This window comes from Nicotiana tabacum, chromosome 1, assembly GCF_000715075.1.
Source record: "Nicotiana tabacum cultivar K326 chromosome 1, ASM71507v2, whole genome shotgun sequence".
Lineage (NCBI taxonomy): Eukaryota > Viridiplantae > Streptophyta > Magnoliopsida > Solanales > Solanaceae > Nicotiana > Nicotiana tabacum.
This window is the reverse complement of record NC_134080.1, coordinates 99,866,872-99,938,960: the sequence shown is the minus strand read 5'-3', so window position 1 is coordinate 99,938,960 and position 72,089 is coordinate 99,866,872. Positions and strand designations below refer to the sequence as shown.

The window sequence follows — 72,089 nt, the reverse complement described above, 5'->3', positions numbered from 1 at the left end:
TGATAATTTTGGAAATAATTATTGGTTTTTTCTGATAAAATAAGGCGATAAATTGATTTAAAAATCTTTTAAAAATTGAAAAAATAATAAAATACTTGGACATGCTTATATATGCATACATATGCTATTTTGAAAGTATTTTGCATATAAAAATATACAGGAAAAAGTTGGGTATCAACAGTTGCCCCTCTTTACCCGGGAAGGATGAAAGAGTTATCGGGTAAAGATATGATGGCCAATTTTGACCGAACGGAATGGTTTGAAGAATTTAACCGAGCTCTGGCTCCTGAGCTACCTACATATCCCTGGTCTTACAGGAATCAGTTCATATGTAGTCCAAGATCTGTCGGCGGAATATGCCGATGGAGATTTTCCAAGACGGACGCGATATTTGGGTTAGGATGGATGGTTAAAGTCTAATAGAGCTGCGGGAACTGGAGCAGGATTGCTCATGCTGAGACGGCCGTTGCTCGCCGGTTTACCTGCAAATGAACAATGTGTTGTGCGGAAATTTAAACATGATGCAAGTTCCCGTCGGACCATGAAATGTTGTCTTTGGACGGTTAGGATGACATCCTCAGACCATGACGTCCTAGTCATGAAGCATATAATAAGGATTCACAGGCCATGAAATGGTGCTCTCAAGCTATGAGAATGACGCCCCCGAACTAGGATGCCTTTGAATAATGATATGCAAAAGATAAGAGGGGTCCTCAGGCCATGGCATGACGTTCTCGGGCTATGAAAATGGTGCCTCGGAACAATGATGCCTTTGGATGATTTGGCGATCTTTCAGCCTATGAGATGCAGTAGGTGGCAATCTTTCAGCCAATCCAAGATAAATAAGGTGGCGATCTTTTAGCCGTTGCAAGATGTAAATGAAATGGCGATCTTTCAGCCATGCAAGATGTATATAAAGTGGTGATCTTTCAGCCGATATAAGATGTAAATGAAGTGGCAATCTTTCAGCCTATCCAAGATGTAAATGAAGTGGCGATCTTTCAGTCATGCAAGATTAAATAAAGTGGCGATCTTTCAGCCAAGCAGATGAAGGTAGAGCTTAATCTCGGAAGGCAGAATGGTAGCCTTATGCAATGCAAGAAAATGCAGATAGAGGTAGAGCTTAACCTCGGAAGGCAGAATGGTAGCCTTATGCAATGCAAGAATGCATATGGAGGTAGAGCTTAACCTCGGAAGGCAGAATGGTAGCCTTATGCAATGCAGAGAATGCAGATGGAGGTAGAGCTTAACCTCGGAAGGCAGAATGGTAGCCTTATGCAATGCAGAGAATGCAGATGGAGGTAGAGCTTAACCTCGGAAGGCAGAATGGTAGCCTTATGCAATGCAGAGAATGCAGATGGAGGTAGAGCTTAACCTCGGAAGGCAGAATGGTAGCCTTATGCAATGCAGAGAATGTGGATGGAGGTAGAGCTTAACCTCGGAAGGCAGAATGGTAGCCTTATGCAGGAAGTAAAAATAGCAAATGGCAATAGAGTTTTCTTAGCTGATAGCGGATTGTGGTATCGTGATTACTAGGGATATTGTGCCTGCTAGGGACACTGTTGTGTACGGACAACAGTTGCGAGAAAGCGCAATGGTTCGGAGAGTTGTATTCCTGAACTTTGTGAGTGAGCGTATAGTATATTTGATGATTTTGCAACTCAAGTGCTTGTATCCAAAGAAAAAGTCGTGAGTTTGTAAAGGGGGAGGTTAGTTCGTATCCCTGCTAGCTTTGCTTGACCTGCTCGATTTTGATCTAATGATACTACCCGTATCATTAGGGTAGCATTGCTAAACAGAGCGATTTCAGAAATAAACATGCATGATTTTAATAAAGAAAATGTAACATAAATACATAATTAAGAATAGTTTTCTTTAGATGAACCGACGACTGCGACGTGGTTCAAGACATTGCAACTTCTCTTGCTCCGGAATTTTGAGGGTCCTCCTCAAAATTCTTCCCCAATTTACTGGGTTGCTACTTCTGATGGTTGCTTGCGGCGAATGGCTGAAATCACTTCGGAATTTTGAGGGTCCTTTTCAAAATTCTGCCCTAGTTTTCAATTGCGGGGGAAATGAAAATTTTATTGAATTGTGACCTAACCCATAGGGTTGCCTACGTATCCCCTCTTAAATGGGAATCAGGTCAGGCGTAGTTCAAATTACATCATATAAGGTTTTCATAAAGATTACACATAGTATCGCTTGACTGTGTCTGAATTGATCGGCTTTGGCCAAACTTCTCCGTCCATTTCTGCAAGTATAAGGGCTCCTCCTGTCAGAACCCAGTGAACCATATACGGACCCTGCCAGTTGGGAGAGAATTTCCCTTTGGCTTCATCTTGATACAAAAAATTTTTCTTTAACACCAACTGCCTCGGTGTGAATTATCTCGGCTTGACTCTTCTGTTGAAGGCTCTGGACATTCTGCTCTGATAGAGCTGACCGTGGCAAACTGCATTCATTCTCTTTCCATCTATAAGAGCTAGTTGCTTGTAACGACTCTTCATCCATTTTGCGTTGTCGAGCTTTGCTTCCTGTATGATCCTTAAGGAAGGAATTTCTACCTCAGCGGGAATGACTGCCTTTGTACCGTAGACCAGCATATAGGGGGTTGCCCTTGTCGATGTGCGGAATGTGGTGTGGTATCATAATAAAGCAAATGATAGCTTCACATGCCACTGCTTATGCTTCTCTATCATTTTCCTTAGTATCTTCTTGATATTCTTGTTGGCGGCCTCTACGGCTCCGTTCATCTGAGGTTTGTACGCTATAGAATTCTTGTGTTTGATCTTGAAGGTTTCACACATGGATTTCATCAAATCACTGTTGAGGTTGGAGCCATTATCAGTAATGATTGACTCTGGAATCCCGAACCGACACATGATACGGTCGCGGACGAAATCCGCCACGACTTTCTTAGTCACTGCCCTGTAAGATGATGCTTCAACCCATTTGGTGAAATAATCAATTGCTACTAGGATAAACATGTGTCCGTTTGATGCGGCGGGTTCGATTGGTCCGATAACATCCATTCCTTAGGCGGCGAACGGCCACAGCGAGTTTGTTGCATTAAGCTCATTTGGAGGCATCTTTATCATGTCTGCATGTATCTGGCAGTGGTGGCACTTTAGGACATACTAGATGCAGTCTGTTTCCATAGTTATCCAAAAGTAACCAGCTCGGAGTATTTTCTTTGCTAAAACAAAGCCATTCATATGTGGACCACAGGTCCCTACATGAATTTCCTCTAATAGCCTGGATGCTTCCTTTGCGTCGACACACCTTAGTAATCCCAAATCAGGAGTCCTCCTGTACAGGATTCCTCCGCTGTGAAAGAAATTGTTAGATAACCTCCGAAGCATGCACTTCTGAGTAGTGTTCGCGAGTTCTGGGTATTCTCCTTTTGCTAAGTATTCCTTGATATCATTAAACCAAGGCTTTCCGTCTGCTGCTTCTTCTTCAATATGAGCACAGTAAGCGGGCTGATCATAGATATTTACCGGGATAGGGTCAATGAAGTTCTTGCCTGGATGTTGTATCATGGATGATAGGGTAGCCAGTGCATCAGCGAAATCAGTCTGGACCCTGGGAACATGCTGGAATTCTATCTTTGTGAACCTCTTTCTCAAGTCCTGCACATGATGCAGATAAGGGAGTATCTTGGAGTTCTTGGTCGCCCATTCTTCTCGGACCTGATGTATAAGCAAGTCTAAATCCCCCATTACTAGCAACTCTTGGATGTTCATGTCAATGGCCATCTTGAGCCCTAAGATGCAGGCTTCGTACTCTGCCATGTTGTTGGTGCATGGGAACCTGAGCTTGGCAGATATTGGATAATGCTGACCGGTTTCTGATACTAGGACTTCTCCTATGCCAACTCCTTTGAAATTTGCTGCTCCATCGAAAAACATTCTCCAACCGTCATAGGATTCTGCAATGTCTTCTCCTATGAATGATACCTCTTCATCAGGAAAATATGTTTTCAGGGGTTCGTATTCTTTGTCCACGGGATTTTCAGCAAGGTGATCTGCTAGTGCCTGTCCTTTGATTGCTTTCTGAGTCACGTATACAATGTCAAATTCACTCAACAGGATTTGCCACTTCAGCTTACCAGTGGGCATGGGCTTCTGAAGGATGTACTTCAAGGGATCCATTCTTGATATGAGATATGCAGTATAGGCACAGAAGTAGTGCCTCAACTTCTGAGCTACCCAAGTCAAAGCACAACAGGTGCGCTCTAACAGAGAATACCGAGCCTCGTACAGGGTGAACTTCTTACTGAGGTAATAGATGGCCTGCTCCTTCCTCCCCATTTCATCATGCTGCCCCAGAACACAACCGAATGCCCCGTCCAATACTGCAAGGTAGAGTAATAAAGGTCTACCCGGCTCAGGCAGAAATAAGACTGGTGGTGTTGATAGGTATTCCTTCATTCTGTCGAAAGCTTTTTGGCAATCATCAGTCCATGTGGTAGCGGGGTCCTTCTTCAACATCTTAAAGATCGACTCATAGATGACCGTAGATTGTGCTATGAACCAGATGATGTAGTTAAGTCTTCCCAGGAAGCTCATTACGTCCTTCTTGTTCTTTGGCGGTGGCAGTTCTTGAATAGCTTTGACCTTAGATGGATCCAGTTCTATCCCTCGGCGACTCGCAATGAACCCAAGTAGTTTTCCAGCAGGAACCCAAAATGTACATTTTGAGGGGTTCAGTTTCAGGTTGTATCTTCTCAGTCTGTTGAAGAACTTCCTCAAATCTTCCATGTGGTCAGTGTTTTCTTGGACTTTATGATGACATCATCTACATACACCTCAATCTCCTTGTGTATCATATCATGGAAGATAGTAGTCATGGCCCTCATGTAGGTGGCCCTTGCATTCTTTAACCCGAATGGCATCATCTTGTAGCAATACATCCCCACGGCGTAATGAAAGCCGTTTTCTCAGCATCTTCTTCGTCCATCCAGATCTGATGATATCCAGCAAAGCAATCTACAAATTATTGCAACTCATGCTTGGCGCAATTGTCGATTAGGATGTGTATGTTCGGCAAGGGGAAGTCGTCCTTTGGACTGGCCCGATTGAGATCCCGGTAGTTGACACAGACTCTGACCTTCCCATCCTTCTTAGGCACCGGCACAATATTGGCTAACCACGTCGGATATTCTAATACCCTGAGGACCTTAGCTTTGACCTGCTTAGTGACTTCTTCCTTAATTTTCAGACTCATGTCGGGTTTAAACTTTCTGAGCTTCTATTTTACCGGTGGACATGTCGGATCAGTTGGTAGTTTGTGGGACATAATAGATATGCTCAAACCAGTCATGTCATCATATGACCAAGCGAATATGTCCTCATATTCCTTCAGAAATTCTGTTTATTCTTCCTTTTCTGACGGTGACAAATGGACGCGGATCCGAGTTTCTTTGATATTTTCTGCATCTCCCAAGTTAATAATCTCGGTCTCGTCCAGGTTGGACTTAGATCTGTTATCAAAATTTTCGACCTCTTTAACAATCTCTTCTGGTATATCATCTTCCTCTGAATCTACGCTCGTTTATTGCGTTGTCTCGTTGCATGTCACAGCCATTGGTTCATCAAAATAGGTAATAGTAATGTTGTATAAGTAAAGTAATGAGAGAAAATAATAAGAGTAAGATTTGTAAGGAAACTGAAATACTTTGATAAATTTCATAACTGTTTTGAACATTGGAAGATCTTATTGCGAAAATTCAAAAATGCGAAAGGAAAATCAACTAGTAAAAATAAAAGATAGTGCATGATGCTTTGTTCAGCCTTGCTACCCTGAGGTTTTTTGAGCTCTGGTGGTTCTGATGGTCCATTTGTTGAGGCGTGCTCCTCGGCTTACGACGTGTATAGAAGGGCCTTCCTCCCCCTCCTCCTCGAAAATGACATAACAATCCATGTCATCTTCTTCTAGGAATAAATTCCTCACTGCTGCCAGTGCTTCCTCTTCTTCCGACCCATAGATAACATCGATCGGCTGGAAAGTCTGCTCCAAATGTGATATTGGCTGCTCCAGCGGGTAGTATGGGCCACGCCATGGTGGCGACCAGTTGTTGAATTCCTCCCAAGTATACTTGTATCCCAGACCGAAAGTAGTGCCATGTTTCTTCAGTTTGATCGGCTTGGCGATTCCTTGGAGGTTCTTTCCAAGTCCCTTGACAGGCTCATATCCGCTCCAGTTCAATATGCTTTCGATTTTGTTGTCCCACCATTTGTCTTTGTCAATGGCGTTGACTCGCTCGATGTGGTGATAGGTTTCCCCGCCTATCTTTCTCCTTCCTCTAATCGCTGGGATGGTTTGGCGACTATATATGGGATTGCTCCTGTCATCGTGAATGATCACCTCTTGGTGGTTCCACTCAAATTTCATCGCCTAATGTAGTGTTGATGCTACGGCCCCAGCGGCATGAATCCACGGCCGTCACAACAGCAAGTTGTAAGATGTCGGCACTTCTATAACCTGAAAATCAACGTCGAACCAAGTAGGCCCCATTTGCAAACACAGGCTGATTTCCCCAATGGTGGATCTTTGGGAACCGTCGAAAGCTTTGACGTTGATGGCCCCATCCTCAATCTCATGCAGACCCTTTCCCAATGTTCTGAGTGTTACCAAATAACAAATATTGAGGTTGGGCCCTCCATCAATCAGGACCCTAGTGATAAAATAATCTTCGCATTGTATGGTGATGTGCAATGCTTTGTTGTGACTCAACCCTTCTGGTGGCAGCTCATCTTCATGAAAAGTGATCTTGTGACTTTCCAATACCTGCCCTACCATGTTTGCCATTTCTCCTCCGGTGATGTTGTTTGGTACATATGCCTCACTCAGCACCTTCAACAAGGCATTCTTATGTACGTCGGAACTTTGCAGCAAAGCTAGGATAGAAATTTGTGCCGGTATTTTGTTTAGCTGATCAATGGCTGAGTATTCCTTGGCTTGTATCTTTCTCCAGAGATCATCGGGCCCGGTTTCAGTAATGGTCGGTCGACCAGAGGCTTGCTTACTCGACTTAGCTAAATGCTCCGGAGTATAAACCCTGCCGGTTCTTGTCATACCTTGTGCCGCAACTGTTTCCCCGAATTTAGCTTTTCCTTTCCTTCTCGCCTCGATTGTGTAATCCCAAGGTATGGCATTTGTATGGAATGGTGTTACGGCCGACGTTGCTACTGGAATGGGCACCTTTACTCCGAGCGGAGCATGTATTTTGGAGGGTAAAACTGCAACTTCAAACGGTGCGGGTGCGTTTTCTGGAAACCCAAACTCGACCTCAATTGGTGTTGGCGTCTTTGTGGGGGAGTGCTTCAAACTCAAATGGTACAGACATGTTTACCTCGACATCCCCAGAAGGCTGAGTTTGGACTACAATGGGATTGAGGGTGACTATCGGCTTCTTTGGTTCGTCACCTTCTGTGATTAAATTGATCGATCCTTGGGGATCCCAATCATCCTCTATTTCAATCATGTGAACACCTCCACCCCTATGGTCTGGCAGAGGGTTGTTGCGGACGTTCGGAGTAGGCTCCTTTACTGCAATGATCTTGTTATCAATCAAAGTCTGGATCTTGTCTTTCAGAGAGCGGCATTCATCAATGGTATGCCCTTTCATGCCGGAATGGTATGCACAGGATTTATTTGGATTGACCCATTGAGAAGGGTTTTCCGGGGTTATAGCAGGGATAGGGGTGACATAACTAGCAACTTTGAGCCTTTTGTACAGCTGGTCAATCGGTTCATCAATGGCGGTATACTGTTTGGGGGGTCTACGGTCAAAATTTGGTCAAGGTCTAGGAAAGTTTTGGCGTGTGGGAGGTGATTGATAGTGGGATGGCTAAGCATTGTAGGCTTGGTAGACATGTGCGGGTTGGGAATATCTGGGTGAAGTAGGTTTATATGTGGGAGGTGGGGGTAATTGGTAATTAGGTGGTGGAGTTTGGTAAAAGGGTGAGGGTGCTTGGTAATTCGTGGCAGGCTGATATGTGAGTGGTGGTATCGGATAGGCTTGGTATTTGATAGGGGATTTGGCTCTTTGTGCAGCCATTACGACACCTACGTCTCTTTTCTTTGACATACCACCAGATTGTAAAGCCTTATTGGTAGCTTGCAAAGTTTCAAAGTCTGTAACCATACCACTTTTGATGCCTTCCTCGATCCTTTCCCCTAGCTTGATGATGTCGGAAAATTTCTGGCTCTCAATCAACATCAGCCTTCCATAGTACTGTGGGTCTTGAGCCCGAACGAAAAACTTGTTCATTTGTTCTTCTTCTAAAGCAGGTCTGACCTTAGAAACTTCTAATCTCCAGCGAGTGGCATACTCGCGGAATGTTTCCGTGGGCTTCTTCTTTAAGTTCTGGATGTAGAACACATCTGGTGCATATTCTGTATTGAAACTGAACTTGTCCATAAAGTCAGACGTCATACTCACCCAGTTTGACCATTTCTTTGGGTCTTGGATAATGTACCAAGACAGAGCATCTCCCTTCAGACTCCTCATAAAAAGCTTCATGCGAATCCTTTTGTCCTTACCTACTCCGACCAACTTGTCGCAGTATGTTCTCAAGTGGACTCTCGGATTCCCGGTACCATCAAACATCTTGAACTTAGGAGGTTTGTACCCCTTGGGGAGTTCGACATCCGGTTGTATGCAAAGATCTTCATAGTTCAACCCTTCAATCCCCTTACTTCCTTCGACACCCTGAATTCGACTAGTCAATTTCTTGAGTTCCGCAGTCAGGTTCCTAATGAGGTGAGTCTTTATCATCAGAATCGGGTGTGCTGGAGACAGGTTGGGTGGAGTATGGCATGGTTTCCACATAGATGAAGGTGTTATGGTAGAAATGGTCATTTGTGGAATTCAGAGGTTCTGGGATAAGTAGTAGAGTATTTTTGGATGTGTGGCATGTATTGCAGTGGTGGTGAGGAGCGGGATGGTTTTGTAGTTTTGGGATGTTTTGTGGAGGTGTGGGGTTCTGAGCGTTTGGAAAATTGACATCCGGAGTGGTGAGGAAAAATGGCAAGTTTGCCAGATTTCGGACCTGATCAAGTTCCTCCTGAAATTTCAACAGTTTCTGCTCGAGTTAGGACGCACTTTCTTTGGAGACTTGAGCGCCATGAGTCACATCTACCCGTTTAGTTGAGTTTTCCTTTCTAGTGTTGTTCAAATCTTCCATCTTTCCTTTGTTCCTGCTTCTGATAAAACTAGGAGGAAGAGTGGGTGGAGGGCCCTTTGATCTTGTGGAATATGATGACGATGCCAGAGTGCACGAACTAACCTTTGGGGAGGAAATTAAATAAACAAAAAGTAAAAACAAAAAGGTAACAAGTCAGTGGGAATTATAATAAAGTGTTGCGATATTTAAACACATAGTGCAAGAACGTAAATCGCGTGCTAATTTGGGAGCCTCGTTGTGCCCGAGGTAGGCCTAGCGACAAATTGATTTGGAGAACTTAGAATGCTAAATGCCTCATTTTATTGATAAAAAGTAGACGAATCCCAAAACAACACTAAATAACAAGGAATAAAATGTCATTAGTGGCCATTGGCCTTATTACATTTCATAAAGTAAAAGAAAACTCCTATCTATTTGGTCCCAAAAGGACCTTCCCCAGACTCGGCATCTTTGTCTCCATCGAACAGCTTCACCAGCTCGCGAAGTCCCAGTAGTAGGTAGGCTCTGGCCAGGTGTCCACCCTCGTTTCCTTCAGCATTCTGGCAGTCCTCGATCCTCTTGAGAAACTTCCTTTCCAGCTCTACTAAACCTCGTTCCAGGTATCCTAATCTCTTGTTGGCACTGACAGCCATGTCTTTCCACTCTTCAATCAGTTTTTGGTGGGCTTCTTGAATCTCACGGTGCTCACTTTCACATTCCCGAATCCTCTTGCGCAGTTGGTTGTATTTGACCTATGCTTCAGCCTTTTCATCGATGATTATGTGACCTTGAACAAACCCGAGTTGGCCTAGACCATTGTGATTATCCTCCAGCCAGCCTGAATAGTATGGGGTGCATCCAACATGGTATCTGTCTGGTTCGATAGTATCTCTTCCCATGATGATCTTGGAATGCCACATATGCTAAGCTTGGCACTTATAAAGACTGTCATCAGCTTGGAAGTCAGCCCGAAAGTGACTCATCTTGTCGATCCTTGGTATAACCTGCTTCCTACCAGCCTGTCTCATAACTCGGAGAGGGACATAAGGGTAGGTTCCTCTCAAACCGATCAATATCAAAAATGGTGCGTCCCTGGATTGGGCGATGAACTCTTCAGTAGGGAACCACTCGAACATCCATTGTATTTGATCCTCAGTTGGATTTTCAAACAGCTCCACCTACCCCTTGCCATCTTCCGGTTGAGCAAACATGTTGGGCATGCAGTTCATTCGCCTTGGTTGATGGAAGGCTATATGATTGTCCCAGTCTTTATGTTGAATCTCTTGCCGATATTCACCCCTTTGAAGATGCTCCATGAGCCAGAGCTAGAGTAACAAGTTGCAGCCCTCGAAGTGTTGGGCTCCTTGTTGACATTTTTCCAAGGCTCGGTATATCTCTGCGATGATCATGGGCACTATGCTAAATGGTTGTCCACCAATTCCCTCCATCAAAGTTTTGGTGACCATGGCTATCCTGGTGTGGATCCTTGCTTTCTTCATTGGAAACACTATCATCCCCAAGAAGTAGAACATGAAGACAAAGACCCTTCGGTGAATATGCCCCAATGATGTAAGGGCGAACTCATCCGGATAAGTATGGTAGGATTTGTTGTGACCGTACCTCTCGTACAGATAATCAAAGGGAATGTAGGACTCCTTCAAACATGTCAAGTCTGGATTCTTCTTTAGGCCCATCAATTTTGAGAAAACCTCTACCCTTGCGATTTTTCGGCATTAACAAAGCCGGGGTCTCCCATGGTATACCAGCCAATCCTCTTATTTCCTCTAGCAGGGGTGTCATCTCAATCTCACCGAAGTGAAACACAGACCTATCACAATCCCAGAACAGAGTAGCAGCTTCTATGATTTTGTTGTCGGGTTGGACCTCCAGGAGTGAAGGTAGATTTCCTAGGTATTTCCGGACAAGGGTCTGATCACTGGAATGAAGATCCTCCCACCAGCTTAGCAACCTTGGGTGGATGTTTGTGACCATGCCGAATCTGGGGACTTCGTGCCTTGTGTTTTTGCAAGATAAAAGGGTTAGGCCCTTACCCCCACCAGACTCGACTATTAAATACCAATAATTAGCATAAAAGCATTTAGTTCTCCAAATAAATGCACACAACGTGATAGTGTCCGTTTGGGTTTTTGGGAAACCCAGTGGACTTTGGACAAGGCTATCTTAAAGAGTCATTATACGGACAACATAACTAACTCAGCTAGGTTTGAACATGATGCATGCACAGTTTAAACAGAGTAAGGTTTCTACGGGGTTTTAGACTGGTACCGTTGAGCGGACAACTCAAGAGGGAAAGGCACGGAACTGTCGACTACACCGTTGATCGACTGGTTTTACCGCAAATATGCCTTTACCGGATTTAAAAGGTGATAATATCGGAAGAGCACAACCACTCATTATAAGCGTTGCTATGGTATTTGTTTGGCACAAGTGGAATATGATGCTGGAAACATGCATATGCAATAATTAAAACAATTTGTCACGTATTTGCATGTTCATAAAGTAGTAATTACAATAATTTAAAACAGTAATAAAGGAGTGCAGTAAAGGAAAGCAGTGAAAGAAACAAAAGACAAGTTAGTTTTTGCAGTAGAAGAGGGAATTAAATGCTTAAAGGTATTAAATAAATAAAGCACATAAGAAATGTAAAGTCACAGTAATAGCTTGTAATGGTAAAAGCCTAAAAGTCATTCTCCAGCGGAGTCGCCACGTTGTCGCGCCCCCTTTTTCTCGCGAAAATCGAGTTTGTGACATTTGGGAGGACAACTCGTTCTCTTTTGGGAATTGGGTTTGAAAGAGTTAGCGGTTTTGAAATAAACCCTAATTTCAATCAAATCACATAATCAAGCTTGGCGGAACCCCCAAATTCTAGGGTTTCCACACTGAATCAAGTACAAAGATGAGAAGGCAAGTAGTTGAAACAGACTCAGAGGTTTCAGAGTTGTAACAGGCTCAGAGGTTTCAGAGTTGAAACCTCTTGCATGCTTCTTTCATCAACAGAAACTCATGAGAAAAACATGATAGCAAAGTAACATTCGGAACACAGTAGAAGCACTCAAAAGAAAAACACTGATAGGAATAGTAAAAGAAACATGCTTAAGAGATTTTTCAGAAGAAACTTAAACAGGGCTTAATAGAAGGAAAATAAGGAAACTTAAGAACTTAGCAGGAAAATACAGTAGGAGAAACATGTTGGAACATAGTAGAAGACAAAAAATATAAGAACACAGTAGAAAAGCATATGAGAGCATAGTATGGAAAACATGGTAGAAGAACATACAAGCATGGAGTATATAAAACTCAGTAAAAGAACATACAAGAACGGAGTGTAAAAACTCAGTAGAAGAACATACAAGGTAGAAGAAAACATAAGAACACAGTAGAAGCAAATAAATACAAAAGACAAAGGAGAGAAAGTCAGATAAACACTTAAACATTAGAAAACCCTAGATCGGAAACGAAGCGGTTTTGAAAGTAATTTTTGAAAGAAAAGTTAGGGAAATTGTTTGAAAACTCAAGGAGAGCACAGATACACAACGGATCTAAGGAAATCAGAGAAAACCTCGAAGGGTTAGGGTTTCAAAAGAACCCTAGAAGTGAGATAGGCTTTGAAAGGTCACTGATCTGAGTCGGAGAGGTCGGAATCTGGCTCAAACAACCATGGTATGCTGGAGTAAAGCCAAAGATGGTCGTGGAACCTTAAATCAATAGAGGTCTGGGTGCAAACCTTCGAGGTCAGGCCTCGAATCTTCAGGTATCAGGCGCGTGGGAGCAAGAGAAGGTGAGTATAAGACTCTCATAGCCTGAGAAGTCATGGATTCTGGTGGGTTTCAAGGTGGAGGTGGTGGTAAGAGGCGGTTAGGGTTTGGGAATGTGCGAGAGAGTTTGAGAGAGTTTGAGAGTTCAGAGGCGGATGGTAGGTGAGAAATGAGAAGTTTAGGGTGGTCGTTTGGGTTAAAAAGGTAAGAGTTAATAGGGGTCGTTGATCTCAGAGATCAACGGCCAGGATGAGAGGGGTCTGGGTCGGGTAGGCTTTAATCGGGTCAGGGGCGGGTTTAAATTAAAATTGGGTTGGGGAATTGAGATTGAGAATTGGGTTCATTTGGGGCTCAAATAATGCTAAAATTGAAATAAACGGGGCTAACATTTAAATAGCCATTTTTCCTTTATTTATTTTATAAAAATAGTAAAATATTTTCTGGAAATAAATTAAAGGGACTAAATCGATTAATAATATGTAAATATTAAATTAAAAATACTGGAATCAAATTTGTAATTATAAACACAATTAAATCTTAAAATAAGCTAAAATTGCAATTATATGCAATTTAACTTTAAAAAGCTAAATAAATCTATAAAAACTGTGCAAAAGTTACCTTAGCTATATTTTGGTATAAATATGAGAATTCAATAAAGGAGTTACCAAAAATGATAATTTGGGAAATAATTATTGGTTTTTTCTAATAAATTAAGGTGATAAATTGATTTAAAAATCTTTTAAAAATTGGAAAAATAATAAAACACTTGGACATACTTATATATGCATACGTATGCTATTTTGAAAGTATTTTGCATATAAAAATATACATAAAAAAATTGGGTATCAACAGCTTGTAGATCCCCTAGGACAGAATTACTCTGATACCACTTCTGTCACGACCCAAATTAATGGGCCGCAATGGGCACCCGGTACCTTACTCAAACGAGTACCAACATAATATATCTTTCTTATCGTACTATCATTGGTAACTGGTCCAACATGGCCACAACTCGTAATGTATAACTACAAGTGGGAAAGCAATGTATCAATGAACCATCTTTCTTAAAACATGAATACATATAAGTCGTCAAGGACTCTGACATACTGTACAAAATGAACCCCTGTCTACAAATCTCTAAGAGTATTTGACATCAAATGGGATAGGGTACCGGCCTACCCATAAGTCTGTAGCAAAATTCTGACACGATGACTCATAGACTCGGATGTACTCCGAATGAGGTGGAGTCTTCTTCGCTGAATGCTAACCTTGTCTACTATGAGGGATCATCAATCTGATTGTCTATACTTGCAGGCATGAATGTAGCATCTCCAACAAAAGGACGTCAGTACGAATAATGTACCGAGTATGTAAGGCACATAAATAAGTATATAAAAGATAAGGAAGAAATATGGAGTAAATGACTTAACCTGTAAGTCTGGATACTTCTGTAAATCATGAAATACTTATAGTGTCATGCATATGCGTGTGAATATCATGTCGTGCATAGATACATGTGTTCATAACATCATCAAGCCTCTGAGGGCATCCCGTCATATCATCTCGGCCACTGTGGGCGAAATCATCAATGTATACCGACTGATTAGGTGGTGGTGCATATATAACGTTGTAACCTCTTCCCATATATATACACGAGTATATAATGCCATCTGGTCATGGGTCAATGTGCATGTATAAATGAATGCAATGCATGAGAAGTACGTCAATAAAATCTCTCGGAATGTCATAAGACCATTATGCCTTTGATTAATATTATGAAGTAAACTTGATCAACTTACGTATTTTCAGAGGCCTATGAACAGACGATAGAATAACAGGACACATGGGGAATCAAGAAAATAAGCATCTCTAGCATTTCTATGAATAGAGTCATTTATGGAAGTTTTGCATTTGCTCATTCGTTTGTATCGTATGGATCATGCCAAAAGAAAATAAGGGATAGCCTTAACATACCTGAGCCAATTCTCTTGACAATCCCTTTAACACACGTCAATTGCGACAAATCACGTAACGGCGGATCGAAGTAGGGAAAATTCATATGATATTCTCGAGAAAGATTGTACCGGGATTTCTTTAAATTTTCATTTTACATTGGACCTTGTAGGGGTTAATAAGAATCTCTTTAGAGAATTCGACCATCCATTAGTAACTAAATATTGTCATTTCTCTTTAATGATGTAAGAAGATGGATTCTTTTATCAAAGAGAGTAGGCCCTACTTTAGAATGACTAAGCCCCTAAATATGACACCTTGCTACATAGTATATGAGTCATTTATTGGTCTTGTTATCTAATTCATGGGCTGCCACATTGGTGCCCTTAATCTTATCCCAATAATCACCCATTTTTCCTTAATCAACTTTGTTAATGTTTACCTTGAAAATGGTAATAACAATTAGATTTGATTTGGTGGTTCTAAAAATATGTGATCTATATTTATGCTAGTTGTTAGGCAATAGATGCTAAGTGAAAGATTAGAAACAACGAAATATTAGTTTGAGGATAGTATAGTAATCAAACCGAATGGCTGGAAATCGGAGCCTCGAGCTTATGTATACGGGGCCTCGAGGTCGAATTGGATGCCTTGCTAAAGGCAGTCGATAGAGGATTAACAATTATGATAGATTTGATGGAGGCTCTTTATGACCAATAATGAGCAATAAATGAAGAACAATAAATAGAACATAATAAATATAAGCAATAAATATAAATAATGAGACCAAGAGAATATGTTAAGTTAGGAAGCAGAGAGAATGTTCTTGTATATTCAATATTGAGAGGATCAGATGCCCTTACAAAAAGACAAAGATCCCCTTTATATATGAAGGGGAATCCCAAACATAGTACAAATGCATTTATTACAAAGATATGGGGCTGGTACAGCCATTTAATGCCATGATACTGGTTTTAACTAGCCTACTAGATTTTGTCAGCTCTAGTCACGCACCTTGGCAACCTCACATCGTTCCACTGTAGCCGCTGATTTCATATTGCCTCGAGGTCGATCATCATTTACACTGCCTCAAGATCGATCACCCAGGACACACGGGTCGAAACCCCGAACTGAGCTTCGAGCCTTCTGGGGTGGTCTTTTTGAGGCACCTTAATGATCATAAAATCGGACCACTGATTTTTACCTTATACAGATAGTCCCCGCGTTTCCTAGAATAAAATGATAGGAAACGGTTTTAAACCTCTACTCCTTAGGCATTACCGTCATGACGTCAGTCTATCAGAGCATTAAATGCCATTACTCAAAAAGCCGCGCAAGGGTCGTCGTCAACACGACTATCGAGAAGCCCACGAACCGCTATTGGTTCATCATTTCCGTTGTCCGTACGGATTCTATAAGTACTTCAATAGTTTAGTGATTCACTCTTTTACAACATCTTCAAACTTTCAGAGCCAAAGCCATCCCTTTTGACGTTCTTGATTCATCACTTCCTTTCTCAGAAAGACCTTTCCACCACCATGGCTAGAACCTCTAAAACAGTGCCTCAAAAATAGGGTGTTGCCTCTTCGTCTCGAACATCCAAGGGCAAACCCAAAATAACCCCCACCGTTGAACAATGTACCCCTATTGAGTTCGATACTGTGAACGATTTTTCTATTGAGAGACCCTCATCTACACCGGGCCGATGTGAACACGTATCTTGGTATATTAGCATCGGGAAGACTGTCGATGGGAGAAGACAGTGCTGGTTGAGATTCCCCGTTCTGGTCCCTGGTGATAGATCCGGTTATTCTCGACTTCTATCATAAGTATCAAGTGACGCTTGGCCAAATTTATCCATCTTTTTGGAGGATAGTCTATATGCTTTGTTATTTCTCCAACAAGGTCGTGGGTATGACTTTTACCCTTGACCACTTGATCAGACTGTATAGCCCTCGTCTTTATCAAGGTTTGATTAAGCTTCACCCTCGATCCGCGAAGCTACTTTTCTCGAGGTTGCCCGCCTGGGGCCTTATAGCCTCGGGTTTTTGACAGATCGATGATGGTGGAAGTTGGCGGCAGTCCCCGAGTCATCAAAATTTTCTTGGCTCTGGGCCCATTCCTTGTAAACTTGGTGTTGCCTCATTGAGGGCTTACGACTTCAGAGTTTCCGACCCGGAGGTTATGTGGCCTTGAGTTTTCGATGCCAATCCCCGAGTGTTCGGGACATTTTTGGCTTCTGGAGACATTTTTGTAACCTTAATGTTGCCTCATTGAGGGCTTACAAGTTTGAAGCTTCCGACCTAGAGGTCATACGGCTTCGAGGTTTTGACGTCAATCCCCGATTGTTCGGGACGGTTTTGGCTCTAGAGCCATTTTTATAAACAATACCGAGCTTCTTTGAAACACGGAATGCTTTGATGGAGGGGAAAGTATTATTTGATTACTTGGTACAAGTATACACATTTTTTCTGTCAAGGGCTCGATCATTCTACTCGGACACGGTTCGTTTTGATCGTTTGGCCCAGTACATGATTTTCCTATCGAGACCTTATTTAGCACATCTTAGCTTCTCCGAGAGGAGGGGTGACCTTCCGGGGGGATGCCCCCCAGTTTTCGAGGTTGATTGTAGAGAAATCTTGAATACTTATTGAGTCTTCCTTAGGTAGCATATAGATGTTGCCTCGTTAAAAACCTTACCGGTAAAACCCTTCTTGGGATAAAAACCCGATCGAAGGAAAAGAGTGCAATGTACGCTTTTGGGACCTAAGGCCTTCGAGTTGGAAAGCGCTTCGGATGTTTGGATTGGATACTTGTACACAGGTTAGTGTAAAATATAACTAAAAGTGGAGACGATCATACCTTAGTGATGACGGCGCTTCAGGCCTTGATATGATTCAATCATTTGTTATGAGGATGCGGTACGGTCCTTTGCTTCACTTAGTCAGGCTTAGCTGAGAATGTATCTCATAATCACTATTTCATTGTTCGTTTATCCTTTGACTCCCTCGAAGGTGGAAGTATTGGTGTCGGTTCCACATCGTGCACCGCAAATATCTCTTTTGTTGCATGTTGTTCCCTGTAGATGGTTTGTATCCCGTCCTTTGTCAGAAATTTCATCATTTGATGGAGGGTGGATGGTACTGCTCTCATGTAGTGTATCCACGGCCTTTCGAGCAATGCGTTGTACCTCATGTCTCCTTCAATGACATGGAATTTGGTATTTTGGATAGTGCCAGCCACGTTGACCGGGAGGGTGATTTCCCCTTTTGTTGTTTCGCTTGCCATGTTGAACCCGTTGAGGACTCAAGAGGCGGGCACGATCTGGTCAAGCAGTCCGAGTTGCTCCACAACCCTCGACCTGATAATGTTGGCTGAGCTACCTGGATCCACAAGTAAACATTTAATTTGAAATGTATTTACAAGAAAAGAGTTTACCAGTGCGTCGTTGTGAGGCTGAGAAAAGGTCTCGATGTCCTCATCACTGAATGTGAGAGCGTCCTTGGGTATGTAACCTCGAGTTTGATTTTCCTTGGTGATGGATATTTTTGTTCTTTTGACCATGGGTTCTTGTGGAGCATCGATGCCTCCTAAGATCGTATGGATGACGTGTTGTGGCTCATCTGTTTCATTCTTCTTGGTTGCCTCTCTTTCCCGGAACTGATTTTTGGCTCGGTCGTTGAGGAATTCTCGGAGGTGATCTTTGCTGAGCAGTCGGGCTACCTCTTCCCAGAGTTATTGGCAATCCTCGGTCGTGTGTGTTATGAAATTCACACAGTAAGTTATGGTTCCTTTGTGAAGGGCCTGATTGCATAGGCCTTGGCCACCTGATGTCTCTGATTTTACTGATGGGGAATACGATGTCCGAAATGTCGATGTTGAAGTTGTATTCTGACAAGTGGGGTGCCTCTGTCGGTCCTGTGTGCGTATCGAATCCCGTTCTGCTAACAAGTCCCCGAGGATTCTGGCCTTGATCCATCCTTCGGGGCATTCCTTATATCCTTAGTGTATGGTTGGTATCTTTCTTTGTTTGGTTTTGGCTCCTTTGCTGGAAGCTTACTAGGATATATCGAGCCCGAGGGGACTCTTAGTTGGTCATCTTCGACCCTGATTTTTGATTGGTATCGGTTGTGAATGTCCGACCAAGTCATGGTGGGATATTCGACCAAGTTCTGCTTCAGCTGCTTCGAAGCCATCGAGCTTCACTCGTTCAAGCCTTGAGTGAAGGCCTGCACTGCCCAGTCATCGGAGACTAGTGGCAATTCCATTCGTTCCATTTGAAAGCGAGATACGAATTTTTGCAGCATCTTATTCTCCCTTTGCCTGATTTTGAAGACGTCGGATTTCCTTGTAGCTACCTTGATGGCACCAGCATGTGCCTTTATTAAGGAATTTGCTAACATGGCGAATGAATTTATCGAGTTTGAGGCCAGGTTGTGATACCACATCATTGCCCCTTTCAAAAATGTCTCTCCGAACTTTTTTAGTAGGACAGACTCGATCTCGTCGTCCTTTAGGTCATTTCCCTTCACTGCACAAGTGTAAGCAGTGACATGCTCGTTGGGGTCCGAGGTTCTGTTTTACTTCGGAGGGTCGGGCTTTCTAAACTTCTTTGGAATGGGTTTTGGAGCCGCTTCCTATGGGAACGACTTCTGTACGAACTTCTTCGAATCCACACTCTTCAAGATCGCGGGTGCTCCCGAAATTTGATCGACCCTAGAATTGTAGGTTTCCACCTTCTTGTCATTGGCTTCTATCTTATTCTCGCCTGACTTGATCCTCTTTGTGAGGTCCTCAAGCATCTTTACGATAGTGGGGTCGGCTGCAAACTCGTTGTTGCTTGATCTTTTTGGTGCCTGCTCAGCTTGGGGGGAGCCGTTTCCGGTGCTACCGTACTGGGAGTTTTCTGGTGGCTTTGTAGCTGAGAAATTGCCAACTGTTGTGCCTGTAACATTTCAAAAATAACGTGAAGGCTAGCCCCTTGTTCTTCCGGAGCCAGGGTTTTTTGAGTTTCTTGTTGATCTCCTTGGTGTATGCTCCTGTTGGTGTAGGAGCTTATTTCGACGTGTTGAACATTGCGCGAAACCACGTCCACGGGAATCGGTTCTGGTGCATCCTCAGGGTTTCGTGGTAGTACACCAACACCTGGAGCAGCCACATCATTTTCTCCATGGTCCTCAAGATTGTTATTTTCATGCGTGCTTACTGAGTTAGACATTTTGACCTGAAATCAAAGATCTTGGACAAGAAAAAGTGTGAAAGGTAACTTGCGTTATGGAGTGAACCAGCAAGAAAATAATCACTATTATGTTTAGCCCCACGGTGGGTGCCAAACTATTTACCTTGAAAATGGTAATAACAGTTAGATTTGATTTTGTGGTTCTGAAAATATGTGATCTATTTTTATGCTAGTTGTTAGGCAATAGATGCTAAGTGAAAGATTAGAAACAACGAGATAATAGCTTGAGGATAGTATAGTAATCAAACCGAATAGATGGAAATCGGAGCCTCAAGCTTATGTGTACGGGGCTTCGAGGTCGAGTGGGATGCTTTGCTAAAGGCATCGATAGAGGATTAACAATTATGATAGATTTGATGGCGGCTCTTTATGACCAATAATGAGCAATAAATGAAGAACAATAAATAGAACATAATAAATGTAAATAATGAGACCAAGAGAATATGTTAAGTTAGGAAGTGGAGAGAATGTTCTTGTATATTCAATATTGAGAGTATCAGATGCCCTTACAAAATGACAAGGATCCCCTTTATATATGAGGGAGAATCTCAACATAGTACAAATGCATTTATTACAAAGATATGGGCCTACTAGACTTTGTCATCTCTAGTCACGTGCCTTAAGAACCTCAGGTCGATCCACCGTAGTCGCTGATTTCACATTGCCTCAAGGCGGATCATCATTTATACTGCCTCGTGGTCGATCACCGAGGACACACGGGGTCGAAACCTCGGACTGAGCTTCGAGCCTTCTGGGGGTGGTCTTTTCGAGGTGCCTTAATGATCATAAAATCAGACCACTGATTTTTACCATATACAATTAATCCCCCACTAATCCAATAATTAACCAATTACCCACATAATTAAGAATTATCTCAAATTACTTAAAATACTACTTACTTTTAATACATTTTATACACCTTACTATCACGGTTATATGGTACCTTGTATGGCACTAGTCCATAAAGACAGAAACGGCTGCTGCAAAATGGCTCGGAAGGCAGCTCACCGTGAAGTCTCGAAGTAGTAATCAAGTGTGTGCACCAGACAGATATCCAGATGCACCTGCCTCAGATCCTGCATATAAGTGCAGAAGTGTAGCGTGAGTATATAAATAATATGTACTTAGTAAGTATCTAGTCTAACCTCGAAGAAGTAGTGACGAGAGGTCGACTTCAACACTTACTAGGGCCAAAATCCTAATTAAACATGATATATATAAATGACAATAGAACTCAGATAAAGAAATAAATATACAATCCTTTCACCGTTAGTAAGAACCAAATCATTTCCCTCATTTAACCATGTAACCTCTCAAGCCAATAAAATAATATAAAATATAATGGGGCTTCCAGTATTATTACGCACGAATTATGTCGAGGATGTACGACCAGATCCAAATATACATATACATGTACTATGTGCACTGCCGAAGGTCGAACGACATGAACCATAGATGCATCTATTAACCTGCCGAGGGCAAACGGCTCGCTCCCATGAGAGTAGTGAAAATTTACTCCGCTCGTAGAATGAACTTGCGACGTGGTTGAACATAGATTTCTCATGTTATCATAATATCCCTAAATCCTTTTCAAAAATAAGAAATTCAACCAGAAACTTTTTAAATCTTGAAATCCTCAACCTCAACTCTATTCAAGACAATTAATAAGCATAATCAAAAAAGGGTGTCAGCAAAGTATGGTGTAAACCTAAAACTACCCGGACATAAGCATGAATAGTAGCTACATACGGACTCTCGTCACCTCGTACGTATTTAGCCCCCACAAATAGAAGCACATATTAATTAAGTTCACATATGGGGTTAATTCCTTCTTACAAGGTTAGAAAAGAGACTTACCTTGTCTCAAAGCCTACTTTTCGGTCCAAGATTGTGCTCAAACCCTCAATTCAGTGCCAAACAATCCAAAACTAGTCAAATGATTTAATAATAAGTCAATACATATTCAAAAGTTCATATTCCAACTATTAAAGGGATTACCCAACCCTAAATGTAGGATTCCTAAAATTCACCACCGGGCCCACGTGCCCGAATTCTGGAAATTTTTGAAGGAAGTTGTTACCCATAACTTCACGAACTCAAATACATGATTTTCACTAGATTCCATAACAAATTTCGTTGTTAAATCTCATCTTCATCAAAAACCTAGGTTCTCCATCTAACCCATAAATTTCACAAATTTTCATGTTAAAATCTACCCATAATCTATGTATTAAACTCACATTAGGTAGAAATTACTTACCCTCAATAGCTAGGTTGAAATCCCTCTTTTTGAAGCTCCAAAATAGCCCAAGTGTGTGAAAAATGAGAGGAAAAAGGCTTAAGTCCCGTCTTTAAAATGTTTCTGCCCAGGTCTGCCTGCTTCATGATCACGGAAGAGGCCTCGCGACCGCGAAGGCAAACGGCCCAGGCCCAGGAAAATTACCCAATCGTGAACGCGACAGGAGCTTCACGAATGCAGAGTCTCGCTTGGCCTACCCTACGCAAATGCGAGGGCTTCTTCGCGAACGCGAAGAATGATCAACAGCCACATAACTCAGCCTCCTCTACGCAAACGCGGTCCAAGTCACGCGAATGCGAAGGCTAGAGGACCCAGGCCTCCGCGAACACGGTCCTACTCACGCGAAAGCGAAGGGCAAAAGGCCCCCAGCACACAGTACCCCAAATCCTTCATCGGGAACGCAAGGGTCCTTCCACTACAAAAATTGGATTTTTAGTTGCAACATATAGCGGCGACCCTAAATGTTGCTACAAAAGTTATACCTTTAGCGGCGACATTATAAGTCGCTACTAAACGTAATTATTTAGCAGCGACTTTTCTGAGGTCGCCTCTAATGTGGCTGAAATTTTCAGTACCCGCTAAAACTAAAATTTTGGCTCCATATTATTTGTGATGACTTTAAATTGTCGCCGTTAAATCCCTATTGGAGCGACTGGGTCGCTACTAGACCCTCTTATATTTTAATTTAAAATAACAAAACAAATTAAATAAAACTCTCAAAACCAGTATAGAGCACATAGTACGTTTTCTCTCTCTCTCAAATCTCTCCGCCCTCTCTAAAATCCCTTCTCTGCTAAAAGAAAATAGCAAGGGATTATCTACTCCAAATCTCTCATATCAAGATAAGAAACTCAATTATCAGGTTTGTGGTCAAATCCCTAATTTTCCCCTTTTTCTTTTAACGAAAAAAATGATTGAGTTTTGTGGCATAATCGAGTTTTGTGGAGGAAAATCGCACATCCAATTTCTCTCATATAGTTGTTGAGCTTTCCCTAATCTCAGCGACTTTTCTGTGTTTTGTGCATATGTTTAACTGAAAACCCATATTAATTTTATATAAATTTATGTTTGGGTTTTTTTATAAGGATTCTTTATTCTATAAGGTAAAATCTTCAACATGCAGTTAGGGATTATCATTATTTCAGTGATTTTACATTTGTATTCTCAGATTTTATCTAGAATTTCTCTGAACCATTTGATAATCTACAGGAATACCAAAAAGTCATACAGAAAGACCCATTTGAAGCCTATTTGGTGATTTTCAGTCTTGACAGAACTCTCACCTATTTCTTTTTTGGGTAAGTTAAAAGCTTCTTCTTGAGAGACCTATTGCATGTTGGTATTCCTCTTGAATGATTGTTGCTGGATTCTAATTCTTTTGGTAACCTTTCTGGCCTTTGTGTTAATTATATCTCTGTCTCTGCCTGTGGATGGGGTTTTATAATTACTTTAAAGATTTGAATATGATGATAAATTTGTTAGTTGTTCAAAATTGATACTTTGAATTTGTTGTTGATCAAATACTGAACGTGAATAACAATGACAAGTTGCACATAGCCATGGTACTCACTTATTCCTTACTATATGATAATAATGATGCTATACATCTTTGATTACTTTTTGTTCTATATTTTCACTCTAATCACACTTTTAATGAATTCCCTTCAGCATAATTTTTTTATTTTCATTCACTGCATTTTCTTGCAACTACCTGTCTATGAGACCAATGTAAAGTAAAACTTCAAAACTTATCTGCTGCTTTGTGCTATGATTGTGAACCAAAAAAATGGAAGCTTAATGAGATGAGGCTTCCTTTCGATAAAAAATAGTTACATTTTTGTCTTCTTTATTCGAATAAAAATTATGAACTAAAGTTGTAGTTTCATTAAAGTTTTTTTATTTGATGATCTAGCAGTGTGTTTCAACATGAACAGAAACTGAGACTATAGATCTCTCTGTTGTCATACTCTAGTTTTTAGTTATTGTACATTTTTCAAGTCTAAGAGAAAACTGCTCTGAAATTGTCACCTTTTGCTTTTATTACTTGTGAACTGCAGTAGGACATTAATTTATTTGCCCCAATTATAGTGTGGTTCTAGTTTTGATTGCTTATTTGCGTTTCCCCTCAAATCTTTTGACTTTCTGAAAAATTTGTTAAAACAGTTTTCAAAATTTTTCCCTTTCTCAACTTATAAGAAATCAACATTATTTTCTCAGAATTGATTTGATACCCCTCTATTCTTTTCATTTAGAGTACGTTCAAAGTTGGATTTAGCGTCGATATTTCTTAGTAAAGTCTCAAAACTGTTTTTTTTATTTTGTATTGTTGTTAAATTTTTCTGGATGTCTATTCTAGTTCCAGAGCCTCAAGTGTGAAGTTCCCTTTAACTCTTCCTCATTATTATGGAGTTTTTTCTTAAATGTTCTAAAAGAAAATTTCTTAACTAAAAGCCAGTAACGAATTCATAACTACAATGCAAGTGTTCCCCCAAATCAGCCCCACTTTCTAAAATTGCTTATATATTGATGTGTCTTCCTTCAAATAGAGTTTTGTGCACTATGTTTGGTATCTTTTTGACACTGAAGCAACCTTGCCCTTAGATTATGTTTTCCTGGATTTGCTCTTAAGTATTAAGCCAAACTCACAACTTCATTCTCACTTGAAATACAAATGATGTCGACAAGGTTAGGTCCAATTCTTATGAATTTCTTTCTAGTGCCAAAATATAAGATATTTATCTTGTTATTGGATAATATCGCAAGTGATTGTTAGGGGTTGTTGTCTAAGTAATCTAAATTCTAAAGGCTAAAGCTTCAGGATGAGATTTAGAGTTTAGTAATATGTTGTTAAACTATTAGCTTCCTAATGTGATATATAAACTAATTAAAATCTTGGTTGTACTATAATCTGGAATATAATGACGGACTAACCTTTCCATTATTCTAAAAATAGGAATGGATAAAAGTTGGTTGAATATTAGAAATAGAGGTGACCAAAGGTACAGAGATGAAGTAGATGGCTTTCTTAGTTGGGCATTCAGTCAACCAAGGGGAAGCACTATGATTCGATGTCCTTGTAAAGGGTGTATAAATATTGCATTCAAGCTAATGCCCGATGTAAGAAGAGACTTATTGAAAAAGGGTTTCTGGGATTCTTACAAAGTGTGGGACTTGCATGGAGAAGTGTTAGTTAGAGTTGAAAATTCTAACGTAACACTCAATAATGAAGTAGAAGATGATAACATTGAAGAGGATAATATTTCAGAAATGATTCACGACGTGCGGGGACATACGTATGTAGAGGATAATAATAATAATACTTCTATGGACAATGAAGAGCCAAATTTACATGCAGCAAAGTTCTACAAATTGTTAGAAGATGCTCAGACAGAACTTTATCCTGGTTGTAGTAAAGTCTCAAAGTTATCTTTTGTTGTCAAACTACTTCACTTGAAGTGCCTTAATCATTGGAGCAACAAATCGATGGATGAACTGTTGAGTTTCTTTAAAGAAGTTCTTCCGGAGGGTTCATTTGTGCCCAGTTCTTTCTATGAAGCGAAGAAAGTTCTTCGTGACCTAGGCTTGGGTTACACCAAAATAGATGCATGTGAGAATGATTGTATTTTATATTGGCGCGATTATGACAATGCCCAATTATGTCCTAAGTGCGGTAAGTCTAGATGGAAGTCAGAAGAACACAAAGGCAAGAAAGTAGCTTGTAAAGTATTGCGACACTTTCCAATCAAACCAAGGCTTCAGATATTGTACATGGCAAGAGAGACGGCAAAAAAGATGAGGTGGCACAAGGATAAAAACGTTGATGATGGTGTTTTGCGACATCCGTCTGACTCCATAGCATGGAAATCCTTTGATGAGCGACATCCCACCTTTTCAGCTGAATTAAGAAATGTTCTATTAGGTTTAGCAAGTGACGGGTTCCAACCTTTTGGAAACATGAGTGCCAATCATAGTATTTGGCCAGTCATACTAGCAACATATAATCTGCCGCCATGGTATTGCATGAAGGATCCGTATTTTATGATGACACTTCTTATTCCAGGCCCTAAGTGTCCAGGAAATGATATAGATGTATACTTGCAACCAATTATTAAAGAGTTGAAAGAATTATGGGATGGAATCGAAACTTATGATTCCTACTCAAAATCTAATTTTATGATGCGTGCAGCTGTAATGTGGACGATTAATGACTTTCCTGCATATGGAAACCTTTTAGGATGGTCAACAAAAGGCGAGCTTGCATGTCCTTGTTGTCATAAATACACACAATCGGTTTCTTTACGTATTAAGTTGTGTTATATGAGTCATCGTTGCTTCCTTCCAATAAAGCATCCATGGCGCCGAAATAGGAGAAAATTTGATGGAAAGGTAGAAAAGAGGGTTGCACCTATTCCTTTAACAGGTGATGAAGCACTTATACAATTACAGAGCTTGGGCAATGTGAGTTTTGGGAAGGGAAAAAAGTGAAAACGTGACTTCCCCAAAAAGTGCTTACAATTGGAGGAAGAAAAGTATATTTTTTCAATTGCCTTATTGGAGTACTCTTTTGTTACGACATAACTTTGATGTGATGCACATAGAGAGAAATGTATCTGACAATATAATATCAACTTTGATGAATATGGTTGGAAAGACAAAGGACACATTAAAAAGTAGATATGACTTGGTGGACCTTGGTATTAGGCAAGAATTGCATCCAATTGAGGATGGGGATAATGTATTGTTACCGGCAGCATGTTACGCATTGTCCTCGGAGGAGAAGTTGAAGTTATGCCATTTTTTGGCTAATATGAAGGTTCATGATGCTTTTTCATCAAATATTTCAAGGTGTGTAAATATATTAGAGAAAAAGATCTATGGATTAAAAAGTCATGATCACCATGTATTATTGCAAGACATTCTCCCAGTTGCAATACGTGGTTTATTGCCTAAAGAAGTGTGTGAACCAATTATAGAGCTTGGAAATTTTTTCAAGAATCTATGTTCTAAGTCTTTGACAATCGAAGGTCTTGACATCTTGGAGCTGAATGTGCATGCACATTATTCAAACTTGAAATTATTTTCCCGCCGACATTCTTTGATGTCATGGTTCATCTGCCAATTCACTTGGCAAGAGAGGCAAAGCTTGGTGGACCAGCTCAATTTCGATGGATGTACCCTTTTGAGAGGTAATTTATTATATAATTTTAATGCCATAATTTTAATGGCACATTATATTGATGAGTTATTTCAATATAGGTATTTGCGAACACAAAAGTCATATGTTTGCAATAATGCTCATCCAGAAGGTTCAATTGCCGAAGGTTATTTGGCAAAGGAAAGTCTCACATTTTGCTCCAGATACTTAAAGAATATGTCAACCAAGTTCAACAAACCGGCCAGGAATGACGATGGATCTATATCAAATGGGGAGATGTCTATCTTCAAAAAAAGTGGGAAAAAAAGGTGGTTCAAAAGGCATCATGCTCTCTCACGATGAGTTCAAACAAGCATGTATGTATGTGCTTCAAAATTGTGAAGAGGTTCTGCCATTCATGGAGTAAGTATCATATTAATTTCAAGATAGCTCACATTGAAATGTTTCAACAACATTATCTTAACTGACTCCGTTGTCAAAATATAGGGAATACCAAGGAGAGATTGAAAGACAAGGTTCAATAAGTGATGGGTTGCATAACAGTGGGTTTGTTGATTGGTTTCGTGCACGTGTAGGTGTCTAGTTAAGTGACATTTTTAATATTAGTGTAATATTACGACGGTGTTATTAGTTACAACGATGTTGTTTGGTTTGTAGGTCTTTGTACTAGCTGCACAAGGGCGCGCAAACGAGGAGCTCATAAACTTAGTTGTTGGTCGTGCACCAATGGTGAATCGATATTCCAGATTTGTGGTGAATGGATTCAGATTCCATACAAGAGATCTTGAGATGAGAAGAAAAACACAAAATAGTGGAGTCCTTGTGAGAGGAGATGATTCAGACTCTAATAAGGAGTATTACAGTGTATTAGAGTACATTTACGAGTTGTCCTATATAGGAAATAGGAAAGTTTACTTATTCAAGTGTCACTGGTGGGACGTGGCTTGCTTGGGAAGGGGATATAAGATTGATAAATATGGCTTCACAAGTGTGAATACTCATTGTGCCTTGAACACAAATGAGCCATTTGTGTTGGCATCTCAGTCTGAACAAGTCTTTTACTTGGACGACATGGTTGATAAAGATTGGCTTGTAGTTGTAAAGACAAATCCTCGCAACCTTTTCAATATGCCCGAAAATGATGATTGTGTAGAAGTTGACGAGGAAGCATTGCTGAATGAAGAAGCTTATCAATAAGAGGAAGTTGAATTGAACATTTTACGTACCAATGACCATGAAAATGATATTGGTTTGTCTTTACATAGGAATGATGTTGAACCACAAAGTATTAACAACAATCATGCAAGCAAACAAGAACAAACAAGTGTGCATGATGAAGAAGAGAATTTTATTAATGACAATCTTATAGATACATCTGAGTATGAAGAAGAAGAGGATTTTATTAATGACAATCGTATAGATATATCCGAGGGTGAAGAAAGCGAAGAAGATTGGCTTGATGATAATGATGGATAAGATACTGATGATGCTCTTGAAGACTTAGAAGCAAGATAATATAGATGTCTACTTTTTGTTTTGAAAAGTTCTCTGTATTTTGTTCCTTATTGACATGACAATGAAATTAATTCATTATGCTTGTAACTTTAATTTCATAACTAGATTATATATTAAGCTTTTGTGAAATGTTATTGTTAGTTGCCAAGTTGTAATCATCACACATGCCTCCTCAATTGAGCTATGCACCTAATGTGCACATATCTGAAAAATTTCATTTTGCTGAGTATTTTTTGTGATTTCCATTTTGATCTGTGTCTATTCTTGTGTGGCTATCTAAACACCTCAGTATATCTTGATTCTTGCCATAAAAAACCTCTCCCAACAAATCTAGGCAGTAGTGCACTAAGCATCATTCTTACTTATTTTACTGATGTTACAAATCTAGGCAGCAGTGCACTTCTATTCTTACTGATGTTTTTCTACATCATGCAGGAGGGTCCAAATGATAGGACGAGGTAAAGGTCGAAGTGGAACTGGTCGTAGACGTGGCCATTTTCAAGGACGTGATAATGCTGGAGCGATGTCTCAGCCACAAGTACAACCAATAAGGAATACTGCAACATATGTGTCTCAGCCACAAGTACAACCAATAGGGAATACTGCAGCATCTCCTGAGACAGGAGAATAAAATAATCCTAGTCAAGAACCTCTAGAGATAGGACAAATATCAAGTAACCCTTGGCAGAGACATTCTATAGAGATAGTATCGTCAAGGAATCTGGACAGAAGTGTGCTTCCCTCTCCTGAAGTTGAAAATGAAAATGGTGCAGGTTAGTTTTTGAGTATTCAGTTATTACTCTTACTAGTGATTAAAAAAATGATCGCTTTCTCGCTTTAAGAAAGAAGCGAGGCGAAGCATGAAGGTCATCGCTTCAGGTAAGAAAAGCGACTCTGGTAAGAAAAGCGACCGCTTCTCTGTAAAAAGCGAGAAGCGTTAGAAGCGTCCGAAATTTTGATTTTCAATCTTCTTCTTCTTCTTCAGCAGCAACTTTCTTCAGAAGTTGAAGTTCTGCAATTTTGATTTTCATTCTTCTTCTTCTTTTTCTTTTTCTTTCTAAACGTCCAAAAAGCTCCGAAATGTTGGCGATTATTTTTGTCTTTAGTTCTTTATCAGAAAATTTCTGCCCAATTTTTATATGAAGTATTCATAGTTCTTATTGACTTTCTTATGTGTTATGTAGTTGTTCAAAAATTGCAGTTTCTGCCCAAAATTCTGCTTCTCGCTTCTTGTGAAATGTGGGTTGTCGCTTTTCCTCGCTTCACGCTCTTCACAACACTGACTCTTACTCTTAACATGACTGCAACTATGTAGGCTGATCACATATACTATTTTTTCTTTGTATAGTTTCTTCCAGCAGTAAAAAGAGAGAAAGAGGGAAATATAAATCCAAAACAGTAGATATAAAAACTAAGTATGGCGAAAAAATTACAATTACAAATCCAGATAATATTGATAGAGCAGTAGGTACTGGGGCTAGAGATATTGTTAACTATTGTGATTTAATCATGAGGAGCACTATCTCGTTCCGTGATGAAAATTGGCAAAAGATTGTTTCAAAACATGGAGAAGCAATGTGGTTGAAGGTCAAGGTAAAATTATTTTTAATATCGTATCGACTTCATGTTGCATCATTTATTTTTGTGGTTAGAATATCAAATATAATGGTACATGTATGTTCAGGATAAATTTGAAGTTCTTGGCGGCGTGCGAGAGCATAGGATTCAAGCCTTTGTTATCGATACTATGTGACGGCTTTTCAGAGCTTGGAGAGCTCGACTGAGCATTTGCTACTCTCGCCATGCTGCTGAAGGAAACATATTGTCTCGTCGACCTATAGATGTTGAGCTAGAGGACTGGAAATACTTAGTAGAGTATTTTGGAAGTCCGGAATTTAAGGTAACTTAATAACAATGTTTGATTCACTGCCCTTTGAATAATGGCTTCTTAATCATTGACTTAATGCAGGTTGTAAGCGAGAGAAATAGAAAGAATAGGGAAAAGCAGATAACTAAGCATGCTTGTGGTACGAGGTCTTTTGCAGAAGTAGAGGAATCGACGGTGAAATATATTTATTTTCATGTTATTAATTAAACAGCTTTGTTATTTATATATTCATTTATTTGATTATGTATTATTTCCCTATTGAACTATATTTTAGAAAAATCCTGCTGCAGGAGAAAAGGAACCACTGGATAGAGTTTGGGAGATCTAACATACACGTAAAAATGATAGAGGAGAAATAGTGTGGGTGGATCCACAATCCCAGCAGATTCACGTAATATTCTTAAATTAATACCTTACTATCTTTTACTCCTTTTTATTAGTTTTGGTGTAAATAGCTATGCGTATTGCAATGCCAGCTCCAGGACCTTGTGGCTCAGCAACAATCTGAAGAGATTGAGTATCCCATGACTAGAGCTGAGATTTTATCCTCAGTTCTTGATGAAAGGACAGGCTATGTTCGTGGTAAAGGGTATGGAAAGAAGCCTCCAAAAAGTAGTCACACGCAAGCGACAAACATAGAGGCTAGTGTGTCTTCTACAATAGAAACTATGCGTCAAGAGATGCAAGCTGATATGGATCGAAAGTTGCAAGCGGAACGTGAACAAATGGCTACGGAGTTGAATAGGAACATGGAGCAAGAGTTACAAAGAAAGTTGAATGAGAAGCTTGAACATGTGAATCTGGAAGTAGGGAACAGGGTCAGTCTAGAAGTAGCCAAGAAGATCCAAGAACAACTGGGTGCTCTCATGACCAGAATGCAACAGGTAATTTACTCTTAATGTTTTTACTCTTCCTTTTTGATATTTCTTCTTCTTAGCGACTTGAATCTTCTTCCATCCTTCTTGACAATTCTTTTCTTCATCTTCTCCTTCTTTAGTTATCTTTATGAAAATAAGTTGTTGGTTTGGTACATGTTCTAGTGCGATTCTGAAATTCTGGTGTGATTCTGGTCTATTTTGGACAGTTATGTGTTTGGACAGTTTTGTGTTTGCCTGTTTGGACAGTTCTGTGTTTGCCTGCTGGGGCTCCGCCTCTGAATGACTTATACAATTTTGGAATGGATCTGATATGGTGTAATGTAATATGTTGAAATCTATTTGTTAGCAATACTATGTAATTTTCCTAGTGTGCCATGATCTTGTAACTTTTCACCGAGTAATTTATAATTAAGCATCTCCAAACATTAATGCGTGGTTGCGAAGACTTCATACGCATGGTATAATTTGTAGTATGATTGTGCCCTTTTCTGAGTCTTGAATGTTTTCTTCCATAAACCCATGTATGTCTGGTCAGTGAGAATAAGTTGAAGATAAAGGAAGAATAATAAACAATAAGAACCTTGACCTTATCCTCAACATGATGTTTATCTATGATTCTGAGTAATGATTTCCCAGCATATTGGTTACAGTAAATAGACAGCATACTAGTAGGATATGAGCAGAATGGTAGAATTCTCTCGGTCAAAATTGGCTAAGATCTTATATATGTGTTAGAAAATTCAAAATATGTGTTTGCTTAACATATGAAAATGATGTTAGCTCATGCCCTATACGTTAAATGTTTGCGTCAAGTCTAGCGAGTGGCTGGACATGTAAGTTCTATACTGTATCCTGGGCAGATCAGTAAACTTCAGATGTATATATAGTTGCTTCATTTCAGAGACTAATAAGTAGCTAGCTAGTCCTTTTTCTTTTATTATATACTGTGTATCTAAATTGTAAGTGAAGGAGAAGTGCCTATTTTCAGAATCCAGAATCTATTGGAACATGATGTTTATGAAGATAGTTGAGATATATATAGTTTTGAATTACTTTACTTTAAAAACTGAAGAGATGCACATGCATCTCATAGGTGCAATCAATGATTAATCACTTCAAAAGTTTGCCTTAACCTAAGTTGTTATACTAACTCTCCGGCATTAATCAACAAAGTATCCATCTACTATATCATGAACATATCGAGATGTATGCTACAAATAGATATGAAAAATAATGATTCATATAAATCGCTTAGAATATGCACCTATGAGATGCATGTGGATTTTAGTTGAATGTTACATCTGTATCTTGAAATTTGCCAGTTGATATGTGCATGCCAAAGAAGGAAATAAAATTTTATGACAAGGAAATCTGCTTAGTCAAATGCATACTACACGCTTGCTTCTACTAACTACAGTGCAATTTATCTTAATGCTAATTTTTTTTTAATGCTGAATTTTTTTTATCTTAATGCTGAAATTTTATTTTAGAACAGTTTATCTTAATGCTGAAATTTTTTATGCAGTGCACTTACGGTACATGCGCTAAAGTGATCTTGTATTTTTTTGTGTAATAGCAGGGACAAGGTTCTTAAACAATAGAGACAACCAAGGAGGGGCTTCAAGGCACTTAGTATTTTGCTCTTTTGGGATGTATATGCATACAATGACAATGAAGTATTATGCATTATATATGTAATTCACATTTTAGTAATGGAAGTATTTAATATTCGACTTAAGATATTCTTTTGGTGTTTGTAAAATACTATTGGATGCGTTTATATAATTTTGGTCATTACAATTGCTGAATTAGATAGGTTTCAGTGGTGACAAAATTTCATTCTGCAATATTGAAGTTGTCGTTGATTGTTTAATAGTTTTTGTAGCATTTATCATTGCCACTAAATGTCATTCTGCAGCAGCGAGCTCATAGTCGCCACTGATTATTGAATTTTTTGTGGCGACATCAATTGCTGCAATATGAGAATTGCTGGGGATAGCCAATTGTTTTTGTGGCGACTTCAACTGCTACTAAAAGCAATTCTCTAGTAGCGATTAAAGGCTGCCACTTACAGTTATTTATTTTTTGTGGCGACAACTGTCGCTGCTAAAAGCCACTCTTCAGTGGCGACTTGCCCCCTGAATCTGTTTCGTGGAACATAATTTGTGGCAACTTGACATACTTTTTGTGGCGACACTGTTGCTACTAAATGGTGACATTTTGTGGCGACCCTTTGTAGTCGTCACAATAAAGTTTAGTAATGGATTAAGGTGCAGCAAGTCCAATGTCGCTGCTATAAACATTTAGCGGCGACATTTAATGATTTAGTAACGACTGAGATCGCCGCTAAAAGGCAGATTTCTTGTAGTGTTCCACGTTCGCGTAGAAGGAAACTAGAATTGGAAGTTTTTGGTTTTTCATACTTTGCTCCGGGTGGTCCGAAACACAACCGAGCCACTCGGGACCCCGTCCAACTGCATCAAGAAGTCTATAAACATAATACGGACCTGCTCGAACTCTCAAAATGCATAAAAAAACAACAAAACCAAAAATCGCACCCCAAAACTAAATTGAATCAAAATATGAACTTCAAGTTTCTAAATCGCTCCAAACGCACCGAATCATACTTAGGCTACTCGGAATGATACCAAATTTTGCGTGCAAGTCCTAAATTATCATATAAAACTATTCTTGGTCCCGGAATCCCATTTGGACCTTGATATCATCAAAACCTACTCCAAACTAAATTTAAAGAACTTCAAAAATATTCCAGGAACCAACTTTCACTATTAGGCGCTGAAACGCTCCCGGATCATCCAAAATCTTATCTGAACATGCTCCCAAGTCTGAAATAATTATAGGAACCTATTGGAACCGTCGAATCCCGATTCCGAGGTCGTTTGCTAAAAATGTTGACTGAAGTCAAACTTAGCCTTTTTAGCCAACCTTAAGGAACCAAGTGTTTCGATTTCAACCTGAACTCTTCCAAGTCCCGAGCTAACCATCCCCGCAAGTCATAAAACAGTAAAAGCACCTACGGAAAGTCTTATTTAGGGGAACGGGATTCTAGAAAGTAAAACGATCGGTCTGGTCGTTACATAGCATATATTGAACACCCTTTGTTAGGAAATTTTTTCCCTTTCTTTTAAGTTTGAACACCTTTAAAAAAGTTCTTGGCTTCGCCACTGTGTATGTTATGCTGTTAGTAATTCCAGATTATGGCTCTATTTCGAGGGCTGGCTTCCTAAATAAGATAGTGGAAAACCAAAATTTAAAATGCTACTTATTCTTCTTTGCATTTGCAACAGAAAGTACTTACTCTCTTAATCATGAAATACTATGATAATAACGTTGCCCAAAATATACAACCAGACAGTAATGGAGCTTTTGTTACTGCAGTGGATCTTAGCGCGCTCCCTAATTTATCTTCACCACTTAAGCTTCAGTTTCCCTTTTTCCTCCTCTACCAAAATCTGATAATAAACTAAACCCCGAAATTACCTATCTAATAAACTGACAAAAATCAGTTCCCTGTTTAACTGCTGGATAAAGTAGTTACCTATTTAATTTGTTTAACCTGGAAAAGGAAAAAAGTTCCGTATGTAAAGATAACTTACACCATCTTCTCTCAAGTTTTCTTCCACCTTGCTGCCACTGTTACTGTATTTTCCCGTGTCTTAATACTAATTAAAAATCAATCATGTGTTCGAGACAAAAACTTCGTGCTCAACCCTAAAACTCAGTCATAGTCGTCAACCAACCCCCTCCATCTGACACCTCCTACTCAAAACCTAACAGTGACCGTGCACCATCAACTCATCGGAGCCGATGAAGAAAGTCACGTGTCTAAGATCAAATTGTTAACTTTAGTACTGGTCAACCTAATAGCCACATAATATTGGAATGTGCCTAGGAGTATTCATTCCCGGAGTTTAGTAAGCAATTAAGAAGTTGATAACTGCGGCCTTTGCCTTGTCTTCACTTCTCCATGTTTTTGTTGCTTCTGTAGCTACAATATGGAGATTGCTTTTCGTTCATTGGAAGTAAAACTGAGAAATATGAGTTCTTACCAGATCAGAAGAGAAGAGTCAAAATTGTGGAATTGTTTTTCGCTTCAGCCCTATTTCAGATCTTTTAGCTTCTTCTTTTCATTGGTGTATAATTTGAATCTGCTTTTTGTAATTAAGATTCAGTTGCAACCTAATCTTACATAATATTAGGTATTCTTAAAATTCTTACAAGTGGGCTTTCTCACAGATTTGCTAGTGGAAGATTTCATCTTCTGGGTTTGTAATAGGGGTGGCAAACGGCCGGGTCGGGTCGGATATGATCGGGTCAAAACGGGTAATTTAAGAAAACGGATAAATTATCCGACACGACCCGTATTTGTGACGGATAAATATGGGTTTATCCGGCGGATAATATGAATATCCATATTATCCATAGCTTCTTAAATATGTTCACTTATGAGAGAATTACTAGTGGTCCAAACTTGAGGAACCTCAATTTGAGGCTTTACAAATATTAAAGTTAAACACATTAGTTATCATTTGATTAATCATTTTCTAAGTGGATAATATAGTTCTTTATCCATATTCGACCCATTTTTAGATGATTCATTATCCAACCCATTTTTTGATGAATAATATGGATGAATAACTGTTTTTTTTTAACCTTTTTGCCACCTCTAGTTTGTAACACAAGTGTCACAAGAGAAAAAACGAAATGTTGTTATTGTAAGAAATGCAAATAATATGAAAAAATAGAGGAATGGAACATCAGTTCCTGTCTTTAATCTTTTGTTCATGAATGTGTGCCAATTTAATTCAGTAACGTATGGTGACCGTTGAGTTTTTTAGATGAAGCATCTTTTAGCAGTGACTTTTGGGTTTTTAAATATAGTAGCACATAAATGGGGAAAAAAGGAGAAATTTAAAAAATTACGGAAAAAGATAAATATGATTCTTGGGCAAAGAGATATGTCACATCACTCTCTATTGTCCCTCCTTTATAGATAGATATATAGATTTATGCACAACTTAATAACTTGCATTTTCTACAATCTAAAACCTATGACTTATAAACTCAAATTCAGATAATTCACTTAATATATGAAAATAATTTTCTCGTATTCCAAAGTAATTCACATAAACGGAGACAGAAGAGAAAACTGACGCTACTCTTGGATCTTAGCCGAAAGACCGAAAAAGGATAAAATTTGGACTAAAAAGGCAATGAAATATAAAAACTTTTGGATGAAGTTGGTTGTTACTATCACATTGGATGAATGGTCACGACACTCATTTTTTTGGGAAGTATGGTGAGCTGGAAGCTGACTGGCGCAAAGATACAGTATAGTCTAATGGAGCGCCGGACATTTTCCTAAGTATGCAAATACGACAATAGGCATAAGCTAAATGGATAATACTCCGGCTTTGCTAATTCGTCCAAACGCGTTGTATTATCTTTTTGGCCAAGTATAAATTTGAAATTCGAAATTCGCGAGGGGTAGTTGTGGTAAATATCCGAAACACGTTGGATAAAGTTGGTAACAACAAAATCGAAGAGAAAGGGACAACAGTTCAATGTTGTCCGGGCAAAATAGCTTATCACCCTTAAATTTGTCGGGGATTATTAGTATGGTCTTAATTATCCTTCAACTAGGTCTGTTGAGAGTTATTATCTCCTGAATACTGATGTGGCAAATTGTGTGGGTGCACTTATCTGACACGTGAATTTTTCTATATATATGATATTTTTTTGAAAAATAAAATATATTTTTACCTTTTTAAGTATGTTACTTTTGTAGATAATTTTTTTCGAATACAATTTATAATAAAACTTGGATATAACTATATTACTTAAGCTAAATTTTTTATTTGGCTAAAAATAATAAAGTGTTAGTTAATCTTTTTTTAAATTTGTCCTGAAAATAAAGATTTATACAATTGAAATAAATAGTCAAGACGTCAAAAAAGTTATAAAAATATATAGTTTAAAATTAATTATTTTGGCTATAATTTTTTATATAGCTCTAAATTATGGTGCTCTAAAAATATACTCCATCCGTTCCAATTTATGTAAACCTGTTTGACTGAGTACGAAGTTTAAGAAAAAAATGAAGACTTTTAAAATTTGTGGTCCTAAACAAGTCTAAGTGGGGCCCAGAGTATTTGTGTGGTTATAAAAGCTTCTCATTAAGGTAGAGTTGTAACTTTAAGCTAAATTGTTACCAAATTTAGAAAGGGTTCATTCTTTTTGAAACGGACCAAAAAGAAAATAGGTTCACATAAACTGGAACAGAGGAGTACTTTTTTATATATTTTACCTGAAATATAAAAATACACAATTAAGAAGAAATAAAAAAATAGAACAATTGCAAGAAATAACTGTTAACAACTGTTATACACCGTTACGGTGGGCCACGAGAATCACGATGCACCAGGGAATTATCACCTACAGCTGAGCACCACCACAACAATCTCTTTTGCCAATCTTTGATCACAGGATGGAGAATTTTGTAGCAAGTGTTTGAAGTGTGGACGTGCTAGGTTTTCGGAAAAGTTCACAGAATATTTGGTCTTAAAAAACTGATACTGTAATAAAATATTTTTTGAAAAAAAGAAGAACAAATTTAAAAACCACTGTTTATTCAAAAAGAGGTCCAGAGTATTTGTATGATTATAAAAACTTCTCATTAAGGGTAGAATTGAAAGTGTTTATCGTGAAAATGGTAATAACAATTAAATTTGATTAAGAAACTCTAAAAATACGTGATCTATTTTTATGCTAGTTTGTTAAGCAGCTGATGCTATGTTATGTGAAACTGAGAAACGAAATGAGAGTTAAAGATAAGGTGATAATCAAACCGATAGGTTAATTATCGGGGCCTCGAGCTTGTCGATTCGGGGGCCTCGAGGTCGATTCCGGAGCTCGGCTGGGAGCTATTGGTGGTGGTCAAAGTATGGCTAACGGTTATAATAAAATCAAGGAAGGCTCTTTATGGTCAATGATAAGCAATAAATGATGAACAACAATGAAGATGATAAACGAAAACAATAATATCAAGAGAGTATGTTAGAAAGCAAATGAAATGTTCTTGTATATTTTTGTGTGGAGCAACTGAAGCAACAGAACCTTACAAAATGACATGGATCCACTTTATATAGGAGAGAAATCCCAACATAGTATAAAATACATTAATGATAAAGAAGCGGAGATGGGACAGCTAGAAGACATCCTGATTAAGGGTTAGGGTAGTCCACTAGGCCCTGTCCGTCTTAGTTACGTGCCTTGGGAACTCTCCATTTCTACCGTGACCGCGGTCAACGTTGTCCCAAGAACGAGCGTCGACGAACCTCGAGGGAGGATAACTCGATCATGACCTTGTAGCCTCGAGACTTCGAGATGGTCTTCTGAGGTGCCTCGACGACGAGAAATTGGACCCTCTGATTCCACCGTATACAGATAGTCCTCGCGTTTCTTAGAGAGGAACAATAAGAAACGATTATGAGCTTTTAATATGACGGCATCATCGTTGTGATGTCAACCTATCAGAGCATTAAATGCCATGCCCAAAAAACCACGCAAAGGTCGCTGTTAGACGCGACTATCGAGAAGCCCACGAACTGCTACTAGTTCGTCCCTTCCGCTTCCCACATGACTCATATAAAGGCACCAATTATTGGATAATTCTTACTTTCCCAACTACTTCAGATTTGCAAAGCCAGACCCATCCCTACCTGCATCTTTTCTTCTTACTTTCTTAGAGAAATTCCACCATCATCATGGATAGAACCTCAAGATGGTTCCTCGGAAAGACGAGGCTGCCTCTTCATCTCGAACATCTAAAGGGAAACCCAAAGTGATACCCACCTTGGGACAATGTACTCCCACCAAGCTTGATATGTCGAAGGACTTTACCATCGATAACACTTCATCCACACCGGGCCGATGCAAACACGTGTCCCGATACATTAATGTCGTGACTAACGTAGGGACGGTGAAGATAGATTGCCGATGGAGTGAGGCAGTGGAGGTGGAGATTCCCAACCCTGATGAGAATATAACGGATAACAAGGCTGGCTTCCTTCATGTATACACTTACCCGTTCACTTTAGGTCCTATCGATTCCTCTAAATCCCCTCCCCGGAGATAGATTCGGTTATCCTCGATTTTTGTGACAAATATCAAGTGACGTTCGGTCAAATCTATCTTTCTTTCTGGAGGATAGTCTTGATGCTCTGCCATTTGTCCGATGGGGTTGCGGGCGAGACCTTTACCCTCAACCATTTGATTAGGTTGTACAACCCTCGATTTTATCGAGGTTTGATCAGGCTTCACCACCGATCCAAAAAATTATTTTTCTCGAGCACCGACGAGGAGAAGGATCGAGGGTGGATGAGTAGGTTCATCCGGGTGAGGACCTCGAACATTATTCCGGCCGGGAGGATGCCTTTCCCGGAGAAGTGGAACACACACATAAGCATTTTTTCCCTCGGACATGTTTTGTGATTTTCTTTCCTTTCCTCCAGAAAAATGACCTCTTTTTGGTTTCTGCAGCTACCGCTTGTACCCCGAAGCGGTCTCGGATTTGCCGGGATGGATCGAACGGTTGGACACCGCGTTCCCATATCTTGTTCGGTCTTGGTCCGACCTGGCTAAGAAGCGATGGGTGGCCAAGAATCATGGTAAAGCTTCCTTACCACCTATGCCTTAGATTTATGTTTCTCCCCGTATCCTTTGTGCTGATAAATTACGGTTACTGCGCTCGTGCAAGCCTTGATGAGAATATGCAGATGAGGCCGCCCCTTGGTGGCGAGATGGAGACTTCGGAGCCCTCCAAGGGCAAGCAAAGGAAGGGTAAGGTGGCTTTCGATCCTCCCGTGAATCGAAGACCCTCGAGGAGGGTATCAATGTGGTCCCGGATCCCACGACCGGATTTGGTGCAGTTTCTCCTGGGGGGACCGTCGCCGCTGATCCTGAAGGGTCGGGACCCAGAGCTTTTCAGGAGCAGGAGTTGCCCATCGGAGATATCGATGACATAGATGGTCTCAGTTTGGGCCCTCAGTTCTCGTCAGGGGAGCTAAGGGATGCTCAAAATGCGAATACCGCCAAAGCCGGGGGTCCTCTCAAGGGGGGAGGCGTGCTTGGAAACATTCTAGATGATGTTAGCGAGAACGTCGATCTTGACGCTACCGGCTCTGTCAAGGCGGCGGAAAGGTTCATGCAGCAGGTGATAGCTATTTTACGTATATTTCCTTTAGCCTCAAACATTATTCTTCATTCTCCTAACTCTTCTGTTTTGCTTTAGTGTAAGGAGATGTATGACCATACCCTCTCCAGGCTTAATGAGGAGCTTTTGTGCCATGAAAAGGAGCTTGAGAGGCTGACCTTGAGACTGCGAGAGTCGGAGGCTTACTCTTCCCGAAAGGAGAAAGAGTCAGGCGAGCTCCGGGCTGCTTTGGAGAGAGCACTCTGAGAGAAGGCTGCTCTCGTTGAGCAGGTATTATGTTATGCATGAGTCTGCCCTTTGTACGGTTATAATAAAATCAACGAAGACACTTTATAGCCAATGATAAGCAATAAATGATGAACAACAATGAAAATAATAAACGAAAGCAATAATATCAAGAGAGTATGTTAGAAAGCAAATGGAATGTTCTTGTATATTTTCGTATGGAGCAACTGAAGCAACAGAACCTTACAAAATGACAAGGATCCCCTTTATATAGGAGAGAAATTCCAACATAGTACAAAATACATTAATGATAAAGAAGCGGAGATGGGACATCTAGAAGACATCCTGATTAAGGGTTAGGCTAGTCCACTAGGCCCTGTCAGTCTTAGCTACGTGCCTTGGGAACTCCCCATTTCTACCGTGGCCGCGGTCAACGTTGTTCCAAGATCGGGCGTCGACGAACCTCGAGGGAGGAGAACTCGACCATGACCTTGTAGCCTCGAGACTTCGAGATGGTCTTCTGAGGTGCCTCGACGACGAGAAATTGGACCTTTCGATTCCACCGTATACAGAAAGTTTAAACTAAATTGTTTCCAAATTAGAAATGAATCATTTTTTGGAACGGACAAAAAAAATAGGTTCACGTAAATTGGAACGAAGGGAATATAATGTAATCAAATGAAAAATAAAATGGTATCCAATTTTATACTAGCTCAAAATAACCCCGGATGCCAAACGAGAAAGAAAGAACGAAGTCCGGTTGTAAAGATTGTGAAAATATCCCTTCCGCACAGGAAACAATCACCTGCACCGCGTATCAAGCGTGCTTGGACCGACCCCCTATATTCCTCAAATTACTTTTAAAACCCCACAGATTCCGTGTTTTGTCACAAAATATACTCTTTTCTTCCCCACTGCCCTTACTAAGAAATCAAACCTTCAACAGCAACAGTCCAAAGCTACCATTACCAAATGCACATACACTTCTCTGCCTACTTCGCCTAGTAATAACTTTATAGCAGAGAAGATAAGGTAAAATTTACAAAAATCTCAACTTTTTACCCATATATGGAAACTTATTCATTCAGATCTCTTACTTTTCTCACTAAACTCCTCAATAATATACACATTTATTTGGTCTCTATGTGTATTTAAGTATCACGGCTTTTGTGTCCCTTTTTTTTCTTCTTGTGATGCAGACCAAAAGCCTTAGCCGGCTGCTGTAAGCTGCAACATTGGAAGGTGTGAGAATGAGCTTTTTTTAGTTAATTTTTTTGAAAAAAAACAATATAGTTTGAATCTTTTGTAGCTGATATTTTCTTTTTTTTTTTTTCAAAATTTTGAGGTTGGTAAATACTAACTATTCATTTTTTAAAGTTCTTTTAAAAAGGGGGTGACGAAAGAAAGAGGGAGGAAAATGGGTAATGTGTATTTTGTATCACGTAATAAAGATTTGTAAGTAATTTAATTGGACAATGGAAGACTAAGTCCTGTTTATAACATTTTGATCGGGACCCATTTGAAAGCTTTGTTACAGGTGTAATCTGTAATGTGTATATGTTTGCAAGTAGTGTGTGTGTATATTTTATTGGTATTTTGTTTTGAATGTTTCTTACACGCCTTCAGTAGGCTGATTCTCGTTGTGTTTATAAATTAATGTTGTCAAATCTTTATATTAGTAATTGCTATATAAGTATTGGGCAAGCTAGTGGATGTCATGTACCTCTCTCTACTTGTGCAAAATCATTATGGTCCAGATTTATATAGGGATGAGTTTTAAGTGAAGAGAAGGATCTGGATGTGTAGTTGAACTTACTTTTTGGGTTTTCCTAGAGATGGTGTAGGAAAATCTTGATTGTTTTGAGTTGTTGCTGTATCTCATCAGGATTTAGGTAATCTCTTGTTATGTGATTGTTGTTTTATTTTGAACTGTTTTGATGCTTTTCAAACAAAATGATCAAGTGTTTTTTGCTTAAAAAGGTGATACGTTAATGCTTTTTAGTTAATAAAGAGAGAATTGGCTTTGGGAAAAGAGAAAGAGGAGGTTTTTGGTCATGCTTTGGTTTTCTCTGCATCATTGACCTGCACAAGATCTTTAGTATTTTTTCCCCTTTTCAGCTTTTCTTTTGAATCTTCAAAAAGATTTTCATTTTCCTGTTGCATAAAGAAGTTGAGTCTTTTGAAATCCAGAGCTTGTATATCCTTTGAACTGTTGTTTTTAATCTTGATTTCTTAACTTAGAGTTAACTATCTTTTTCTGGTTACTTATTTGGCCTTGTGCAGTTTCAGGGTTTGGTGGTCATTGAGTAGTCTTTTAGCATTACCTTTAGCAATATGTCTTCAAGATCCTTCAAAGCCTCAGATTCCCAACAGGGTAAGCCTCCTGGTGTTACCTTTGCAAGGAGGACCTCATCGGGTCGGTATGTGAACTTATCAAGGGAATCTCTGGATAGCGAAATTAGTGGCATTGAATTTGCAAACTACACAGTGCATATCCCTCCAACCCCTGATAATCAACCTATGGATCCTTCAATTTCACAGAGGGTTGAAGAGCAGTATGTATCAAATTCCTTGTTTACCGGAGGTTATAATAGTGTGACTCGTGCTCACTTGATGGATAAGGTGATTGAGTCAGAAACTAACCATCCTCAGATGGCTGGTGCTAAAGGTTCTTCTTGTGCTATACCTGGTTGTGATGGGAAAGTCATGAGTGATGAGAGGGGTGAAGATATTCTTCCTTGTGAGTGTGATTTTAAAATTTGCCGGGATTGTTACATTGATGCTGTCAAAACTGGTGATGGCATGTGTCCTGGTTGTAAAGAGGCTTACAAGAACACCGATTTGGCTGAGAATGCTGTGGATCCTTCTGGACGACCTCAGTCTTTACCTTCAAATGTTGGGATGTCTAAAATGGAGCGGAGGTTGTCGTTGATGCGATCAGGTAATAAGTCAGCGATAATAAGAAGCCACTCAGGGTTGATGAGGAGTCAAGCAGGGGATTTTGATCATAATAAATGGTTATTCGAGACAAAAGGGACGTATGGATATGGAAATGCTATATGGCCAAAGGATGAGGGATTCGGAAATGACAAAGAAGATCGTGTTGGTGAGCCTTCTGAACTTCTGAACAAGCCTTGGAGGCCGCTTACACGTAAACTGAAAATACCGGCTGTAGTTCTTAGCCCATACCGGTAATTTCTTGTCCCTAACAGTTTCTAATGCATTCTTTCTTCTCTACTTCTTTGAATTCAAGAACAAAATTAGGCGAAACTACCCACGTCCAAGTGCTATTGTGCTTAATTTGTAAGTATTGTTTTATTATATCGGATACGCCTGTGCATGAGGTTCTGTGTTTGTTGCATATGTTTTTATCTTGACATAGTGCCAATTTTATATGGTGGGTAGTGTTTGTCTTATTGTTGGTTATTTTCTTCTACCTATTTGAGAGGTGTCTTAACGCAGCTCCATGTATACAGGCTCTTGATTCTTATTCGCGTTGTTGTTCTTGGATTATTTCTTCAATGGAGGGTCACCCATCCAAACAATGATGCTATATGGTTATGGTATATGTCCATAATCTGTGAGATTTGGTTTGCAATCTCTTGGCTACTTGACCAGCTTCCAAAGTTATGCCCCGTCAACCGTGCTACCGATCTTAATGTTTTGAAAGAAAAATTTGAAACACCAACTCCGACCAATCCCACAGGAAAATCTGATCTTCCAGGTATAGACATATTTGTCTCTACTGCAGATCCTGAGAAAGAGCCACCACTAGTCACTGCAAACACGATACTGTCTATCCTTGCTGCTGATTACCCTGTTGAAAAGCTTTCGTGCTATATTTCTGATGATGGAGGTGCTCTTCTGACATTTGAAGCAATGGCTGAAGCTGCAAGTTTTGCCAACATTTGGGTTCCATTTTGTCGTAAACATGATATTGAACCAAGGAACCCAGAAACCTACTTCAGCTTGAAGAAAGACCCTTACAAGAATAAAGTACGTCAAGATTTTGTGAAGGACCGCAGACGGGTGAAGCGTGAATATGATGAATTTAAGGTTCGAATCAATAGCCTCCCTGATTCAATTCGTCGGCGTTCTGATGCCTATAATGCTCGAGAAGAAATCAAGGCCATGAGGCTTCAGAGAGAGGCAGCTGGGGATGAGCTTTTGGAACCCATCAAGATAACAAAGGCCACTTGGATGGCAGATGGGACCCACTGGCCTGGCACTTGGATGGTTTCTGCTCCTGAGCACTCTAGGGGTGATCATGCAGGAATCATACAGGTATTGATTCTTCATATTAATTTGTTGCTTCCATAGTTATTTATTGATCAGGGAATAATTGTTTGATGCACTACTGATGCATATGATCCCTCCAGCTGAATCCGATCCTCGTTGTTCCTCCCTCCAAGGATGAGGAAAAAGAGGATAGAAACTTATAGTTACTTTCTTCTCCCTGATTATTATTAATTGTCTTTAGCGGCTTCTCATTTTGCCAACTGTATGTTTATTTTGCTATTTTATATACTTGGTCAGCTGACAATGGCTTGTATGTTAGTTTCTTGAAGTAATAGATTTGGTTTAACATTGTTAGTTTTTTTTGGGAAAATACAGGTTATGTTAAAACCTCCAAGTGATGAACCCTTACATGGAACCTCTGTTGATGATGGTCTAATTGATTTAACAGAAGTTGATATTCGGCTTCCCTTGCTGGTATATGTCTCTCGTGAGAAGCGTCCTGGCTATGATCATAACAAGAAGGCTGGAGCCATGAATGCCTTGGTTCGAGCTTCAGCCATCATGTCTAATGGCCCCTTTATTCTCAATCTTGATTGTGATCACTACATCTACAACTCGCAGGCAATGAGGGAGGGAATGTGTTTTATGATGGACCGAGGTGGGGATCGAATCTGTTATGTTCAGTTTCCTCAACGTTTTGAGGGAATTGATCCTTCCGACCGTTATGCAAATCACAATACTGTTTTCTTTGATGTCAATATGCGTGCCCTTGATGGACTTCAAGGTCCAATGTATGTTGGGACCGGTTGCCTCTTCCGCAGGACTGCTCTTTATGGTTTTGACCCACCACGAACCAAGGAATACCACCCTGGTTGCTGCAGCTGTTGTTTTGGTCGGCGCAAGAATAATGCCACTGTGTCTTCTGTCTCTGATGACAACAGGGCACTTAGAATGGGGGATTTTGATGATGAGGAGATGAATCTTGCTTTGTTTCCTAAAAGGTTTGGTAATTCAAGTTTCCTCATTGATTCGATTCCGGTTGCCGAATTCCAAGGGAGACCACTTGCTGATCACCCCGCGGTAAAGAATGGACGACCACCTGGTGCTTTAACTATTCCACGGGAACTTCTTGATGCCTCCACTGTTGCTGAAGCGATCAGTGTCATTTCGTGTTGGTACGAAGACAAAACTGAATGGGGTAATAGAGTTGGATGGATTTATGGATCTGTTACTGAAGACGTTGTGACGGGGTATAGGATGCATAATAGGGGTTGGAGATCTATTTACTGTGTGACAAAGCGAGATGCATTCCGTGGCACTGCACCAATCAATCTGACCGACAGGCTTCACCAAGTGCTCCGATGGGCCACTGGTTCCGTTGAAATCTTCTTCTCTCGCAACAATGCTTTTTTGGCTAGCCCTAAGATGAAAATTTTGCAGCGGATTGCCTACCTCAACTGTGGCATCTACCCCTTCACCTCAATATTCCTAATTGTTTACTGCTTCCTCCCAGCACTTTCGCTTTTCTCTGGTCAGTTCATCGTCCAGACCCTGAATGTCACCTTCCTCACATATCTTCTCGTGATCACATTGACTCTTTGCGCGCTCGCGGTGCTTGAGATCAAGTGGTCTGGCATTGCTTTGGAAGAGTGGTGGCGTAATGAGCAATTTTGGTTGATTGGTGGCACAAGTGCCCATCTTGCTGCTGTGCTTCAGGGGCTTCTAAAAGTGATTGCTGGCATTGAGATTTCATTTACACTGACATCAAAATCTTCCGCTGATGATGATGATGAATTTGCTGACCTCTATATTATCAAATGGACTTCCCTGATGGTCCCACCTATTACGATCATGATTACTAACTTGATTGCAATAGCTGTTGGTTTTAGCCGGACAATATATAGCACGATACCACAATGGAGCCGTTTGCTAGGAGGGATTTTCTTCAGTTTCTGGGTGCTAGCTCATCTCTATCCTTTTGCTAAGGGATTGATGGGAAGGCGCGGAAGGACGCCAACTATTGTATTTGTCTGGTCAGGACTTATTGCCATCACTATTTCTCTCCTTTGGGTTGCAATCAACCCCCCTGCTGGTAGCACTGAAATTGGAGGGTCATTCCAGTTCCCTTGATTTTTCTAACAGGCATACTCCAATTAGCTCCTCCACAATCCATTCAGATTATTCTTTAGTTTCATTTTTTTTTTTTTTTTTTTCTGTAGCAGAATATGGACAGGGCCCTTGAGTGTTGTGTGGATTTTGCCATCACTATTGTCCTTGAATTTTTGTTTAGAGAAGGGCAAATCGTACAATACATTGTAATCTCCGCCTCAAGATAGATAGTAAAGTTAAATTATTTTGATAATGCTTGGCACCGTTCTTGTTCCTGTGAAGTTTTCAGTTTTTACTGTGATTCTTTTTAGGAAAGTCGGACATTGTCAAACAAACAAACTCTAAAGTTGTTTCAACCCTGAAGATTGGTGCATACAATTTGGACAAGTCTTGTTAATTGTGCTTGCTCAAGTATTATCCATTTTCTTCTTTGATGATGCAGCTTATCATGCTCTAAAGTCATCTGCAGAGTACTACCAAATCCATTAATCCAAAATTTTCATCTTCTCAAACCAACTCCATGACTTAACTCTTCGCGGAATCTAAAGGGAGATCCTTATATTCCAATTGAATTATTTAATGTTAATGAAATGGTCAAATACACATTATCGCTCCTTTACAGACCACTTCAAATATTTAGGTACGTGAATTCGGGGACCGAGTTTCTTAAAGGGGAAGAGTATAATGACCCAACCATATTATAAATATCATCTAAATTGTATGTTGAACTCCAAGACGAGAATTTAAGTTACGTTATATATATTATTATTACTTGTATACTATTTAGAAGCGACAGTTAAGGCCTCTTCGTCGTCCTGCTTTTTAAAATTTACGGTTAAGTCCTTTCCATTGTCCTGCTGGGCTATTAATGTTGCATCAATACTAGGGTACTTTGGTACTTTTGCGCCGACTACTTTCTCCGATGTTAAAACCTTCCCCTAAATTCTCCCCGCTCTCTGTCTCTATTGGCACGCGCTTCTTCATCGTCTCTTTAGTTACTATGTGGAAGCTCTGCAACACCTGCGCTTTGATGGCATGTGTAGTGTACTTATGGCATTAACTGTTAACCCTTGAAGCCAGTTCACTTTTGCTCTCCTTGTTTCTACTAATTTGATTTTTAACCTCAGGGTTGTATTAGACAGTTTACCGGACTGCTTAGCTGTGACCACCCAATAAATTTTGTAACATGCTCTGTTTCGCTTTTTGGTCGCCGCTTTTCTCCTAATCATCTCTCTGCCCGCTTTCTGATAGGTCAGTACTCAAGCCTTCGTCTTCCATCTCCTTCTTTAGATTTGTTTGTCTGTGTTAAGGTTTAGCAAAGGGTTTTGGTTTGATTTCCAAAAACCAATAGATCTAAAGCTATTCCAATTTTGGGCTCATTTTAGGTCCTTGTAGTCTTAGTGATAAAAGAAAGTAAAATTAGTGACAATACTAGGTAAAGTTTACGTATTTACAGTGAATGAAACTTTTGTAAAAGAGTAAATCATCCTTCATCATTATTAATCTAAACAGGAGTTAACAGGATTATAAGATAAAACGCCATATGAATCGCTGGAAGTAGAAAGAATAGCAGAAAAAGAACCTTTTCTATTCCTTACATTGCTTTAGGAAAGAGGTTGTACCCCTACCACTAGAAATTCATTTAAATTAGACAAAGATCGACTTCCTTCGAACTCACAAAAAAATAAATAATATAAATACATACCACATGTATACAAACATTTCCATGGCTCTTTTGTGTAGTTGTACATGAGTCTGGACAACAGTTTTGCTTCTTATTAGCGGAAGTTATGACACATGGTATGAAATTAGACTAGACTGAATTTATCGAAAATAATTGCACAATTACAAGATATGGCACAATGAAGGTAACCACATATGCTTAGACTCCACTACAGGAGAAAAGGAATAAAGGGGAAAAATTGAAAATTCAAGCCTTTTATAGAATCTCAACAGAGGGGGCAATACTAGTATGTTCTTGATTGTCTGCAATATAAGCACTATTTCAGATGCGAGTACCGACATTGTTCCTTCTAATCGTTCTTTGTTTTCTGTAAAGCACTTCTACAACAGTAGTACCCTCGGGTACCTTCAGATGACATAAATCTTTTCATCATAAAACTCCTCACTAAATGGGAGGCCACAAGACATCCTAAAACTTCCAAATGCTCTAACTATCCAAAGGTTCTAATAAATTTACTTGCCATGATGTAATTTACATCATCTTTATTGACTTTTACTTTTTAATCTTGCTTGGAGATTGTAAATGCAAATAGATATGGTTTGTTCAAAGTTCTGATTTACTTTATTGATTAGTTTCTTGTACTAGATGCCATGTTAGTGTTTTATGTGACAATTAGTTCATCAAAAGTCTGATATTATTAGGAATCAGAATTGAGTTTTGCTCTAGAAAGTCCAAAATATGTGATAATGACTATGTTTGAAGGGAGATTCAAATTGTATAAAGAGGGAGCTTAAGCTCTTATGTAGGGAAAGTTTAAATGTATACAAAGCGAGTTGATAGATTTGTGTGTGAATTCATTCTTTACAATGTGTTCACCTCATTCCATATTTACAAATTTTTAAGTTTAAAGTTCTTCTGCAATCTTCTAGCTGATGAATCAGCTCTCACTACATAAGTAGATCATTGTAGAATTTCATGCCCTATAGCATAGCAGTGTCATCCGAAAAACATCCATAAGGTTAGTCATATTATTTTCAAACACTCAATTGATACTTTAGATATATGTAGGTACCCAAAATATAAGTGTAGTAACAACCCAAAGTAATGAGAGGTGTATATTAAATAAAAAAAGGTGAAGCAGATCCCTTTTTAAGATATCCCACAGATTGTCACATTTTAAAGCTAGATACTTTCACTCCAAAATTACCTTTCAACTTTAGGTGCCTTCAAATAGCGCTTAGCAACACTTCTCCTAACATAACTTGATAATAGATAAACATGAATTACTTCAAATTTTCATACTATATGTGAAAAAGCTATAGCGAGAATATTGTTAGACGGACAGAGAAACTGCTAATTTATCTAATTCACAAATGAAACAATAGCAACTGAATGTCAGGGGATTTACAATCAGATTGAGGACTCACTGATTGCTTCGTAAGGAGTCAGTGACTTGTAATTAAAGCTGAGTAACAACAGTGAGGTTATCAAGGTTTGGATGTTGGACAACTAAGTTCCATTGTATATAATTTATCCAGTAATTAAAGTTTGCTATAGTGATCTTCACTCTCCAATATTCCTTGTAATTGAGTTTCACATGCCAATGAATTCGAATTGCGTACATATGATTTGTGCACTGTACCAAAAAAGCATTGTTCTGTTTTGAGAATAGAGTTTCTACTAAGCTAGCTGCTGCCAAAAAAGAGGGGCATGCCTTATCAGACCACATGGCTAAGTTTTCTCATAATGTTACTCAAGACAAGTTAGTTGAATGAACCAAAATGTGAAGCTCTTTACGTTAACTGCTGCACTTGCATTTGGAATAACCAATGATTGTTGGTCGCTTCTGTGTCCGCTAATGAGCCAGCATGATATTTTAAGTGGTTTAGTATTTATATTTTATAAAATTAGAGAGGAAATATTGATGGTAGTATCTATATTCTTTTTACTCCATGTGTTTCATTCTTGAAGATGCATTTATTTTGGGTCCATTACGATGGTAGTCCACCATTAATATCTAGAGATTTTATTATTTTCTTGACTTGTAAATACATTTTGAAATAACGGGGATATATCAGGAGAAGGAGGGGACAAAAAGCTGCAACGAAAGAGAAAGAGTGAACTTATATGTAAAAAGAGAGCTTCAACAAAGAAAACAATCCAGACACTATAAGGTAAGAAGTATTGCTGCCTTGGTGTAGCAAAATAGAGCAACAAAATAACTCAATAACATACAACAATGATTTTCTTTGAATAATTCTTTTGAGTATTTCTGATTTACAACCTGTTCTACTTTATGGTGACCATGACTAAAACTTATTTTTGGCCTTGTAGAACTGCTGACACTTATCTTACATCCGGTACTACCAAAAGACATGCACAACAAACTTAGCACTATATAGGTAACCATCTTCTTATCTTCATATATTTGCACATGTGGCTCCTATTAATATATTCTGTATGCCTCCTCCCGCTGGTATATTTGCACATTGGTTACTACTGTACATCATTTTTGTTCTTAAGTTGTGCTAGTGTGTGTATCTACAATGTTGAATGTTGTTCGTTGGTAGCCTCTCTTGGTGTTCACACCATATTATTGTCAACTTATGACCAAGAGTTCTAAGAATTACTGTGGTCGCACTGCGGGCAACAGTACAAAACCTTTTCAAAGAAAACTTTTCACGTGCGAGTTGCAATCAACACGCGATGTTCATGTTGACACCCAGGTATCATGGCTTGGAGTCCAAGCTCGTCAAAATATGTTCGCTTAATATCTTCAAATAAAAAAAGTTACTTCTCTCCTTGGATTTACAGAAATCAAATAACATACAATAAATTGCATATCAGGGACCGCTTTGAGGTTGTAATAACTTATCACAGTGGATCAAGTGCTGCAACATTATCAGGCCAATTAGAGAGAAATTTCTTATTATGACAGCTATAGAAATATGTGAAATAATCTCGATAAATATATTATTAGTGGCAATAAGAGAAACTTTGTTATCCAATTATGCACATTCAATATGCTCTATAGATATAACCAAAATTATTCTGATATATCAGTAAATGTATGAGTTAAAATGAGCAAAATAAGCTGAAATAAACAAATAAAATTTAGTGCAAACTTGATCAAAAAATACATGTTTATGTTTAATTCTTTTTTGAATTTGTTTACTGCTTAAGAAAAACTATTTTATCCAAATAAAATAATTTCCAGATGAAGTACCAATAAGATAAAAGTAATTGACAACTGATGTCCATGAATTCTAGATTATTTATATGACATGCTAGAGTTCGGTAACAACTTGTTTGGATGGTTGTTACGTATCGTATCATATTGTATTGTATTGTACTGTATCGTTTGATGAATACAATGTTTGGATGGATTGTGTCATTTTATCGTCATTTGATAGTATCACGCACCAGTAATATGATGAATAAACTTGCAATATTATAAAGAAAAATTATGATACAGTATATAAAAAGGTAGGGTCAATGATAAAATAAAATTATTTAATACTAATGAAGGGTGAGCTTGAGAGAAAAACCTAAGGAAACGACACGACCACACCAAATCGGTCGTTACATAAAGTGGCGCATTTCATCGTTACGTAACGACGGATTTTACGATACGATACAATAAAATTTAAGTAACAATCAAAACAAACATTGGATTTAAAGTAACAATACGATACGATAAAATAGGTAACAACCATCCAAACAAGCTGTAAGATGTACTCTTTCTCCTATTTTTTTTCTTCTAAATTACCGGTCAAGTTTCTAGATTATGAACTACACGCATCTTATTACTGGAAGCTTTTATATTACCTATATTTTATGCAACCTGTATAATGTATCCTACGTTGTTGAGCTACTACTTTTTTCCTGATTGGTCTATTCTTGAACTACAACTTCAAAATATAAAATGTTTATCCTAACTGAGTAACATACCTACTTTATTGAATTTCACATGACAGCAGAAGAGATATTGCATTAACATTGGTTGTATTCTGTTTTGAGATAGCAGAAGAACCGGGTTTCGTTTGGCTGACTTTTCATGTATATAAACCTATTCCACACAAGAAGTCACTATGTTCATCAAGCACGGTGTGCTATTGGAATGATTCTCCTTGGCAATGTTTACATACAAAATGATTGTATAGTTCAAAGCTAATCATATTTCTTTTGTGGCATGGACAGACTTTTTTCCATTCTAAAACATCTTACCAGCCCAAACCATCTTAGCTTCTATATTGGGAATATTATTTTATTTCTAGACATATTCTTTTTCGTGCTATGGAACCATGAGTTACTTCAGCTCAAGTTTCTTTTTTTTTTTGTTAGTATCCAACTTGATCATATATGACTTATGAGAAAACTAATTCAGGCTTCAAACTACTCCAATATCCAAAATAATGTTTGTTTGTAACAACAGAAAGAACATACAATTCTAATGTGGAGGCTTTTCAATTAACAGTCATAAAATTTTGTTGAATAGATACCACTATTGTAAATTCAAATTAGTACTTTTGTACCATAATAATGGGGGAATAAAAGAGCACAACCAGAGACTATTTAGTAAGATCATTAATAAATTACACCATGGTAGGAATTAGTAAATAAGAAAACAATTCATTCACCAAATTTTCCAATAGCGAGAGTGAATTTTTCGTCCCCAGTCAACCAAAATATTTCTTTATGCTATTATTTGTCATTGTTTAAATCTAATCAGACTATATCTATGGATGCTCATATTCATCCTCTTTTCTGTAAAAGAAACAGTTGCAGTACTTTGGACTACCAGTTACAAAACAAGCAACTCAATAAAAATTTAAATTAAAAAAAATATCACATATTGTATTCCATTCCATATTCCCTGATAAATTCTTATCCGCTCACATTCATCCTCTTCCCTTTAAAAGAACCCCCTTGCCCAGCAACACAAAAAAGAAAAGACAGAGAGACCAGGTTTATGCAATTCCTCTACTACAACATTTGAGCATACCACCCCCTCCCCGGATTCTCCCCCCAGATTTTTTCTCAGAGAATAAAAGAAATAAAATGGGTTAAGATTTGAATGGAAGGACAGTCTTTAGATTCTATTACAGAGAGTGATGCTTCAGCTTCTCTTCTAATTGTCTCTGTTATTGAGCACCCGTCAAATTTGCCTACTGAGTAACAAACTATACTGTGTTACTGATATTGACAAATCAATATTGAATACAATTCAAGTGCACCATCTTTCATCAACTGTCAGTAATATTCCATTGTTTACGTTAGAAAAGGACTTCTCGAAGCCCTTAAGCTATATTGCATAACTGTTGCATTTTGTATGCCTAAGAAAGAGTTGTTTATATTGCAGTACTACTTCATCTGCACAGGTATTCTAAAATATTTAGATGCTTCAATGAGGTTTTGAACTTTCTGTTTTACTTTGTTATTACTCTTGTATTTTTATAGAGTAACTGACGAGGATTATGTAACATGTTTTACCATATGAACTACTTGTAACAATAGCCATCTCTTTCTCCATTGTGCTTTCACTTTCCAACTATGGAATCTATTTTTGGCCCTGGTAAATTTGAAATGGATAATGCCGGGAAACACATGTGATCTACTGAAAGCTTGGAACTATGCTGGTAAAATGGTCAGTCAGAAAAAATGGTGGAGGATTATCCCAGCTTGCATCTGGTGGACCATATGGAAGGAAAGAAATAACAGATGTTTTGAAGACAGGAGTAGCTCCATACAAGTAGTTAAAATGAATTGTATTTTAAATTTTCACTTTTGGTGTAAACAGTTTTCTGTAGGAGATGCAGAATCTATTCTACAATTTTTGGAAGCCTTGTAAAGTTCACAAGGATAGTACCTTGTAAATACTGTTGCCAGCATATTCTTGTGCTGATGAATAAAATTTGTTACCATTCTCAAAAAAAAAAAAATGAACTACTTGTATAGTTCAACGAGGAAATGCCGCTAACTCGGGATTTTAATACATCCGTGCAGTTGATTGATGAACTTATTTTTCTTGACGGAGAAAAAGGATAGTCATCAATCTTTCATTTTCTTTGCTGGCAGGGTGTTATAACTCTGTAGCATATGTCTGGACATATGTCTTCCAATGTCATGTACATACCTGCTTTGAAGGCCCCGAGTTTGTGTATGACAGGTACCGCAAATGACAATCTGCTACTTTTTGTAAATACCAAATAATTTTGCCACTTGCCAGACTGGCATGTATATTTATATTTTTGTTAGCCGGTAAAGTATATTGGTCTTGTATCTGATGTAAATAATGATTGTTGAAAGACTTGACAGTAAATATGATCTTTTGGTTTGAATTTATTTTCTTCGCTCTGCGATTCATCCAAGTTATGATGCATTACTAGGTTCAAAAACACAAATGTCCAAGGGAAATTCCATTGTGTTAAGTAGATACGCATGTGGTGAATTCATATAGTTGGAGAGGTAAATGGATGTTGTAGATAAAATAATAAATATCAATGAAATATTGATATAGCAGACATAAATCCTTATCTTCAGAAGAATATTTGCATGATCTGAAAGGATTTGGAGTTAACATCAGTAAACCAAATTAACCATCATAAGTACCTTTTGGCTTCACTTGTTTTCAGCTGTTTTCTATGAGGCAAACAAGAGTCGTAATGCATATTATTCATTATTAATCAAAATTTTATTACTTATTTTCTTGAAGCACGGGCCAGCCCGTCACTAGTATATATAATAAGTGAAGGTTCCTTAGGGCGACGAAGGGTATATATGTAATTTCATGTTAAAAGCAAGACCACGTGTTCAAATAAAGACCAGGTACTACATGCGATTGTCCATTTGTCATCTACGGTTCTTCTTTCTAATTCCAAACTACTCTGAAAGCCATTTTAATTTCTTTGGTTTTCATCTTTCTACCGGTCGTTCTTTTTCCTCACATCGCTCACGGGTTACCTTTTGGTGAGTTCTTATTCTTCTCTTTAATTTCATTCTACAGGTTAATGACATATATATATAATATATATATAAGAGGTCGAGGATTAGGGTAGTAAAGTAAGTAGTCCAGAGTGTTCATAACAGTAGTATTGCAAGCAGTCTCGTTTTCTGTTGGTAGTAGGTTTTTATGACTAACCGCTGTTTTCTTTCATTGTTGATCACCTTATTGTCTTGTTGTTTTTATTCTGCTTTTATATGGCTTTTTGGCACTGTCCCTTCTTGTCTATATTTTCATTAATGTGATGCTTATGCTTATGCTTTCCCACCTGTGGGATTACACTGTGTTGTTGTTGTTGATGATGATGCTTTCCTGAGTCGAGCCTCTGTATCCTCACAAAGTAGGGGTAAAGGGTCTGCCGTCTGCGTACACACTACCCTCTCCAGACCCCACAATATAAGATAATACTGGATTTATTGTTGTTATTGTGTGTGTATATATATCTCTTAGAAAATTATGCTATGTCTCCTTTTTATAACTTGGTGCAAATAGGGCAACGCAAGGTTAAAACGTGCATCAGAAAGAGAAATCTTGGAGTGTATCTTTTACCACTTCAAATGGATGAATTAGGTTTTTGTGGTTGAACAAAACAACTGGTAGTCAACATAATCGCATGATTTAAACTTAAAAACCAAACCAGTGAGAACTATTTACAAAAGTTTACCTCCTATAGCAAATGTTAACACCTTATTTATTTTTAATAAATACCATTCAAAAAAATTATATTCTATAGAAATCTTTTAATGTTTATAGCAAAATATTTAATTTTGTTACCTCTTAATCCTAATCCACTAAATACACTGAATAGTTACATTATTTTCTTTCTCTCTCTATTTTGATACATGCCATTCTCTTCTCCCATTCCCTGAAAACACGATGCTCAATCTCAAAATTCCTCTCACCCACATCACATACGTTCTCTCCGATCCCAATTCCTCCAATTCCATCGGAGCATGCATGTATGTTACCACGTCAAATATGTTGACATATGGTTTCGACAATTTGGACAGAACTAGGAGCCTTGGTGTCAATCAAAAGCTTTATGCTCAATTTGGTTTCTTCAGAATTAGTCGTCATTTTAATTAACTGCTGCAAGTCTTAAATTAGTAAAACTATAGGAGAAAGAAGAGTCCTTATTCTGCCACCATTGCTCGACGACGTCATCTTCTCGAGGTTCATCTTCTGGAGAAAGAAGAGTTCTAATATTGGATAAACTCGAGGTTCTCAACTTCCGTCATCTTCAATATAAGATTCAAGCTTTAACAGAGTCCTTATTCTGCCACCATTGCTCGATGGCAGATTCGCCGAAAATTAGGGTTTGTTCTTGAACAAAGACGACGGAGTTTGGGGCTGAGCAACTTGAATTTTCTGTTAATATATTTCAATGTATCTCACTGTATTTCCATGTATTTCATTGTATTCATTGTATTCATTGTCTTTTTTCATTGTATTTCAATGTATCTCGTTGTATTCCATGCATTTCATTGTATTCATTGTTTCGTTGTATTCCATGAATGTATTCATATGTTTTTTAATTAATATAATTTATGTATTCAAATGTATTATATAATTTCTTTGAAGATTGCTATATTTTTAGGGTGTTTTTCGGTTGAGAATCTTTTTTATAACTGGAAATACAAATTTTGTGTGTTATAATTGAGTTTGTTGAGTTATATTAGGAGTTATTATGTTAATTGATTCACTTTCCATTTAAAAACAGTGTAATCCCCTGTTTCACACCGTGAATACAGTCGAATACAATAATCTGTCCAGCTGTAATCCTATGTTTCACGCCATGAATACAGTCGAATACACTGGAATACAATAACTGATTAGCTGGACTTTCCTGATTCACGCATATTTTTGCTATTGTATTCATGAATACAATAGCTTAAATACATCTTATAACAACAGAAAACGTATCTACAATCCGTAATATAACAAATGGTATCTATAGATAGCTAATTACCATTAAAAGATAGTGCTTTATGAAAATTTCTCAACTATTTATCCATGGTAGACCCTGTGTCACGATCCGGATTTTCCACCTTCGGGAGTCGTGATGGCGCCTACTAGTGAAAGCTAGGCAAGCCAACCATTTGAATTATTTACCTTTTTCCCATTTTAATCCTTTTACAATTAATAATCAACAATTGATAAATAGCGAAAATCTAATAAGCGGAAGACTGAAATGTATAATTTAAGAAAGATGCCAATCCCAATCCATACAATAACTACCAAAGACTGGTGTTACAATTCCACAAACTGTCTAGGGATACTATAAATAAAAAGACTGAAGATTTATTACAATACTGTCTCTGAAATATATAAAAGAAATAGACTAATAGGATAGGAGAAGACGCCAAGGCATGCGGACACCTGCAGGACTACCTCAGAATCTCCGACTGGACTAAAGGCAGCCACCCAAGCTAAGGTTCGAATGCTGCTGCTTCGGAATCTACACACAGTGTAGAGTGTAGTATCAGCACAACTGACCCCATGTGCTGGTAAGTGCCTAGCCTAAACTCGGTGAAGTAGTGACGGGAAGGGGGACATATACGTGGCAAGTAATAATGAAGGAAACTAGCAGTTAAAGATGGGAAGGGGGACATGCTGTAGAGGATATCATTTACCAACAATAACTCAGGAGAAAAGCATAAAGAACAATTTAAAATTCGCAGCAGAAAGAATAAGGAAACAGTAACAAATCAATATCCACTTTTATCCTTTATTGTTGCAGCACGCAACCGATCAAAATTACAAAAACACTGCTGCGGCGTGCAACCCGATCCATATCATATATCATTATTGTGGTGTGCAACCCAATCCAAATATAATATTGTTGCGGCGTGCAACCCTATCCAAATATAATATTTTTGCGGCGTGCAACCCGATCCAAATATAATACTGTTGCGGTGTGCAACCCGATCCCAATACACAATTCAACACCAATCACAAAAGAGTCCCGACAAGGGAACAATAAGGAAATAACAATTGTGAGCACGTGATTTTTGCCCTAAGCTAATTATTCCCAAAAATTCAAACAAAACAATTTCTTTATTTTTACAATTTTTGTGAATTTTGGTGTCACTTTCTGATAGTTGTTTGCATTTTATTTGTGCATGTTAATTCATATGAAAATACAAAATATGCATTTAGGATATAAGTTCATATTTTAGGATTAAGTAGGGGTTAATTTGTTTTGGAACAAAATATAAAAATCACAAAAATAGTCCACTTTGCATTTTAATCGTTTTAATTGTGAATTTGCCGTGAAATAGGTTTTAAATAAATTTTAGAATTTAATTAATTTAGCTTTGACATATATTAGGATTTTTATTTTTAATTGTGCATCCTCATAAAATTAGGGAAAAATAAAACAAAAATACAAAATGAAAAATGAGTAAAAGAAATAAAAAGAACAAAAAAAGGGGGAATAAATAAAGAGGGCTGCTCACAATTGGGCCATTTCAACTAAATTCACCCAGTCCAAAGAAAAAATCAGACCAAACACACCCCAGAAACCGGCCCAAACCCATCCCTCTACCCGGTCCGCCCCTTTTGCCCTCGAAACGACGTCGTTTCGTTCCCAGTTGATCCAGACCGTCGAGGTTATCAGATCTAACGGCCAAGACTTCCCCCTCGTTACTATATAAATGTCCGAAAATAACCCACCCCCTCCCCCCCCCCCCCCCCGTCCATCTCTAACCTAAACCCTAAAAACCAGCCGCCCCCATATCCTTTCAACGGAGCTCGCCGGCGGTGAACGATACCTACTCCAAATTACCCCAAAATAACACCACGAGACCTCCTCTTCTCCCTCGTCATGAATCCACCACCCGTTTCCTCCAAATCCAGCCCTAGCTCGTCGAATCCTCGATCAAAGATTCTTCGACCAAAACCCAAAGTAACCCAATCACCACCAAATTAACACCATGTGACCGCCTGGGCCCCCTCTACCCAACCCCCATAGCCCTGTCTCTCGAATCTACCTGGAACAGCTCAAATATCAAATCGAAAGTTTCCGACCAAAACCCTAATGCAAAATCTCCATGATTTCGGACCCTAACAATCCTAACCAGGCGTTTTCTTATGAAAACACGTGGTTAAGGATGTTACGGGTCAGGAATTTCGGGGGATTTGGAGAAACAACCACTGGCCGGAGCTCTTTGTTGTCAGTGAGTTCTTGTTGGTATTTTCTTTTATTTTCAATTTCTGATTTTCTGCATGTGTGAATTCCATGGTCAATGTCTAATTTAATTTGCGTTTTAAATTTTTGTCAATATTGTTCTAGTCTTGTGTCCTGATTTTTGTGATTAAGTCTAGTTGTTTGTTTGATTTTAATATGTTCCAATTCCTGATCTTAGTTTAATTTTAGTTAAGTCGTTGATAATTTGTTAATTAGTTTTACTAAGTTTTGCTTGAATTAATTTCTGGTGTTCCTTTAGTTTAGGTTAATTACTAATTAGTTCAGTTTCAGTTTAATTAATCATCATGATTTGTTGACTTTGGTTATAGTTGATAGTTTAATTTGGTCATTAATTCTGAGTTCAATTGCTAGACTCAATAAGAGTTTAAATCGGGATAGATGCAGAGTTAAGGAAAATGTTTGGTTATAAATGTACTTTTAGTTTAAGTTCAGGGGTAGTTTAGGCATGGAGAAGGGCTGTTTTGTTAAAGAATAGTAATTTCAAAACCAAAATAAGGGTAGTATAGGTATTCTAGAGGTAGAAGAACACCCTAGGGCCTTCTAGAAGGGGGCCTTGGTGTAAGTTTCAGTTTTTTAGAAGCAGTAACTTGAGTAACAAATTAGGAAATGAGGGTGTTAACTTGTGTAATAAGTTAGAAATAAGGGACTAATAGGCAATTGAAAATCTGAAGTTTCCCTTTAGTTTTGCCTATAAAAGGCAGTCTTTATTGCTTTGTTGAAAGAGGTTGGAATCCCAAAAATTTCCCCCAAAACCCTCTCTGCAGATCTGAGCCTAAAATTTGAATTTCGAATCAATGGAAGTTCAAAAATCCTCTTCTAGATTTTAGTTTCGAGAAATCCAGTAGAAAACCCAAATTCTAGATCTAGGTCTTCAGAAAACCAAAAACAATAGAAAAATTAAACTAGAGAAAATCCCAAAAAAAAAAAAACTGTTCCATTGAAAGTTTCAAGTTGATTTTGAGCTTCAGTGTCTGATTTGCATCATTTAGCATATGGTCTCTTTACTGAGACATTCTGGAGGTTCCTGAGTGCATCTCGGGTAGGTTTGGGTTTGATTGAGGCTATTTTAGGCTGGTTTTATTGGCTGTTGATTTCGGAAGTTGTCATGGGTTTAATTTTGAGTCTGTTGGGATTTTTCAAGTTTATTTGGTTTACTATTGGTACTGTCATACTTTGAATGCAATTCTGGATAGTGTTGATCTGTTTGCTGAAGCTGTGAACTCAAATTTTGAGCTGTTGTGTGACCTTTGGTGCTACTGACCTCCACTTCTTCTTCGTTTTGTGTTCTAAATATCAGGTACATGTTCTGAAACTCGATACTATGTAGATCTCCAGCTGAAATGAAATGAAGAGGAAGCATATTTTGTTGAAATTTCCAGTGGTTCCAATGCTTTCATTATAGTTTTGTAATGATTTTGGACTGTATTGAACTGTTAGGATTGAGTTTGTTCATGTGAACTATTAGTTGTGTGTTTGTGCTTATTGAAATAATTTCTGGCGTTAGTTAACTTTCACAGTTTCAAAAATGGCACAAATTATGACTGATTCTGGAAATGCTATTTAGACAATCGCTATTGGTACTGATTAGAATATGCGGATTGTGTTCAGAAGGGCATGAGTATTAATTGTAAGATTGTCTAGGTTCGAGTTGGAAGTGACGTTATTTAAGGAGTTAAGTCACTGATATTGTTAGATCTGTGCTGGTTTTATATTAACTGGGCTAAATTGTTACTTCTCAGATTCATATGAGCTTTTTGAGTTAAGTAGTAATTGTGATTGATCTCACGTTAAGTTAATAGAATAATTCATGTTAGTTTTAGTAATTTCCTGCTAGCCTATGGTTAATTTGAAATAATGGAAGTAATGCAGCTAGCCAATCCATATGAAATTGAACTGTGAAAGGTCAAAACTTTGCTGCCTTGTTATTCATGAAAATTGCAATCTCATTCATTTTTAAAAAAGATTTGGATTAATTGTAGATAGTCACTATTAGGTTGAAAACCATTCTGGATTGGCTTACATCTCCCGTCCCTGCTCGAATTTTTCCTTTTAAGGCCAAATGTTGAGTTGCTTTTGGGCCTGTTGCGTAGCTAAAATCACTTGGCGCCTTCTGTTGAACAGGACCGTTGCCCCAAGGCCCAGGCCTCATGAGCTTCACTTGCAGCCTCATGTGGAGACCATGGAGTCTCACTTTAGGCTCCTTGATTACGCTTGGGCTTGTACAAATGCCCATTAGTGTTATAAAATTGGCCTGAATCCATTTCGCATATCTTGCTAATTAATTAGGGTTCCTTCTTTATTATTAGAGATAAAGTGAATAGAAAATTGTAGTTTGCTTTAGGATTGACCTTTAAATAATAAATGAGGTGAGCCCCACCAAATAAAAATGCATAAATTGCGGGGGCCTCTTTAAATGTCTATAGTAAATTACTTAGAATTCGGGATGGGCCGTTTAGGGAATTTCACGGCCTTCCTCAAAATAAATATGCGTTAGATTCTTTAGGCACGATTTTAATAAAATTATCTTCTTAAACTCGGGTGCGCATTGATGCGACCTAAATCCAAATCTCAACGAAGTCGAAATGTGTTAACAACCACGGGTGCATTGATTGCGACGTGGTTCGAGACGCGTTTTCGCGACGTTGCAATTCTTTTAAAATAATAACAAAAGTGGTTTACGAATAAAAAGCACATAAGCTAGCATGTATTTAAATAAGATAAAATCAAATGCAACAGTTGAGCGACCGTGCTAGAACCACGGAACCCTGGAATGCCTAATACCTTCTCCCGGGTTAACAGAATTCCTTGTCCAGATTTCTGATTCGCGGACTGTAATACAGAGTCATATTTTTCGTCAGTTCGGGATTCAACCGGTGACTTGGGACACCATTAATATCCCAAGTGGAGACTCTGAATAATAATAATAAATCCCGTTCTGATTGTCCTTTAATTGGAAAAACTCCTTTATGCCCTTACGGGGTGTAGTAAAAAAGGAGGTGTGACAGCTCTGACGACTCTGCTGGGGACAGAACCCAGGATCTCTAGTTTTGCAGACCAGAATTCGAGCTCAGATAAATTGTTGTATTTGGTTATATCTGATTTTCCTACATGTTTTGTGCTGAATATGCTAAATGCTACCACTTTGATATCATTTGAACTGTATATAAACTGTGCCGAAACCCTTCTCTTCTCACCTCCGGGGATGTGCTTACTAGTTGAGACTCCCTATTCTGTTAGTGTCATACCCTGAAATAAAAAAGAGGCTCGGATAAGTTGCAAAGCCGGACGATCTCGCGGGTCCCCAGTACGCTGCCCCCTCCTCGACTCGAGTTGTCCGCTCGAGTGCACTGTTTAGAACACATACCCAGGATTTGAACCTAGAATAACTTGACTTCATGCCGGATCCCTGGTAGGAGCGCTTAATTGCATCATGCAGCATTTGACTTAGGGGACTCAACACGGGGGTTAGGTTCGTCTAGGGCTAGCAACCTGAAATGAAAAGACCATCTTGATACATCCTATTTGTTCTGTACATATATTTGTTTCGAACCAGCATGTTGACCGGCTTTTGAATCTCGGGAATGTTGGAAAATTAAGAAAAAGAGGAAAAGAGGAAAGAGAGAAATAACAGTTAGGGGGTTAATTGATTATTTTAGAAAAACCAATGACCAAATACTAGCAAAACTCTGCCGAGGTTTTGAGAAAATGAAAAGAAAAATGCTTTATTAGTCTGTTTACCTAAAAGCAAAAGTAAAATAGAAAAAGAGTTTTTATTTTTGGAAAACTGTTTGTTGAAAAGGAAAAGGAAAAAGAGTCTTTATTTTAGTTTGGGAAAAATAGGTTGTTTCTTGTTTGACGAAAATGAAAAAGAAAAAAAAAGTCGTTATTTTGTCTTGTTTTCAAAATACAGAAAGGGAAAAATAGTTTGTCTTGCCATGGAAAATGAAAAAAAGGGTCTTGTTTTCAAAATATAGTTAGTTTCTTTGCCCGAACTACGCAGGTTTGATTCTCACCAGGTGTGAGATACGTAGACAACCCTCATCGGGTCCAACCTCCCCTTTGCAAAAATAACCAAAAATATTTACGTTTAAATTTTGGCATAAATAAGTCGGGTGATGCCGTTTTCGTCAAAAACAGCCGAACGTTCCCGAAATGGATGCCGGAAGGTTGACTTTGCAAGACGGCCATTTTTGGTCAATTTTGATTTTTGACCGGTTGACTCTCACAACCTTAAAATCTTCGTCCTTGGGAGGGTTGAAAGGCCGTGTTCAAAAGCCGAGTCTTACATTTTAAATTTGGGAAAGTGAAATAGTTAATTTTGTTTTGAGTCAAATAAAAGTTTTGTTTTTGCTTAAAACACTTTAATAAATGTGCAGGATGAGCACGATGCAAAATGAACCTTTCTCAATAATGACTAAAATCCCTTTCAAGTTGCAGCTATGGTAGAACGATTTAGGCTAAGAAGGACAAGACGAAGTCAAGAAATATCTGAAAGGTCTCACGGGCTTATTGGAAATCAAGCCTCGGGGTGATATTATAAGAGCATTGGTCACTTGTTGGGACCCGGCGCACAATGTCTTCCACTTCTCAGATTTTGAGCTCACCCCAACTCTGGAGGAAATCGCCGGGTACATCGGAAATGCTGAGGTTCCGTTAAGAGGAAAATATCTGGTTGCTCCAAGAGCCCTCACGGTGCATTGGTTTTTAGACTCATTAAAGATACCCAGGACAGTCCATAATCCAGATTTGGCAAAAGGCTTCTGCACTCTACGCTTCATATACGATAGGTACGACCACGTGGGAGGATTTAACAAGACGGTCATCAAGCTATGCAGTAAAAATAACCGTCAAAAATGGGATGAGCACAAACGGGTGGCTTTCATGATAACCTTTTTGGGCCTCTTGGTGTTCCCAAGGAAATATGAGAATATTGATATAAAAGTAGCCGGGGTCGTCAGTACCTTGCTTACTCAAGATGAAAGCCCTATTGCGCCTATGATCGTGTCTGACATTTTCCGAGCTCTCACTGCCTGCAAAGCCGGAGGCAACTTTTTTGAGGGGTGTAACTTGTTTCTACAAATGTGGATGACCGAGCATCTATGCCATCGTTCCCAGCTCTTGAGTTATGGTTCGTCTAACAAAACCTGTATATGAGAGTTTTACACAAGGATTGACGGGGTTAGTCTGCCTGAAGGAGTAACAGCGTGGATATCATACTTTTGTACTCTTAAGGACAGTCAGATACAGTGGACGTTGGGATGGTTGCCTGTTGAAGAAATCATATACATGCCAGCAGCTAGGTCACATTTTCTTTTGATGGGACTTAAGAGCATCCAGCCTTATGCTCCATGTCGGGTTCTGAGACAACTCGGGAGATGCCAAACAGTGCCACGGGAGGAAGATCTTAGTGCTCAAGTAATTGAGATTAGCCCTGACGGACAGTTTCCCGAAGCAAAAGTCCGCGAGATTTGGAATGAATGTCAATATCTACAAGCAGATACTTGTGTGCAGGATCGGGCCAAAGGAGAAATGTCGCCAGAATACCTCGCATGGTACAGAAGAGAATTGGAGCATCAGAGGCCAGCTAAAAGACCCCACATCCAGGATCTCACTGAATCATCACAAGAACAATGAGGTTGGCTAGCAAAAGAAGAAGGCTTTCAGGCTGAAATCGGCAAGCTGAAAAAACAGATTGGAGATCTGAAATTTGAGAACAGTGTGCAAGTTGCTGCTGATCAGGGAGAAAAGAATAGTTGGCCCAAGAAAACAAGGCACTTAGGGCCCAAATCCAGCAAATAAGGATAGCTGCCAATAACCAACAAAGGAGCCGGTTGGATGAGCGGTTGATAAAGGGGATGAAAAAGGAAATTAGTGAGTGCCGGGATGAGCTGAAAAAATCCGAAGGCACCATAGCTAGACTCCGGGCACAGTGGGTAAAAAGAACAGAAGAACGCACCCATTACATGCAACAATTAAAAAGGGATTATGAAAAGACCATTGCTAGTCTGAAAAGAAAAGTGGTCACCCTTGAGGATAAAGCCGCTAAGCAAGCTAATTCTTTTAAGACCAAAAATGGACACTGCTATGATTTACTGGCCCGAATGGAAGTAGAAATATAGCAGCTGCAGGATCAACATATTCAGGATTCTTGTGTGTTGGAGGCCCGCAATAATCAAGTAAGGCGATTGCTTATAGAAAAGGGTCGAACAAGAGACATGATTGAGACCATTGCCCACGCCATCCTTAGGAGATGTCGGGCATGTGAAGACATGACCCGCACTACCTTCTTCTCAGCAGTGATGATTTACGTCAAGCAAACCATGTATGAGCTCGAGCAACTTGAAAGGGATTTGGCACCTAAGCCCGCGCCGAGGCCGAACGATGCCCCGCGGGCATCCATTTTTGAAGCACTAATGTATTCATAGATCGAGTCTGTATTTTTCATTTTAGAGTTTGTTGTTTGTCAGTCTATTTTTTTTTTGCGTCCAGTTATGCTAGTATGTTCGGAGTTTGTATTTGAGTTTAGTTGGAGTCTGTTATTTTCCATTTCAGAATGTTTAGTTTGTAATAGAATGTTGTGGTAATGAAAATTTGAAAATTCCAAAAAATTGTTCCTTTATTTTGGCACTTAGTTTCATGAACTACGCCTGGTCTGATTCGTGCGGGGTCACGATACGTAGGCAATCTCCATAGGATTAGACCATAACCAAATGAAGAGAGAAAGAAAGAAGAAAAACAAGAGAGGATGGAGAAAGAATAAGAAAAGAGAAGAGCGGAAAAACAAGAAAGGAATAGAATAAAGCAAAAAAGAAAGAGAAAAGAAAACAAAAAGAAAAGAGAAAGTTTACAGTTGGAACTACGGAAATGCCGGGATAACGCATGCGGTCGAACAAATGCATAATAGAAATGGTTAACTGTATAGATGCATTCATGCCCAATGTGCTGTTATCCAATCTGTTAAAGCCTAATCGCTAACAGAATTGTTGTCTAAATGTGTGAGTTCAGGTAGGTGATTAGTTGTTTGGCATTCTGGCAACTCATCCATACAAAACCCAGTCTAAACATAAAGCGAACATGACTGGCCCGGAATCTGATACGAGTATTGTTGACCCATCGAAAGAAGTAGAAGAAATGGACGTTCATGCAATGAGGGAGGAAATGTATAAGTTGAAACAACAGATGGCTGAAATGTACCAAGCCTGGGCGAAGGGGCATCCACCGCCAATTTATCCCGCTAACCCCGCTTATATCCCACCATTGGCTCAGCCTCAGAAGCCACCCACTGTGAATTCATCTCCAGCATTTCCACTCTACCAACAATGCCAAGGCACCACTTCTCATACAACACGGGCTCCTCCATCCAAACAAGTCTCATACCCTCCTCCACCAATCACTCCCGTTTTTGTAGCACCTCCGCCTGCTACCCTACACCGATACCCCAGTGAACCTTTGTTCCAGACGCACGACAACCAGTATTATCCCCCTGAGACTACCTTCAAAGTACCAGAACCTTACTCTTATACCCCTCATCTTGATCTCACGGCAGGCACTGAGAAGCCGCCCAAAATCCCTGAGCAGGAGGAGATGATCAGAAAGGTCAAAAGCCCGGAGCAATCATTCCGAGACATGAGGGGGTTAGGGGGCCAAGTAAGTGTGGCCTATAAAGATTTATGTCTGTTCCCAGATGTTCAGTTACCGACCGGGTTCAAGATGCCTAAGTTTTATTTGTACGACGGGCATGGCGACCCAGTAGCACATTTAAGGGGATTCTGTAGCAAGATGAGAGGAGCATGAGGGAGAGATGAATTGCTGATGGCATATTTCAGCCAAAGTTTGAGCGGATCAGCGTTGGAATGGTACACTAGACAAGACCACAACAGGTGGTACACCTGGGATGACTTGGCCCAAGCCTTCGCCTGTCAGTTTCAATACAATCTTGAAATCATCCCAGATCGACTGTCATTGACAAAGATCGAGAAGAGGCATGGGGAGAGCTTTCGAGAATATGGGTTCCGTTGGAGAGAGCAGGCGGCGAGGGTTGACCCCCCGATGAAAGAGAGTGAAATGGTTGATTATTTCTTGTAGGTTCAGGGGCCCACCTATTTTGGTCATTTGGTGTCAGCAGTGGGCAAATCCTTTAATGAAGTTGTGAAAATGGGAGGCATGGTTGAGGAGGGACTCAAATCCAATAAGATCATGAGTTATTCAGCAATCAAAGCAACCACCCAAGCCATTCAAAACGACACTGGGGGTGTACTTGGGAAGAAGAAGAAAGAAGAGGTTGCAACTGTCGAATCCGGAGTATGGTCCAGGTCTAGAAGCCCTTCACCCTATTACAACCAACCCAGACCCCACCACCCAAATTATCCGTATACCCTATATGGCCCTCCTCAACACTATTATCCACCACCAGAGCCACACTTTTTCGTTCATCATGCCCAAACTTATACCCAGCCTCCGGCTCACGCGCAATGGCGTGCGCCGGCTACCCAAAACCCATACCCAACTCCACAAAACACATATCCACACCCGAGGGTTATAGGCCAGGATCCGGCTTCCGCCCAAACCAGGCTTTCAGAAACGAGAGAATGTAGAAATAGAAAACATTCACTCCGCTGGGAGAATCATATACCACTTTTTTCCACAAACCGAGGCAGGTAGGCCTGTTGAACCCGTTTGAGGCCAAAATGCCAAATCCCCTTCCTAGAAATTCAGTGAGCTGTGAGTATTGTTCAGGGGCTCCCGGGCATGATACTGAGAAATGTTGGAGATTGAAAACTGCTGTGCAAGAGCTTATTGACACAAACAGAATCGAGGTTCAGGCCCCGGAGGTGCCCAATATCAACCAGAACCCGTTGCCAGCGCATCATGAGGCCAACATGATTGAACTGATACATAAGGGAGCAGAGTTTAAGAAGCCCTCATAGGCAGTCATGACGATCCGTTCTAGTGAAGCCAAAGTGAATGAAAAGTCAGCTAGTGTGAAACAATCGGTTCAGTTGAAAAGAATAGACAACAAGCCAGTTGTGGCGGTGGGGAAAGGATCTTCCGTTGTTGCGAAGAAACCAGAGCCGATCAAGGTAGTGGTTCGAGGAGTATCAAGCACACCTGCGGCAGTCGTGAAGGGGGCTCACATAGAACCAGTTGTCATAAAGCCAGTAACCCAGTTACCAGTGATTGACAGTAAAGCCATTCCGTGGAAGTATGAACAGGTAGTTGTGACCTACAAGGGGAAGGAAATCAAAGAGGAAGTCTGTGAAACACAAGGTTTAACTCGCTCGGGACGTTGTTTTGCCCCCGAAGAGTTGAGAAAGGCTAGGGCTCCCAAGGAAAATCCGGCACCAGTTAAGAAAGCTATTACGGAGGAAGAGGCAGAAGAGTTCTTGAAAAAAATGAAAGTGCAAGATTATTCTATTGTTGAGCAGCTAAGAAAAATGCCAGCCCAAATCTCGTTGCTTTCATTGCTTATCCACTCGGATGAACATCGCCGGGCTCTGATGAAGATATTGAACGAAGCTCATGTCCACGATAAAATTTTAGTGAATCATTTGGAGAAAATCGCGAACAAAATCTTTGAGGTAAATACAGTGACATTTTCTGATGATGAATTGCCCGTGGAGGGTACATAACATAATAAAGCTCTTTATTTGACCGTGAAATGTGAAGATTCGGTAGTCACTCGAGTACTGATTGATAATGGGTCTAGTGCCAATATCTGTCCTTTGTCTACATTGAACAAGTTGAAGGTTGATGATGATAGAATTCATAAGAATAGCATCTGCGTTCGGGGGTTTGATGGTGGTGGTACAAACACAGTGGGTGACATCATACTTGAATTGACAATTGGTCCGGTCGAGTTCACCATGGAGTTTCAGGTGTTAGACGTGGCGATATCTTATAATCTTTTGTTAGGGCGACCATGGATCCACGCTGCCAAAGCAGTGCCTTCTACACTACATCAGATGGTTAAATTTGAGTGGGATAGACAAGAGATCGTAGTACATGGGGAAGACAATATGAGCATTGTAAGTGATACCATCGTACCCTTCATAGAGACTGATGATGATAAAGGGCCATGGGTTTACCAGGTTTTTGATACAGTCTCGGTAGAAAAGGTTCCTGAAGGGAAAAGCGTCCCGGTCCCCAGAATAACAGCTGCAACTGTTATGGTAGCCTCTGAAATGTTGAAAAACAGGTTTGTACCAGGCAAAGGGTTGGGTGCTGATTTGCAAGGTATTGGTCAGCCAGTTTATTTGCCCAAGAATCTGGATACCTTTGGGCTGGGTTTCAAGCTTACGACGGCAGATGTAAGACGAGCCCGCAAGATGAAGAAAAGAGGTTGGGTTCTTCCCAAACCAATTCCATGTCTGTCCAGGTCCTTCGTCAGGCCAAGTATCGGGAAGCAACTATTGGCAAAGGTGTTGGGTCCACTGATTGGTGCAGATGGGAACTTGGAGAAAGGGCTTGAGAAGGTATTTGCTGAGGTGAACATGGTTGAGGCCGGGGAAGGGTCGAGCAAAGAAGATATACAGTACATCGGGCCACGTGCTAATGTCAACAACTGGGAAGCCACTCCTGTTCCATCTCGGAGGGAGTCGCGGTAGTGGGTTTTGTTTTCCTTTTGTTCACCTGGATTATTCCAGGGTTTGTAATTCAGTTGCTATGTTTCGTCCGTTTGGATAAGTTAAAACCCTGTTATCTTTACATTCATTGAAATGCAATTCCTTTTCTTTATTAATTCCTAATTTTGTTTCCATTTCTTTTTCTTTTCTTTTCTATACAGTTCTTTTTATGCTGATATCAATGACATGACATGCATGAATAATCTTCGGCACAGTTTTGAAAGCCAATCTAATTCAGAAATAATAGTGCAAGAAATCGAGTGTCATGATGAGGTGGAATATGATGATGACAAGGCCTATGAGGAAGTTAGTAAAGAATTAAGTCACTTTGAAGAAAAACCCAAACCTAACCTAAATGACACAGAAGCAGTTAATCTAGGGGACCCAGACAATGTTCGTGAAACTAAAATAAGTGTTCATCTGGAGCCACAGCTCAAGGAGGGGATAATCAAAGCATTGTTTGAGTACAAGGATGTTTTTGCATGGTCGTATGATGACATGCCGGGTCTAAGTACCGATTTAGTGGTTCACAAATTGCCCACTGACCCGGTATTCCCTCCTATCAAGCAAAAGCTGAGAAAGTTCAAAACAGACATAAGTGTAAAGATCATAGAAGAGATCACCAAGCAGTTCGATGCGAAGGTCATTTGGGTCACGCGGTATCCCACCTGGTTAGCTAATGTTGTGCCTGTGCCGAAGAAAGATGGCAAGACCAGGGTGTGTGTCGATTATCGGGATCTTAACAAGGCAAGTCCAAAAGACAATTTTTCGCTGCCGAACATTCACATATTAATTGATAATTGTGCCAAACATGAAATTGGTTCTTTTGTGGATTGTTACGCGGGTTATCATCAGATTTTAATGGACAAGGAAGATGCAGAAA

General features: G+C 39.3%; 2 protein-coding genes across 7 annotated transcripts; both read left to right on the top strand.

Annotated features, from left to right (window-relative positions):
- Positions 1-23,167: 23,167 nt before the first annotated feature.
- LOC107821067 (uncharacterized) lies at positions 23,168-33,679 on the top strand. 2 transcript variants are annotated; one of them, XM_075252472.1, is made up of 11 exons: positions 23,168-23,305; positions 23,653-23,741; positions 25,397-27,629; positions 27,700-28,000; positions 28,085-28,169; positions 28,256-30,706; positions 30,798-31,013; positions 31,083-31,175; positions 31,292-31,392; positions 31,478-31,885; positions 33,456-33,679. In XM_075252472.1, the coding sequence occupies exons 4-6, from the start codon at positions 27,846-27,848 to the stop codon at positions 28,793-28,795; spliced, it is 780 nt and encodes a 259-aa protein (XP_075108573.1). In that variant the 5' UTR covers positions 23,168-23,305; positions 23,653-23,741; positions 25,397-27,629; positions 27,700-27,845; the 3' UTR covers positions 28,796-30,706; positions 30,798-31,013; positions 31,083-31,175; positions 31,292-31,392; positions 31,478-31,885; positions 33,456-33,679. The 2 variants fall into 2 exon arrangements, with proteins under 2 accessions (XP_075108573.1, XP_075108569.1); XM_075252468.1 differs by lacking the exons at positions 30,798-31,013; positions 31,083-31,175; positions 31,292-31,392; positions 31,478-31,885; positions 33,456-33,679 and having other exon boundaries at positions 28,256-29,274.
- Positions 33,680-42,214: 8,535 nt separating this feature from the next.
- Positions 42,215-47,940, top strand: LOC107821064 (cellulose synthase-like protein D3). 5 transcript variants are annotated; one of them, XM_016647457.2, is made up of 4 exons: positions 42,215-42,371; positions 43,629-44,530; positions 44,816-45,623; positions 45,954-47,940. In XM_016647457.2, exons 2-4 carry the CDS (start codon positions 43,674-43,676, stop codon positions 47,706-47,708), a joined length of 3,420 nt encoding a protein of 1,139 aa, XP_016502943.2. In that variant the 5' UTR covers positions 42,215-42,371; positions 43,629-43,673; the 3' UTR covers positions 47,709-47,940. The 5 variants fall into 5 exon arrangements, with proteins under 5 accessions (XP_016502943.2, XP_075108553.1, XP_075108565.1 ...); XM_075252452.1 differs by having other exon boundaries at positions 43,623-44,530; XM_075252464.1 differs by having other exon boundaries at positions 42,241-42,581.
- Positions 47,941-72,089: the final 24,149 nt, after the last annotated feature.

Coding starts and splice junctions, on each gene's coding strand:
- LOC107821067 (XM_075252468.1), top strand. CDS start 25,399: ATGGATAAAAGTTGGTTGAATATTAGAAATAGAGGTGACCAAAGGTAC.
- LOC107821064 (XM_016647457.2), top strand. CDS start 43,674: ATGTCTTCAAGATCCTTCAAAGCCTCAGATTCCCAACAGGGTAAGCCT. Junction 44,531..44,815: donor GTAGTTCTTAGCCCATACCG/GTAATTTCTTGT, acceptor CCATGTATACAG/GCTCTTGATTCTTATTCGCG. Junction 45,624..45,953: donor ATCATGCAGGAATCATACAG/GTATTGATTCTT, acceptor GGGAAAATACAG/GTTATGTTAAAACCTCCAAG.